We start from the raw sequence: 72,089 nt of genomic DNA on the forward strand, positions 1-72,089 counted from the left end.
CATACGTCTTTTCATTTATTTTTCATAACAACCCTGTAAAGTAGATACCATCATTATCCCTGTTTTATAGACAAGGAATGAAGGCGCTTGTAAATTATGTACACTTAACCCAGGGTCTCATAGCTAACAAGTGGGGGGGGGTCCTCTGAATCTAAGAGTAAATCTCTCTTCGTTCACTGCTGATGAGAATGTACAGTAAAGCAACCAGACTGGAGAACAGGCTGGAAGTTCTTCAAGAAGTTGAAAATCAAGTTGTTATCATATGACACAGCAATTCCACAACTAAGTACGTATGTAAGACAAATGAAGAATGACCAACCACTCAACAACTTGTACATGAATGTTCATAGCCAAATGTCCATCAGCAAAATATGGTATATTCATATGATGGAATTTTGACAAGAAAAAGTAATTAAGTACCAATACATGCTATATACATAGATGGACCTCAAAACTATCATGCCAACTAAAATAAGCCAGACACAAAAGATTACACATTGTATGATTCCATTTATAGGCAACATCCAGAACAGCAAATCTATGAAGACAGAAAGATTGGTAGTTTCTTAGGGCTGGGAAAAGAAGGGCAGTAGCTGGTAATAGATATCGAATTTTTTCCCCCTCAGGGGGAGGTTATGATGAAATGTTCTGAAATTGATTATGGTGATAGTTGTATAACTCTGTGAATATACTATAAAGCAGTAGATTGTACACTTCAGAGTAGGTGGATTATATTGTTTGTGAATTAAGCTGTTATACAAGAAAAAGAGTGAATATCCCTTTACTGCCCTATGTTGCCTAACAAAACTATAGTTTTCCTTGTAGAACTGGCTTTCAAAATCAAACCATGATGATAGCTAGGTGGAATGATATGCTAATGAGATATATTTTATATATGGTATATATGCCTATATATGGTATATCATATATATATAATATATCTCATATATATAATTTAAACTCTTCTCTTCTTTATTGTTGGGGATTGAGGGTACAAGAAACCAGGTTACACTGATTGCATTTGTTAGGTAAAGTCCCTCTTACAATTGTGTCTTGCCCCCAAAAGGTGTGTCACACACTAAGACCCCACCCCCTCCCTCCTTCCCTCTTTCTGTGCTTCCTTCCCCCCACCCCCTCCCTCCAGTTTAAACTCGTCTAAATAAGAAAATTGATTACCTGCTTCTGGCAATAAGGAGCTTTCCCAAAACTGGATTGACAGCAACATAAGAGTAGTAACCCTTTCATTATCAGAGTAATTTTCTTGAATATCCAACTTTTTGAATTGGATAGAGAAGAGCTCAGAAAATATCAGGAACAAAAAAGCATGTGAATAAATGAACATGAAAATTCTCCTTCATATTCCCAGTTGTTAGCTGTCCAAGTTTTTTGGTCCCATCATGTAGAATCTCTTATATGACATCTTTTCTCTGGATCTAGAAGGCAGTACATAATTAACTGGCCATCGGTTATCTGCCGAGTTGCAACAAAAGACTAGTTTTATGTGATTATTAGTAATAGTGGACTCTATAAAGAATTCATGAACTTGTCTTTTAGATGGCCAGTACTGTAACTAATATTTATTCTTCAAACTTTGTGCTGACGTCTTCCTCAATGTTGGATGCATTTAGGAAGGACGGACGATAACCTTTAAAATCCTGAATGGTCTGCCATTCTTCAGTCATAAAGACTCCACTTCTTTCTTTCTAGCACCCTGTGTTAGTTCCTTTTATGACTAAGCCCTGGCATTTGGGCAGTTCCTGAAGTTTGTTCCAGGTACTTTCAGCTCCTGGCGTTTCCTGATTTGGATAGGTTTGAGTGCCTCTAGAAAGTACTTCCTCCAAATGGTGATTGCTCTCTTTTTAGTTGAGAGGCCCTCTCTCCTATACCACTCCTGGTTCTTTTTTTCCTTTGCTTCTTTTTTAGTTTGATTTGCTTACCTGCTTCTGGCAATAGGGAGCTTTCCCAAAACTGGATTGACAGCAACATAAGAGCTGTAACCCTTTCATTACCAGAGTAATTTTCTTTACTTGTTGTTTTGAACTTCAGCATTTATAGGCAGCTGCTGTAAAATTAAAAAGTAAAGAGACATGTGACTTTTTCCTGCTTTTACAAGTCCAGAGTCCTTATAGGGAGGGTTATAGGGCTTTAAAGCCATTTTTTTCCCTTTTAAAAAAGGAGAGAGCTGAGATAGGCCTCACCTCCATTTAAACAAAACACAAATCCAATAACAACACTAAAGTTATATTTTCAAGGTTCTGCAATTTATCCAAGAAAAATAAATAAATCCACTTAGAATTTAGTGTTATATACATTTTGACTTCTTTGTAATCTTTTTTCTGGTCTTACATTTTCTTGACTTAGTAGTAAAGTTATTAAACAGGGAAGGAACCAAGGGATAAGGCCTTGCTATCTTGGTCAGTTTCCTATTCCAGTCATTACTCATGTCTTACTTACCAGGCTATCCCCATATAAAGAGACTCAGAGAACTACTTACCTGGGATGTGATAGGCTTTGATTATTGTAAAGTAGTCTAAGGCACCTGGATGAAAGGTAGTCATAGAGAGTTATGAACAGAATTCCCAGGAAATTTTAAAACTTGATTTCTACTGAGCAACCAAACTCATGGAAGGCATGTTACTCTGAATTTGGTTGACTGATGCCTCTAGGAACTGCATTTTCTAAATGCAGAGCTTGTTTTTTTACAATTTTGGCAAAATACAGAGGTAGTCAGAATTGGGGGTTTGCCATTTCTGGCAAGAAATGTGTGGAGGTCAAGAGATTTGAATTTCCAGGAAGGACCTCCAACACAGATATTGAGATTACAATACATTACAAATTTCTCTTGCACATGCAGAAGTTGAGGTTCCACAATTTCAACTTGACCCAGTATAATTGCAACATCTGTGACGAAGTGCTTATCTTTCATCCACTTTAAACATCAAAGGGCAGAGCAGGTTCTAGCAGAAATTGGCTAAGAACTAACCAAAGAGAACTCAAGGTACAGCACTTTCGGTGGTGGGGACAGATAGAGGTAGGGGTTGTGGAAGGTCCCGGTGAGGCAGAGTTGTGGACAAATGGGGGGAATAAGAAGTCTTGCCAAAGATCAGAAGACTGGCGACATCCTTGATTTGCTCTGTACATACACAACATCTTCAGTCTACATAATTGTGGGGAAGAGTTCCTGCCCTAAAAGGTGTTGACAGTTAAATTAAGGTAGGACTGTGCATCAATCAGTGCTAGAGACTGGACAGAACACCTGGGTTTCCTAGGTGTTAAGGAGAGGAAAGCACACTAATCTGTTTTGAACCTTAGACCAAGCCAAGACAAACACATAATCACCATTTAATTCCATACTGCAGTAAAATTCTTTGAACCAAACTAAGGGGTCGTTATTTTTAAAGATACCCAGTGAACAGTTGCTATTAATTCATTCATCCACTCACTTATTCCACAGAGGTTTTCTGAGTGCTGGGCATTGCTTGAGCCATCACGGATGTGGTCCCTGGTGCCTTGGAGTTGACAGTCTAGTCCAGTCAAAAGTTAAAAAAAAATCTGGCATCACTGCTATTGAGACTGCACCCGGACAAGATCAGCCCTTCACATTCTCCCACGTGGTCCCTGCAGGTGAGTGTGGGTGTGAGCGCGTGCGGCTCGTGGTGTTTGGGGAGTGTGAGAGAGCACGTGTGTCAGAATGGCGCGTGTCACAGTGCGTGTACAGGTGTCGCCGTGGTACGCGTCTCCATAGGCCCAGCCGCCCAACTGTGAGGGCAGGGAGATGCTAGTAGTGCCTCCCGCCCACGTACCGGAGGCGGCGCGGGGACCCCTTCGCTGGTCGGATTGTGAGTGAGCGCGGGCGCGCGCGGGAGGGGGCGGAGGAGGGGCGCGCCGCGCTGGCCGGGCCGCGCGCAGGCGCAGAACGCGGGAGCCGGGCCACGGCCGCCGCAGAGCGCCGGGGGCGGGAGGAGCGAGCGCAGGAGGCCATGGCTGCCGCTGCCGCCGGCTGCTGAGGGGCTCGGCCCGCGAGCGCCTGCTGCCGCGGACGATGGTGACCGCACGGGTCGGGTCGCTGCCGCCGCCGCTGCCGCCGCCTCCGCCTCCCAAGACGAAGCAACCAAGGACCGGCGCAGAAGAGCCGCCGCTGTGAGCCGCGCCGTCCCGGCCCCCGCCGCCGCCGCCCGAAAACGGGAGGGCGGGCGAGAGAGCCGGGGAGTTGCGGAGCCCGCCGACCCGCAGCGCCGCCTCGCAGGGAGGGAGGCCGCAGCCCGAGGTGATCAAGCCGGCCGGCCCGCCCCTTCCCTTCCCTGCGCCTTGGGTCCGCTTCCCACGTCCATCCATCTCTCCCCACGTCCATCCTCCCCTCCCCCATCCGATTGCCAGCTCCTTCCTCTTCTCCCTCTTCTCTTTCCCCCTTCCCCCGCTTCACCTCCCTCTTCTCTCTAGCCTCAGCAAAGTCCACAGTCCCTCTTCACCCGCCGCACTCCTCCCTCCCATCTTCAGCCCCTCCTGCGTTCCTCCGCGCTCGGACCGGTTCCCTCTGACCCGCCCTCGGAGAGGCCCAGTGCAGAGCCCCCTCCTGCAGCTCCGCGGCCCCGGCGGCCTCCCTGCCCTTCCTTCCCTTCCTCTCCAGGGCCTGGAAATATCCCTCACATTCCTAAGATGCTCTTTACTTGGGGTTCTCCCCCTTCGCCTCCGCAGCACCCCATTTCAATTCCTTTTTAAAGACCCAGAGTTGCCCCTTTCCAGCTCCTTTTCTTCAATTTCATTTCCAACTTTGCCTTTTTTTTTTTTTGTCTTTGTCCACTTTGCTTCCAAGCTTCCTTCCCTCTTCCTTTCGCTTTCTTTGGTCTACGCATCCCCAAACACTCATCCTCCCTACTTTCCTGCGGTGTAAGATTGTTTGGGGCTGCGGAAAGGCCTGCCAAGCCATCTTCGAATGGGGACCCATTGCTCTGCTTCTCGTTTGTCAGTTCCTTTTTGCTGTAAGAGGGCTCCTCATCCCTTTTTGTCTCAGTGATTTCCTCTGTCACTTGCCATCCCCTCTGTCCTTCTCCAGTTCTGCTTTCCCCAACCAAGGACCCGAGACCCATGCTCTTCCCTCTGGAATAAGTCCCTTTTCTGTGCGGGGATGCGGAACTTCACCCGCATCATTCTTCTCTAGCTCCTTGGAGCGTGTTGGGGCAGAGGCAGCACCCTTGGCGAGACTGGAAGGGAGCTTCTGGGCCTCTCCTGGCGGAGTTTTTCCTTAACATAATCCCCCTAACCCCGAGGCGGTTGCGGCCGGGTTGCCATTGCTGCTGCGCTGTCTGCTTGCTGCGAGCTGGATTGGGGTTACTATAGTTCAAACGCAAGTGAGATCAGCAGGCATGGTGGGAGGAGGTGCGGGGAGAGAGGAAGGGGCCTGTGCAGTTGAGCAGGCATCAAAGATTAATGGATGGCTTTGCATCGCAGTCTGCAATAAACAGGAAACTAGTCTGAAAGGAAAGGAGAGAACTGTGTGTCTTATTTTTTAAAATACGGAGTGTGCAGTTCTACTGAATCTTGAATCATGCCCAAAGGATGAGCTGTCGGTGCGGCAGTCGTGACCCAGGCTGAGTACCCGATGGCAGAAGTAGCAGTTTTTGTTTCTTCTGTCTCTCTTTAAATCGAAAGAAGGCCCTTATATTCAAAGTGGGCTCCCTATCTTCCCGTTTTAGGAGATGACGGGAAACCACAGAATTGCTAGTAGTTTATGTAGAAATCAGGTACATACAAAGTTAGCTTGCAACGAGTGGGAGTGGGGAGGACCAGCTATATTTAAAACATGTGCCAATGCTTATGTAAGAAGTGCGTTCTCTTTCCTGGTATCTCAGTTCTGGGCTGAGTTTACTTATAATTCTAGGCTCTAGCTTTGCCCTCCTATATTTTCAGGGCTTAACATCTTTGTCAGACCGCAGAAAATGTGTCTTTCTTAAAATCAGTTTTAGTTGATAGTAGAGTTTTTTTTAATGGTTGGGACAAAGAAAGGAGATTAATGATAAATGATAGTGTTTGCTTTTCTTGTGGTGGTGGTGAGGAATGTGTAGAAACCTTAAGTCCTAAAAATTAAGTATTTTACTGAATGTTATTACAACTTAGGTCACCTGTCATTCTTATTTTTGCTTTGCCTTTTTGAAAAAGAGTTTAGGAGATGTGAGTACTGTTTTCCTTTTTTTAATATCACACTTTCCACTTCTATTTCTTTCTTAGTTCTTCCACAGAAACTAGCTGTGACTTTAAAACTTAAACCTTTTTTTATATTGTTCAGGATGATTTGATTTCTTCAAATTCAAACCCAAAATTCTGTGCAGTTTTAAGAAAGTGTAGAACTCGGCCTCCTGTGTTTCCTAAACCACAAATCTGAATGGTAAACTGTACAGCATTATGCTTCTATAACACATGAATGTTTTTGTAGGTACTGATTGTTGCTTCCAAGCCTGGGAAAGTCACTTAATGAAATTGTGGAGGTCTTTCTTTTGGTTAGCATTTTGTTGCAACTTTCTTGTGGTATTGAAAAGAAATGTCCGTTTTTTTTTTTCTTTTAACTGTTTTACTGTATAAAGTATCTTTAAGTTTGAGACACAGTTGACATTACTTTCCCACTTGTTTTCACAGTTCAAGGAGGAAATTTTAAGATATTGCATGGAAGGTGAAACACTACAGGAAGTTTATGTGTTTGGCTTTGGATATGTCAGACCTTTAAATTTTTTTTGTATTCAGCTCTCCTGTTTGTTTTCTAGGATTGTTTGGTATTAGTAGTAGTAGTTTCAGTTTTCTTTTAATTTCAGATATTATAGAGGTGCAAATGTCCTGGTTACTTGGCTTGCTTTTGTACTGCCTGTCTCCCAGAGAGTGTACATTGTACTGGTTAGATATGATTTCATCCATCCTATCCTCCTTTCTCCTATCTGCTTGATTTCCATCGGGTTTTATTTCCCTCTGTGCACATGAGTGATGATAGGATAGTTCCAATTTAATAGTGAACACATGTGGTGTTTGCTTTTCCATTCTTGAGATAACTTCACTTAGGAGAATGTAGTTCCAGTATAATAGCTCATGTGGTGTTTGTTTTTCCATTCTTGGGATACTTCCCTTAGGAGAACGCTCTCTAGGTCTGTCCAAATTGTTGCAAAAGGTATTAGTTCATTGTTTTTATCTGGCTGAGTAATACTCCATGACGTACATACACCACATGTTCTTAATCCACTCATGAATTGATGGGCAGTTGGGTTGTATCCACATCTTTGCAATTGTGAATGTGCTGCAATAAACATGCTAGTGTAAGCATCTTTTTGATAAAATGACTTTTTTCTCTTTAGATAAATATCTAGTAGGAGATTGCTGGATTGAATCGTAGGTCTACTTGTAGCTCTCTGAGGAATTTCCATACTGTTTTCACAGAGATTTAACTAGTTTGCAGTCCTTCCAACATTGTATAAGGGTTCCTTTCTCTCTGCATCCATGCCAACATTCTATTGTTTTGGATTTTTTGATGGAAGCCATTCTCACTGGGGTTAAGTGATATCTCATTGTGGTTTGAATTTGCATTTCCCTGATGTTTAGTAGTGTTGAATGTTTTTCGTGTTTATTGGCCATTAGTCTATTTTCTTTTGAAAAGCTTCTGTTCATATCTTTTGCTCACTTTTTAATGAAGTTGTCTGATATTTTTCTTGCTGATTTGTTTGAGTTCTTTGTAGATTCTGGTTATTACATTTCTTTATCGGATTATAGCATGCTAGTATTTTCTCCCATTCTGTAGGTTGTCTATTTGCTCTCTTGATTGTTTCCTCGTCTGTGAAGAGGCTTTTTATTTTAATTATTTATTTATTTTTTTGAGACAGAGCCTCAAGCTGTCCCCCTGGGTAGAGTGCAGTGGCATCACAGCTCACAGCAACCTCCAACTCCTGTGCTCAAGCAAGTCTCCTGCCTCCACCTCCCAAGTAGCTGGGACCACAGGCACCCGCCACAACGCCTGGCTATTTTTTGGTTGCAGCTGTCATTGTTGTTTGGCGGGCCCAGGATGGATTTGAACCTGCCACCTTAGGTGTATGTGGCTGGCACCTTAGCCACTTGAACCACAGGTGCTGAGCCTTATTTTTTTTCTGAGACAGAGCCTCAAGCTGTTGCCCTGGGTAAAGTGATGTGACATCACAGCTCACAGCAACCTCCAACTCCTGGGCTTAAGCAATTGCCTCAGCCTCCCAAGTAGCTGGGACTACAGGTGCTGGCCACAACGCCTGGCTGTTTTTTGGTTGTAGTTGTCATTGTTGTTTGGCAGGCCCAGGCTGGATTCGAACCTCCCAGCTCTGGTGTATGTGGCTGGCATCTTAACTGCTTGAGCTCCAGGTGTTGAGCCTAAAGAGGCTTTTAAAATGGGGTCTGCTTCATAAATTCTTTGCTTAGGTTGATGCCTACAAGAGTTTTTCCATCATTTTCTTCTTGGCTGTTTTATAGTTTCATGTCTTAGATTTATGTTTGTAATCCATCTTGAATTAATTTTAGTGAGTGTTGAGAGATACGGATCCTGTTTCAGTCTTCTGTATATGGCTATCCAATTTTCCCAGCACCATTTATTGAATAGGGATTCTTTTTCCCAGTGTGTATTGCTGTCTACTTTATATCAGATGGCAATATGTGGACAGTTTTACAAAGGAATTCACTGTTCTGTTTTGGTTTCTATAGCCTTGTGATATAGTTTACATTCTGAGAAAGTGATGCCTCCAGATTTGTTCCTTTTGTTTAAGGTTGCCCACTGTCACCACTTCTGTTCCACATACTGGGGGAAATCCTAGCCAGAGCAGTCATGCAAAAGAAGGAAATTAAGAGTATCCAGATGGAGAAACAGGAGGTCAAACTATCATTCTTGGGTGATGATATGATCTTACATCTAGAAAACCCCAGAGATTCTGCCAGGAAACTTCTGGAATTGAGAAAGATCTCTACAAAGAGAACTACAAATCACTGAGGACGGAAGTTGCAGGGGATGTAAACAAATGAAAAAAACATATATTAATGGATTGGTAGAAATAACATTATTAAAATGCCCATACTAACCAAAGTGATTTACAAATTCAATGCAATCCCCCATCAAAATACCAACATCGTTTTTCTCAGATCTAGAAAAAAATAATGCTATGCTTTGTCTGGAACCAGCAAAGGGCCCAAATAGCCAAAGCAACCTTTTTTTTTTTTTTTTTGGTTTTAAGAGAATTTTGAGCTTCCTCCAACTTTAGAATATGCTTATTAGCCCCATCTGACATAAATCTGGAAAAAGACAAATTAGTTGTGAACCAAACTATTATAGAGGTATTCTCTACTTCAGAAGAGAAGGTTCCATTTCTACTTCATGTTGGTATAATGTAGTGACTTGGCTGGTGTGTGTGAATGATTTCAGGTATCTGCAAACAAGATGAGTATTTGAAAATTCCATTTAGATGTTGGTTTAGTGTGTGGTGTTATAGTGTAGTGTACAGTACTTATTTGTGTTGATGTTGGTTACTACCTATCATGTGTACTCTTATTTTAGAAAGGTTCAAAGTTTAAAAAATTGTTTTTTGCTTTGAGGTATTAAACTTGTTTCCTCCATGCCTTTATACATGGCCAGCTTGCCAGTGACTTGCTAAAATATCACTCACAAACAGAAATAAATGAAATATTTAGTAAGCAATAGATTTATTAATAAATGGGCATATTAATTCTAAGATCCTTTTTAAAAACATTTTGAGTCTTGAGTTAACTATAAAGTGAGAGTTGGAGGATCTCTCTTCTTGGATATTCTTCTGTATTAACAGCTTTAGGTTCCCAAGATTTTCTCTTTATAGAACTAGAAATACTTCCTGTTTACTATTCTTTGTTATATTTGTCAGTTAGAAATAGTGGGTAGAAATTAAGAGGGAACAGCGGGGCTGTTCTGCTAATGGCCTCCTTTTGAGGCAGAGATGATCCTCTCTCTGTAAGGATTAGGGAGGTTTTGTTTCCCCCAGCAGATCTTGATTTATAATGCAGGATTAGTTATTTGTTTGTATTTTTTTCTTTACTCCTTTTAAGAGTTACAGTAAATGGTGAAAATGGGTTTATTTTAAAATAACAAAATATTAAAAACAGATCAAATGAAGTAAAGGTAGTATTACCTTTACTGAGTAAGTAATTGCAAGTATTAACTCAGTCATAGACTCCTTTTGTTAACTTGAAAAAACAGGGACAATGATTTATATTGGATTCTAGAATATGGAAAAACGGTATATAACCTGTCAGTGATACTGTTATCTCAGTATACATGATCATTATCCCATGTGGCTGGTGGTTTGTGAGAAAAATATATTCATATACTTTGTATTAAATTCTCAAAAGGGGGCTCGGCGCCTATAGCTCAACCGGCTAAGGCGCCAGCCACGTACACCTAAGGTGGCGGGTTGGAATCCCCAGCCCGGACCCGCCAAACAACAATGACGGCTGCAACCAAAAAATAGCCGGGCGTTGTGGCAGGCGCCTGTGGTCCCAGCTACTTGGGAGGCGGAGGCAGGAGACTCGCTTGAGCCCAGGAGTTGGAGGTTGCTGTGAGTGTGATGCCATGGCACTCTGCCCAGGGGGACAGCTTGAGGCTCTGTCTCCAAAAAAAAAAAAAAAAAAAAAAAAAATTCTCAAAAGGGCATTGAGTTATCATTTTGACCAGCAGAGTAAGTAGTTATTTTCTATATATTTCTTGAAGTCATCTAGGTAGCTTACACTAATTACACTTTGAATCAATATTTTCTTTTAGACTCTTCCCCCCCCCCGATAAAATAATACATACATACTTTAGAAAACTTGACAAATAGAAAATGATAGAAGAGAATAAAAATTACCCCAGCACCATTGTTGAAAGGATATTACTGTGGAAATTTTGGTGGATTTTTTCCTAGGACTTTTTTGTTTAAATAATAACATGAACTTGGAGAAATTTAGAAGGTACCTGGATGTGTAGTGTTCAATAAATGTTAAAGATTAGAGATTTTATTTTTCAGTGCTTTTTCCCTCTTTAGAATAATAGCTATTTGGTTTTGATTCTCACAATAGTATTTTTTCTTACATAAGAAAATTATTAAAATGGTCTTGTTTATTTAAAATAATCAGAATTAAAGTTCTTACCTATAAAAATGCTAATTTTATATTATTGGTAGGATATAACTATAAGACAACATTTGGGTTATGGGAATGATTGATATATGCTCATTGAAAGCCTTTTATTAATGGTGTATTAAATTGAGCGGCCTTTAACTTTTAACTGTCTGAGCTAGGAAGCTATGTAAATTGGAGGGTAAGTTGGAAACACTGACTAATATTTAGCCATAGCATAGCAGTCTGTCCCTATAATTTTCTTTAGAAACAAATGTTTTCATTTGTCCTGTAAAGTTTGAAATTACTGCCAAAGCTAGAAATGTGTTTAACTTTCTCAGCAAAATTCTTAAAAGGATATTGTTAGAGCCAATAATCCAGGATTATCTTTACTCTTTAAATTGTCCTTTACCCACTTTTGTTTGCACTGTTTTCTTGTAATTCCTTGGGTTAATTTGTAGCTCTGCCATCTGAAATAGTGTTGCCTTCAACTACCCTTTATTTATTTATTTTTTTTGAGACAGAGTCTCACTACATCACCCTCGGTAGAGAGCCGTGGTGTCACAGCTCACAGCAACCTCATACTCTTGGGCTTAAGGGATTCTCTTGCCTCAGCCTCCCCAATAGCTGGCACTATAGGCGCCCGCCACAACGCCTGGCTATTTTTATTTTTTGGTTGTAGGTGTCCTTGTTTGGCAGGCCTGGGCTGTATTTGAACCCACCAGCTCTGGTGTATGTGGCGGACGCCCTAGCAGCTGAGCTACAGTTGCCAAGCCTCAGCTGCCCTTTTAAATAGTAGATTGTCTTGATAACTGCCTTTCATTTCCTTTATTATTTGTTTATTTTTGTTCTCTTTCTACTTAATAGCCATCTATGTAAGCAAAGAGCTGCAGACTCAAGGCCTAACTTCTTCCATGTGCCTGCTTGTCTGTCTGTGCATCAAGGGAAGAATTTGATGAACTTTATTTTCCCACTTTTAAGAAAGATTATGAAGATTTTATTTAGACTAAGTTTAAAAATTCAAGTAAATAATATTGCAATAATTTTTCCCTGTGTATCTACGTCATGAACTCTCTGGATTGTAAATGTAGTAATTCAGTTTTGGTTGTAAGTGAATAAGGAAAAGGATAGACTGTGAGATATTGCAAACTAAATTTGCAGTTGTCAAATTTTTATTGAATTGATTAGGCTTTTCCTTAGAGGAAATATTAAAAATTTGGCCTATTTTTTAAAAGCTACATAAATATCAAGGAATTTTATATGGGTGAATTTTTCAAGTTAATTAGGCAAAAGTTACTATTTTCTTAGTAGGGTATTTTGTTTCTGAGTGCTTAGATTTGGACTTAGTGGCTTTTAAAAAAAACAAGTTTTGAGGCTTGAACATTTAATTAGAATCCTAAGATTGGGCAGAACTGGAAGGGTCGATGTGAAAACACAATATGAAATTTATGTCATAAGTACATAAAAACAATAGATATGGCTAAAGAGTTTTATGTATTCTAACAGTTTTTGTGTAGTATGTGACAATTCATTAGATTAATAAAAGGATATTTAAAAGCTATTTGTGTTGACTTATTTTTATATGTTGTGTCTTCTGAATTTTAGGTATACTTTATAGGGGGAAAAAAAAAAAGCAAAGATGGCTGCAAAGGAGAAACTGGAGGCAATGTTAAATGTGGCCCTGAGGGTGCCAAGCATCATGCTGTTGGATGTCCTGTACAGATGGGATGTCAGCTCTTTTTTCCAGCAGATCCAAAGAAGTAGTCTGAGTAACAACCCTCTTTTTCAGTATAAGTATTTGGCTCTTAATATGCATTATGTAGGTAAGTAAGTCTACATCACATTTTCTAACCTTACAGTGAACATTCTAATTTATGATTTTGTATATTTTTGAATTTGGGTAAAATGAGGTTCATTTGCATTAAGCAACAGTGATATAGTCATTGATAAATGTTTATGAGTCTTGTTTATAATTTTATGTGTGTTACCATTGCACATAAAGTACTAGAGAAAAGCAGGCTGTGTTGGATGGATTTGTTGTATAAAACTGGAAGGCAGAAGAAAACATTTTAGTTTTGTGTTTTTGTTTTTTGTTTTTGAGACAGAGTCTCATTCTTTTGCCTGGCCTAGGGTGCCATGGCCTCTACCTAGTTCACAGCACCTCAAACTCCTGGGATCAAGCAGTCCTCTTGCCTCAACCTCCTGGCTAGCTGAGACTATAGGCACACACCACTACACTAGCTAATTTTTCTATTTTTGCTCAAGTGGTATTGAACTCCTGACCTCCAGGGAGCCTCCTATTATGGAAATAGGTGGTAGGTGCTAGGATTCAGGCATGAGCCACTGCACTGGGCCCATTATAGATTAATATGGTGAAATGTAAATATTGGGAAATACTTTTCCAAACATTGGGCCCCTTCTGATTTGTCCTTACATTGGGGTTTGGTAATATTTTGGAAGTAAGTTTTTTAAAATGCAATACTTGTTCTTTGAGACAAATTAAAACATTAATATTGGTTGAAGATAAACCATTCATTTCCATTAAATAAAATGTGGGAAATGATACTATGTATTTTCTTCATTAAAAGAAATAATCATGCAACTATAATTGATAGGCTTTGGGGTTAGTGATATAATGATGAGAGAGTAGAGAAATTAGTGTCAAGAAATACAGGCATGAAACACAGTTTATGTACAATAAAAGTCATGATCCTTAGTTTTTATTAAATAATTCCTATGTAAGGAGTGTAACTATATTTTTATTACCATTGTTATTGCAGAGCTCCAGATGTAATTTGTTTGTTTGTTTGTTTCCAGTTTTTGGCTGGGCCAGGCTTGCCGCCCTCCAGATGTCATTTAAATGATATAGTGTAGTAATAGCCGATCACAAAGTTTATCTTTTATAAAATCACAAGGAGTTGTCTCATCTCTCTGAGATTTCTTTTTACCTGTAGACCAACTTTCTGGGTTCAAAAACTTAGTCCTGAGAATCTCTTACAATTCTAAGAGAGTACCAAGTAAGCAATTGTGGGAAGAAGTATGGTATAGTAATAGGAAAGATAGCAGCAAGGCATCTGGGTTCAGTAGACTCCACCTTACAGATGGCACACTACCTTGGGAAAGGATATGAACTGAGAAGATTCTTTTATGTTGCAAAACCCTGTAATTCTTAGCCCTTTAATAAAGATGTTGTGTGTTAGCCAGTTTGTGGGAAGTAATTACAGCCAGTTATAAAAGAACAATTGGGTACTTGGCTTAGATTTTTTACCTTAGTCAGCAAAGTAATTGACACTGTGGTTTTAAAAATGTGCTTATCATACATTGTTTCTGAATAGATTGAAATATTTCTTATAAAACAGCTGCCTAATAACCCGAAAGGTTAATTTTAGAAATTGAATGTGTTCTAGCTCAATCAAAGTTCATACTGTCTGGTTTGTAACTTTGGGAACTTCACTGCGCCTTCACTCTTATTAGGTGCCATGGCAGAGTAAGCTCACTGATTGTGTGAACAGATATTTTCACCGGGAAGAGTTTTTTGGTTGGAATAACCTCTGTCAGGATATTACGTAGTATTTATGTAATGCTCCAGTTTATAGAATTTCACCCTTTTAAAAACACATTTTAAAGTTCTTAATTTTTAAGATAGGTAATATATTTATGTTGAAAATTTCAAAAGCATGAAAAAAGTGTATGAGAAGTTTCTTTTCTATGTTCCTCATCCACTAAGTTCTCACTCAGAGCACTAAGTAGCTATTACTGTTTCCTTCTGTGTAATTCTAGAGATTGTTTATATTTTATATTTATATTTATATATTTTCTTATGTAAAATATAAACATGTTCCTCCCCCTTTTTTTTTACAAATGTTAGCATAATATACATGGTTCTGAACCTTGGTTTTTATTTGTTGGTGTATTTGGACCTATAGATATATATGGAAGTTTTTTGTATTCTTTTTTATGTATTTTTTGTTTTTGTATTAATTTTTTATGATGACACTTTTCATTTACCAAATCTTAAGATTCTTATTAAATGTTGAGGCCTTATGCCTCCCTCTTCCCAGTTTTGTTTTATAGTGGCATAATATCCTCATATGGATATGCCATAATTTCTTGAACTAATTACTCTATTGTTAGATATTTTATTTGTTTTTGTTAGTGAATATTGATTTGTCTAAAAAGTAGATATTTTAGATAGCTTCTGTCTTCTGCTGTTTCATACAGTGTTGTGCTAAATAACTTTGAATATCCATAACCTTGGACTAAATTACTAAAAGTAAAGTTTAGTAAAGAGTGGGTAAAGAGTGAATATCCCTTGGTATACGCAGGGATAATTCCAGAACCCCTGCATATACCAAAATCTACATATACTCAAGGCTTAGGTAATGAAAAATGTATAGAAAAAGTCAGCCCTGTATATATGCGTGTTTTGCATCTTGAAAATACTGTATTTTCAATCTGAAAAAATTTTTTTGGTGGGGGGAGAGGAGGACAGAGTCTCACTTTGTTGCCCCCAATAGAGTGCAGTGGCATTATAGCTCACAACAACCTCTACTCTTGGGCTCAAGTGATTCTCTTGCCTCAAGCCTCCCAAGTAGCTGGGACTACAGATGCCCACCACAATGCCCAGCTAGTTTTTTAGAGACGGGGATGTCGCTTTTGCTCAGGCAGGTCTCAAACTCCTGAGCTCAAGTCATCCACCCAGAGTCAATCCACCCTTTTGGCCACCCTCCCAGCCTCCCAGAGTGCTGGGATTACAGGCATGAACCCTCACACCCAGCAGTCTGAATTTGGGGGAAAAAATCTATATATAGGTGGACTGTCATAGTTCAAACTCTTGTTTTAGGGTCCACTTGTATATATTTGTAATATTGTTATTGCTCTCCATAGGTTTTTACCATTTTATACCTCCACAAACAGAGCTTGAAAGTTTCTGTAGTCCTACACCTTTACCAAAACCACCCATTATCAAATTTTTATATTTTGGCTATGCCAGTAGGTGAAAAATTGATTTTTAAAGAATTTAATGTAGTTTTAATTTGCATTTCTGTTATGAATGAGATTAAACTTATTCCCCTATTTAAGAAAAATTTTTATTTTTTCTTCTGAGAGTTGTCAATTCATATCCCCTGCTTGCTTTTTTCTATGGGATTTTTACCCTTTTCTTATCAATTTGTGGGAATTTCTTATGCATTAGGAAAATTAACCTGTGGATCATTTGATAATATTTTTTCTAGTTTCCTATTTTTCTTATGAATTTTTTGTTGTTGTTGGTAGTGTTTTTTTTTTTTAAGTGTGGTTGAATTTATCATTTTTTTCCTTAAGCTTTAGGATTTTGAGTCAATTAGCAAAACTTTCCCTATCTTTTTTTGGTGGTGTGGGGGGGGGGAAGCTTTCCCTCTGTTGCCAGGGCTACAGTGCAGCAGCATCATCATAGCTCACTGAGCTCAAGTAATCCTCCTGAGTGAATAGGACTGCAGATGCATGCCACAGTGCCTGGCTAAGTTTTCTTTTGTTTTTTATAGAGATAGGGGTCTCACTGTTGCCCAGGGTAGTCTTGAACTCCTGGGCTTTAGCTATCCTTCTTCCTTTGCCTCCCAAAGGATTAAAGGTATGAGCCACCATGCCTGGTTCCTATCTTGAGTTGTAAAGAATTCTGTTATGTTTTATTTTAATATTTTTGTGGTTATATTTTTAACAATTAAATATTTGTTGTATTTGAAATTTACCTGCATGACAGGATGTTTTAGGTATAATTTTATTCTGTTTCTAAAATTTATTTTATTTATTTTTAGAGGCAAGGTCTGGTTATATTGCCCAGGCTAAAATGAGGTGATGTGATCCGAGCTCACTGTCACTTTGAACTTTTGGGCTCAAGTGATCCTCCCAGTGTAACCTACTGAATGGCTGAGGCTGTATGGATGCATGACACCAGCCTGCTAATTTTTTAATTTTTTTGTAGAGATAATGTCTCACTTTGTTGCCCAGCTTGATCTTAATTCCTAGCCTCAAGCAGTTCTCCCACCTTAGCCTCCCAAACCACTGGGATTAATTTTATTTTTTCTACATAACTATTCAGTTATGCCTATGTAGTTATGTCTTTACCAGTTTGTTAGTTTACTCTAGCTTTTCTTGTTATTTCTTAATAATGTACTGCATGTAGTTAGGGTGAAGTTATTCTAAATAACTCTCCTCCATGCAAGAACACAGAAAGATTTACTATGTTCGAGATTTCTTTTGAAACCTCCTGGAGTATTTTCAAGTTTTCTTCATATATGTCTTGGACATTTATTAAGTTCACTTCTAGGTATTTTGTCTTTTATTGCTATTGTAAATGCTTTTATTACTCTTTTAATTGTTATTAAGGAGCTTAAAAATTAAAGTAAGGAGTGGTGAAGTTTGTATTTGTGGAATGTAATTATACCTTCAACCTTGGAAGCTTTTCATTGTGGATTCCATTGAGAGCAGGAAAGGGAAGTGACTATCCAAATATAATTGGTGGGATGTTAATTGTAGGACAAGGTTGGTCAGAGTGGCTCACATAATATAGCACTTTGTGAGGCCCAGATAAAAGGATTGTTTGAGGCAGAAGTTTGAGATCAGCCTGAGCAATATAAGCAAGATCCATATTACTATTAAAAGTAGAAAAAATTGGCCAAGCACAGTGGCATGTGCCTGTAATCCCAGCTACTTGGGAGGCTTTGGGAGGATTAGATTGCTTAAACTCAGAAGTTTGAGAGGCTACAGTGAGCTATGGTCATCCTACTGCACTGCAGCTTGAGTGAGAGAGTAAGAACTTATCTCAAAAAAGAAAGAAAATTATAGAACTGTTTTGTATGAAAAGGAGAATAGAAATAACCTCGGAAAGATAGAATGGGGCCTTTTGTAAAGAGCCCTGAATACGTGTGGTAGGTATTGTGCTAAGTTTGATAGGTAGTGGTGGGTCAGTGAAGGTTTTAGAGTAGGTGAGCTACATTTTAGGATTGATTAGGCAGTGTTGTATAGGACGATGGATGGTTATGAGAGAAATTAGAGGTAAGAAGAACAGTTTGGATTTTAGGCAAGAGTGAATGATAGCCATAACTAGTATGTAAAGTTGGAAAGGAAGAGATGGATATGAGACTTTTATTGAAACTACCATCACTAAAAGCATTAGTGACCTAACACATAAAATTCAAGCTTCATTTATGTCTTCCTTTTATAGACTTTAACATGTTTATGAAGCTATTGACTACTTCTTTCCTGAAAGTGTTTCTTTCCTGATTCTTCTCCTAACTTTCTGACCATTCCTTCTGATCTTTTGCTTTTACCTTTAGACTTCTTAAGTGTTGATACTGCCCAGAACTTATTTTTAATTTTTATCTTTTGTTTGGGTAATCTCATAAAGTTTTGGCTGCAGATTTTTATCTCCACTTTCCACTGCTTTTTGACTACCTTTGACTGGGGTTTGTGTTCTTCCTCAGTGATCACCTGGTGATCACCTTCACATCTCTGCCATAGCAATTACTACACTGCATTCCAAGTGTCCTCAACGAAATTGTGAGCTCCTTTAAAGTTGCAAGGAGATTGTCTTTTATTTTTCCTACCACCTGGCTAATGTTGGACACTGAATAAATAAATTTGTAACTATTGATTAGACATTTCCACCTAAATAGTCTATGGACACTTCAGATCAATCACTGAACTCATCACTTTGACCTCACTTTAGATTCCTCTCCTGTTTTCTATTTTAATACCAAAGCTATTTTCTCAGTTACCCAAGCTAGAAACATCAGATCTTCACTTCCTTTTTCTCACACTCACCTATAGATCATCACTGAGACCTATTTAAATATGTATCTCATAGCTGACTCTGACAACTCCACAACCAAAGCTACTTTTTTAATCTAGGCTTCCATTTTACTTCCAGTACTACCATAATCTTTAAGTAGCAGAAATTATTAGATTCGTCACTCTTGTTTTAAGCAGGTCATCATTTTTAAATGCTGCTGGTGTTGCTTTTTAATTATACATTACTGTGGAGTTAGTTTCATCATTATCAACTCTGTTTGTTTTGTTATGGTTGTTTGGTTAATCCTGTATAGTGAATAGTTATGTATACTTGCATCAACAGTATTTTTGGTCTAGCCAGAGCAATCAGGCAGGAGAAAGAAATAAAAGATATCCAAATTGGAAAAGAGGAAGTCAAATAATCCCTGTCCACTAATAATATGATCTTCTGTCTAGAAAAACCTAGATTCTACCAAAACCTCTTAGATTTGTTAAATGAATTCAGTAAACTTTCATAATACAAAATCAGTGTACAAAAACCAATAGCATTTACACCAATAACAATATAGCTCAGAACCAAATTAAGAAAGCAATTCATTTATTTTAGCTACAAAAATCTTACAAACTACCTAGGAATATATTTAACCAAGGAGATGAAAGATCTCTACAAGGAAAACTACAAAACACTGAAGAAAGAAATTATAGATGACACATACAAATGGAAAAACAGCCTATGCTCATGGATCAGAAGAATTAATATTACTAAAATGACTGCCCAAAGTAATCTACAGATTTAGTGCAATCCATCTCAAAATATCAACATTATTTTTCACAGAATTAAAAAAAAAAAAGTTCTAAAAATCACATGGAACTAAAGAAGAGCCTGAATTGCCAAGGTAATCCTAAACAAAAGAAAACAAAGTTAAGGCATCATGTTACCTGGTTTCAAATTATATTACAAGGCTATAGTAACCAAACCAGTATGGTACTGGTATAAAAAAGACACATAGAGCAATAGAACAGAATAGAGAACTCAGAAATAAAGCCACATTATCTGTAGCCAACCAATCTTTGCCAAAATCTATAAGAATATACACTGGGGGAAGGACACCTTTTTCAGTAAATGGTGTTGGGAAAGTTGGAGTGTCATATCAGAAGAATGAATTGGACTGTCTGTCACCACATACAAAATCAACTCAAGTTGGATTAAAGACTGAAATTTAAGACCTGAAACTATAAAAATACTAGAAGAAAACCTAGAGAAAACTTCTAGATGTCGATCTAGGCAAAGAATTCATAACTAAGACCTCAGAAGGACAAAAATAGACAAATGGGAATTAAACTAAAAGCTTCTGATGGCAAAAGAAATAATCAACAAAGTAAGCAACTTGTGCAGAAAGGGAGAAAATATTTGAAGCTATGCATCTGACAGGGAATTAATATCCATTTAACAAGACATTAAAATAATTAAAACCCCCTAATTAATCCCATTAAAAAATGAGCAACAGAAATAAGTAGATATTTTTCAAAAGAAGAAATAATAGGTATATAAAAAAATGCTCAGCATCACTAATTGTTAGAGAAATACAAGTTAAAACCACAATAAGATATTGTTACATTTGCTTGAGTTCATGAATTCGAGACCAGCCTGAGCAAAAAGCGAGACCCCGTCTCTACTTAAAAAGAGAAAAACTGAGGCAAGAGGATTGCTTGAATCCTGAGAGTTGAAGCTTGCTGTGAGCTATGGCACTACGGCACTCTAGCCAGGGCAATAGCTTAAAAAGATACTGTCATGTATCAGTCAGAACGACTGTTATTAAAAAGACAACAAACAACAGCTGTTGGTGAGGGTGCAAAGAAAAAGGAATGCAACATTTTGATTTTACAGTGAGTGTAAAGTTACAACAGCCTCTATGGAAAATGGTGTGGAAATTTCTCAAAGAACTAAAAATAAAACTACCATTCAGTCCAGCAATTACATTACTAGGTGTCTCCCTAAAAGTAAACCATTACGTCAAAAAGATAACCTGCACTTGTATGTTTATTGTAGCACTATTCATAATACCAAAGACATGAAGTCAGCCTATTATCCATCAATGGATGATTAGATAAAGAAAATATGGTATAGATACAAAATGATACTTTTCAGCCATAAAAAAAGAAATCCTGTCATTTGCAGCAACATGGATGGAACTGAAGGCCATTATCTTAAGAGAGAAAAGTGAAACGCAGACAAATACTGCGTGTTCTGCTTCCAAGTGGAAGCTAAATAATGTGTACACATGGACGTAGAGTTGGGAATGATAAAAATTAGAGTGTTGGAAAGGTGAAGGGGGGGAAGGAAATGGAGGAAGAGAATTTCTTTTTTTTTTTTTGAGACAGAGCCTCAAGCTTTCCCCCTGGGTAGAGTGCTGTGGCATCATAGCTCACAGCAACCTCCAACTCCTGGGCTCAAGCGAGTCTCCTGCCTCTGCCTCCCAAATAGCTGGGACCACAGGCACCATCCACAATGCCTGGCTATTTTTTTTTTTGGTTGCAACCATCATTGCTGGATTCGAACCCACCACCTTAGGTGTATGTGGCTGGCGCCTTAGCCACTTGAGCCACAGGCGCTGAGCTGGAAGAGAATTTCTTAAGGGTTCGATGTACGTTATTTGGGTGATGGATACTCTAAAAGCCTTGACTTCACTACTACACAATCTATGCTTATCAAAATTCACTTATAAGCCATAAATTTACAAAAATAAAAATACTTCAGTTTTTTTAGCTTATATTTTTCAAATAATTAGGTTATTTTATACATTATGGTTTAGATGGTTCATTCATACTGTTCTTGTTTTAGGGTTTGTATTTATAATCTCTCAAAATTTTCTTGTTTGATATATTTTATTGTTATTACAGTTATTTTTCCACAAGAAAATGGTATAGATGAGCCATGGGGGTTTTGTTGTTTTTGTTTTCTTACCTCACATAAGTGTGTTTCTAAAGAGTTTGAGAACTGCTAGTCCAGTTTAAAACTTTATTATTATTTAAAACCTTTATATTAAGATTTTAGCTGCTAGTTCTATCAGCTGCATCTCCCAGGACCCTTTCTGTCAGCACCAAATTCAGTCTAACCTGCAGAATTCACTGTCCCCTGAAAACGTCCTTTTGTAACCATTCTTCCATTTTTCTAAACTATTTCCACTTCCTCGTTAGCCTGGTTAAGAGCCATTCACCCAGATTCAGGTCAAACTTAATCACTCGATCAACTATACTTTTAATATTCATTTATTATAGCAACAATATCATAATTACTTTTGTTCATGTTTATCTTTTCACTGAACTGTAATTACAGGTAATATAGGTTGAATGACTGGACAATTAAAGGAATATATAATGAATATATTCTATCCAGAGGATGTGACAGCTGATTTTACATGAGTTAGGCAGCAGAAGGGAAAGACGAGAATATTCTGGGAAGGAAAATGATATTTCCATTAAAAGGGAATTTAAGAAGTTTCTTGCAATAGACTGATTAGAAAATCCTTCAGCTCCAAGCACTGAAAATGCTTACTATCTATAATAAATGTTCCTTTAAATACCTCTAAAGTCATTTGAGATAAGGCTTAATAAAACTGGAAAAGTTATTTTAAGAAATTAAGAGCAAATAAGAATTTTTATCTCTGGTTTCTGCTGGATTGTCTTTGAAGTTATGATGTGTAGGAAATCCCACATTCTCTCTCTTTAGTCCTAGGCATAACACCCATACTTGCATAGCTTAAAAGTAATTGATTCAACATGATAGGGACATTAAGAACTAAGAAGGGGCTATCTGTGACTTAGTAAAGACTCACTAATTAAGTGGAATTTGATTACAAGATAGACTGGATTCAGATTGACCAAGAATATCAGATGCTTAGGAGTTCAGAACTTTTAAAAACTTTTATAGCAGGAGAATTGTCAAGATAAAAGTGATGGTGTTGGGATATTGCCCCAGTAATGAAGTATGGGGTGTATAAGAATGAAAGGGACTCAAAGAAGGATAGCAGTTAGTATCCTGTTACACTCTGGAGTAGATTAAGATGGGATATGAGGACTGCAAAGGAAGAGTAACATGTGAGAGACACTTACTGAGGAAGGCTTGTAGGAATTGGTGATAAGAGAGGGAAGGTGACTCAGGTTTGGGGTGAGAGTGCCTGGGATTTAGGGGAGTAAAAGAGGTTGCACTACCTTGTTGAGGGAGGATGCGGGGAGCTTAGTTTGTATTTGTTGAATATGAGAATGTTCATGTATATGAGAATGAATATATGTCAGGCATCATGTGTAGGGACACCTACTTAGAATAAGAAATGAGGATGTATTTTTGCACAGGTAGTAGGTTCTCAGTAACTTTTTTTTTTTTTTGGAGATAGTGTTTCACTTTCACTTTGTCACCCTCGGTAGAGTGTAGTGGCATCACAGCTCATAGCAACCTCCAGCTCTTGGGCTTAGGCGATTCTCTTGCCTCAGCCTCCTAAGTAGCTGGGCCTACAGGTGCCCACCACAACGCCTGGCTATTTTTGGTACAGTTTGGCTGGGGCCGGGTTCAAACCTGCCACCCTCCGGATATCGGGCTGGCACCCTACTCACTGAACCACAGGCGCCGCCCTCAGTAACTGTTTCTTAATAACATATCTGGAAGGGATGTTAATATTTGAGCTAACAATATATTTTCTTTGTGTCACATATTATAGAGAGAGAAAAGCACTAGGGACAAATTTCCAATATTCATTGGAGTAGGTGAAAAGAAATGGAGAGGAGAAGTTCTAAGAAAATCCGTGTAACAGAGCCAAAGAACAATAGCATTCTGAGGGTAGTTGCTTTGATGCTGGCACCAATAATAAGTAGCATGTTAGATTTGACAAATAGGCAGTTGTTCCAGATTTCTTTAGAGTAGAAGGATAAAGGGGGTTTGTAGATTATAGAGGGGATAGGGAATGATGGTTAGAAGATAGAGGCATTGAGTACAGACATTGTGAAATATTTGTCAGTGGAATGAGATAAATAGGTACTAGGAAAAGGAGAAATCCCTATGAGAAGTTCTTTTGTTTAAAAAAAGGGGAAGAGCCCTGTGCATTCTTTGAAACAAAGATGAGAACTAATGTCAGGGGGACGACTGAAGATATGGGAAATAAGATGGTCTTCAGGAGGTGGAGAAAAAAGATCTTGAATCACATGGAAGGGGCAGCCTTAGAGAGAGACATTGAGACCCCCAGTTCTTCCTCTAGGGCTAGAAAAGATGAGAGAATTCATATGAAACAAGTAGTCAGTAAGGAAAGGTAGATGGTGGAAGAAGTCATTATTGCAACTTTGTGTGATATATTTCCTTATAAGGTAGAAAAATCTACAAAAGAAGTGAAAAATGGCAATGTATTTTCAACAGAAAAGTCCTTAGTAGTGTTACTGTGCTAAATGTACTGTGGTAATATAACCCAAACCCACAGAAGTTGTTAAAAGCTAATTAGAAAATTTATTTCAAGCTCTTTTTATTAGTATAATTAATTGAGAGACTAAATTTGTGTCATATTTATCTCTCTCTCTTAATTTCTGCTACAGGTTATATCTTAAGTGTTGTGCTACTTACTTTGCCCAGGCAGCATCTGGTTCAGCTTTATCTGTATTTTTTGACTGCCCTGCTCCTCTATGCTGGACATCAAATTTCCAGGTAAGAATGTGACTCCAGTTTTGAAATGTGTAAGTGACTTAATGTTTTCCTTGGCCAATAAAATACTTTTCATAAACACTATGTAAAAGCTAAGGGTTTGGTAGATATCCAAGACAGATTTTTTTGATGTTTATTTTCTAAATAAATAGCATCATAAGGACTAATAGCTGGATTTACGATCAGATTTTATTTGTTTTGTGAAAGAAACTTAGTATGAAATAGGCCTTAACTTTATATTTACAAACAGCTTTTCTATATTACCTGAGAAAACAATTTTTGAAGACAAGCTATGAGAGCATTTTAACAATTACGGACTTCAGTATACTTTCATCATTTCAGAAATTCACCTTCTGGTGTACAAGAATTAGCATAAGATGCAACCATGTAGAATGGCTAATTGATATAAATTATTTGGTGAGGTAAATTGTATTGCTCAGAACTTCTCTTTAACAGTATTGTCTGCTAAACTAAATTTTAAGACTCTGGTCTGCCAATGAATATGAGCTTCCTACTTTGGAACAGAATGTTAAAATACAGGTGAACCAAAAGTAACACCATACATGTGATGGGGCAAAATAAATTCTGGAGGTTTTTTTTTTTTCTTGGGAACTTTTAATTTTATAATTCTTCTTTGAAAGGTATTTACTATAGTAAAATATACTCATAGTTCTAAGAGGAATGGCATTTACTTTGTGTAAAGAACAAGCCATAATCAGAGGCTAGAAACTTAATCTTAGAAATAACATTTTTACATTACTGGAAATAGATCATTGAGTTTTAGAAACCTTTGACTTTTTTTCTGATTATAAAATTATAATGCTAACTCTAAACGATTTTTGGAAAGTACTGAAAATTTAAATTTAGTAACAATCTGAAATTATGCTAACAAGAAATAGACTCGTTTACGTTCTGGAATTTTCTGCCCTTTTTTATATCTTCTATTTCTTACCACTTCAGTGGATATGAAAGAATGAGAATAAGTATAATAACTAGTCACTGGTTTTTTGCTCCTCTTGTTGAAGCAGGGCCATCATTCTTAATATTTTGTCTAACTATTTCTGAAAGTCCCCAGGGTGTTTGTCAGAAACTAATTCTTACATTTGCTCCTCTATTTCTACTTGGTTGATTTTTCTCTACTCAAAATGGTCCTGGAGGGTATTTATTTATTTATTTAGATGTCTTCCTCTTTAATTTTGTCTCTGTCCTTGCCTGAGGTATGTCTTCTGATGTAAAAGTATAAAATTTGGAAAATCTGCCAGAGCAGTGCTGCATTTCTTATAATCCTCACAATATTCAAATCAAGCTGTGTTCCACTCAGAAGTGGAGATTTTGACATTCCTCATTTTGTGTCACACAAATATGTCCTTGTGTCTTAAGACTCCTTTAGGGAAATAACCTAAGCCATTTCTTAAGTGTCTCTCTACAGAGAGCTGAAATAGGAGTTCAAGGGCAAATACTGACACAGGATGATATCCTTCTTATCTAGTATCACCAACCCTAAACTTATACAGTCTCTTCCTGTGACCTTACCCAGATACCTCTAAATCTCAGTTTAGGCTCAGGTGGAGACACTTCCCCATCTTTCTTTCTTTATTTTCTTGCAGTTTTGGCCAGTCCCGGGCCTGAACCCACCACCCCCACTATATGGGGCTTGTGTCCCACTCCTTGGGCCACAGGCACTGCCCATTTCCCTGTCTTTCTTCACTCACCTTAAATGAAATCATATCTGAGATTATGATGCAATACTTAGGGTATGGGTTCTGGAGTCACTCTCCCATGGGGTAAATGAGTACTGGGTGCCTGGCCACTTAGGAGCCACTCATCTATTTCTTTTTTTTTTTTTTTTTTTTTTTGAGACAGAGCCTCAAGCTTTCCCCCTGGGTAGAGTGCCATGGCATTACAGCTCACAGCAACCTCCAACTCCTGGGCTCAAGCGAGTCTCTTGCCTCCGCCTCCCAAGTAGCTGGGACCACAGGCGCCCGCCACAATGCCTGGCTATTTTTTGGTTGCAGCCATCATTGTTGTTTGGCGGGTCCGGGCTGGGGATTCGAACCTGCCACCTTAGGTGTACGTGGCTGGCGCCTTAGCCGGTTGAGCTATAGGCGCCGAGCCTATAGTATTTTTTTAAAAATAACAGCTTTATTAAGATATTCACACACCAGTTTAAAGTATACAGCTTAGCAGTTTGTAGTGTGTTCACAAAATTGTGCAAACTGTCACCACAATTGATTTTAGAAGATTTTTATACCCCCAAAGAAACTTGATACCTGTTCGTAGTCACTCCCACTTCCCAACACTCTTCAGCCACACTCCCACCACCCCCACCCAGCCCTGCGCAACTGTCAGTCTGTTTTCTGTCTCTGTTCTGGGTATTTCATATGTACTGAATTTTATTTAGCATATTTTCAAGGTTCTTCCAAGTTGTATATATCTGCACTTTATTCCTTTTTCTCTTCAAATCATGTTACAGTGTATAGATTTGCCACATTTTGTTTATACAGCTATTTATCCATTGACAGATGTTTGGATTGTTTCTACTTTTGGCTATTATGAATAATGTTATGACCATTCATGTACACATGTATAGGGTTTTTTGTGAGTATGGGTTTTTATTTTTCTTTGGAAAATACCTTGGAGTAGAATTGCTAGGTATGGTCTCTGTATTAACCTCTTATGAAACTGCCAGACTGGTTTTTAAAGTAGCTACACTGTTTTACATTTCTGCCAGCTGCGAATGGGGGTTCTAATTTCTCCACATCCTTGCCAACACTAATTGATACCTGTCTTTTTTAGTAGAGCCATCATAGTGAGTGTGAGGGGCTTTTTCAATGTGCTTTGGCTATGCATTTCCCTGACAACTAATGCTGTTGAAACATCTTTTTATTTGTTCATTGACCATTTGTGAATCATCTCGGGAAAAATGTTTATTCAGGTCCTTTACCCATTATTTAATTGTGCTATATGTCTTTTTTTATTGAGTTGTAGGAGTTTTTTTTTTTTTTTAAGAGACAAAGTCTCACTTTGTCACCCTTACTAGAGTGCTGTGACGTCACAGCACACAGCAACTTTTAGCTTTTGGGTTTAGGTGATTCTCTTGCCTTAGCCTCCCCAGTAGCTGGGACTACAGGCGCCTGCCACAGTGCTCAGCTATCTTTTTGTTGCAGTTTGGCCAGGGCTGGGTTTGAACCCACCAACCTCTGTATATGGGGCCGGTGCCTTACTCACTGAGCCACAGGTGCTGCCCGAGTTATAAGAGTTTCATACATATATTCTGTTCCCTTATTAGATAGATGATTTGCAAGTATTTTCTCCCACTGCTATCTAGTTATATCAAAGAATAGTGTGGTGTCTCCTAAGAAAAAGAGTCAACATGTGGATAATCTTAATGATTAATTTGGTACTTCAGAAACTGGTTATAGAAAAAGACATCTGCATACACTTAATTTTCTAAGTTGAAAAAAAGTTTGTGAAATAATTGCATTGATAGTTACCTATGGTAATCACCTATTTATGTGTCATTTGTGTGCCTTTCCACATTCAAATTGTACTCAACCACTGCACAATTCACAGGTTGTGTACTGGATCATTTCTTTTTCTGGGTGCTGTTCTGTGCATTTTGAAATGTTTAGTAGAATCCTTGACCTTTACCCACTAGGTACCAGCATCACCTTCTCTTCCCCAGTTGTGACAACTAAAAATAGTTTCAGACTAAAATGTCCCTTCAGGGGCAAAATTGCCCTTGGTTGACAACCACTGAATTAAAATTATTCTTCTTGAGAATCTGGCTTTGAAAATCTCTTTCAGTAGAAAGAATCTATTAATACATTCTGTGTTAGAAATATTGATACTCACCATAGGTAGTGATAAAGGAGAAGTGTTGGATCACCCATGGGGCTTAGTTAAGTGTCACTAATTTTTATATCATCCCCAACTGTTCTAATTTAAAAAAAAAATTATTTTCGTTTCAAATTTTGATTTTTTTTTTTTTTTTGTAGTACTGTTTTGGATGATTATGTAAGGGTCATTCCTTATTTGGCTATGCTGTGCTAAAGGGATTCAACTTAATTGCCTAAATGGGAAGTACTTTCATGGAAAAAGTGAATACAGCCATATGAGTTTGTCTGGAAATTCTTAAAATTTTCAAACTGTTTTAAAATACAATGAACAAAGCATTCAATAGTTGTAGAAAAGAGGAAGGAATTTTTTTACACAAATGTCCCTTTTTTGATGCTAAAAGAACTTATCCTGCGATGCTGACACTTACTAATAAATAAATTAAATGCTCCCCTTTTGTGCTTCCCACCTATGTTTTCTCAGAGTACAGAGGTTCTTTAATTAATACTTAAAGCTTACTATTTCTCAGTAATCAGATTAAATCAAATTTAAAAAGGAATATTTTATTCCATCTAAAATTTGTTTCAGAATATATATGTAAACTACTTAAATATTAAAGTTCTTATCATAGAGATACCCTGTAGAGTTGAAAATGACATTTTTTAGGGATTATCCTTCTGTGACCCAGTTTTATAAACAGTTTGTAGTTTTACCTGTGACTACTAAAATATCGTTGGAGATAAAACATTGGGGGAAATAAAGTGGAGTAGAGTGGTGATGGTGGAAGAGAGCCAAAAGGGGGCTTATTTCGTGTAATGTCAATAGACATCATTTAAGTAGGAGGACTGAGACATGGCGTCTTAACTGGCTTTTTTACTGGGCATAAAATACTCAGTAAGGCTATGGGAAGAAAGAAAATCCTATAAATTAGAACTTTGGCAGCCTTCTCTGCATAGTAAAATTTAGTTTTAATTGTGTCTGTTTCTTGTTCATGGCAGACAGAGACAAAGGCCATCTCTTTATAACTTTTTATATTTAAATTTTTTCTTGGACATCAAAAGGGTTATTATAGTATGCTTTTAGAAGAATACTATGATTTAGCAATTTTTCTCCCCATTTCTGCTTGAAACGTATCTAATACATTCTTATTTTTTTATGTAGGGACTATGTTAGGAGTGAACTGGAGTTCGCCTATGAAGGACCAATGTATTTAGAACCTCTCTCCATGAATCGGTTTACCACAGCCTTAATAGGTAAGTATTATAAAAGAATTAAAAGTGTAGGTAGGAGGCTGGACGTGGTGGCTTATGCTTAAAATCCTAGCATTCCAAGAGGCCGAGGCAAGAGGATTGCTTGAGGTCAGGAGTTTAGATCAGCCTGAGCAAAGGCAGGATCCCATCTCTACTAAAAGTAGAAAAAATTATCTGGGCATGGTGGCAGGCCCCTGTGGTCCCATCTACTCTGGAGACTAAAGCAGGAGGATCACTTAGGCTCACTAGTTTGAGATTACTTATAGTGAGCTATGGTGATGCCACCACACTCTAGTTTGGGCAACAGAGTGAGACTATCTGGGGGGGAAAAAAGTGTGTAGGTAAGGAACTAACCAGTCTTGCTATTTTGTACAATTGGTGCATACTCACTTTTTTAAAAAAGTAAAAAAATTGGGAAACTCAAGTGATTTATGATGATTTTTCCTATATGGCTGTTGTTTAATATTACATTTTCTTAATCTTTTTTCACACATGTAGATGTTTATTGTATGTATTTGTAATCATATTGTGCACAGCCTTTAATTGCTTGTGTTTTTTAAGAGTATTTTAAGTATTTGGGAAGATTAAGTTTTAAATAGCAAATTATTACTTTGAAAGATTAAAATGAACTATATAGTATCTTAAATTTACTTTTGTTGTTGAATTTTGTCTCCCTATTGCTAAAAATAAATTTCCAGAAACATCAAGAACATGAGCTATGATTGAAATATTCAGGTAGCAGAATGTTAAAAATAGAGGCATGCTGAGTTAAAAATGATATAGATACAGTACAGAGTGAGGTAGACCCTATCATGCCAAAATTGCAAAAAAGGAAGTAAGAGAAAACCAGCTTTGTGACTCATAAACTCACTTACGTAGGAGGTATTAAAAGGTTGAACTCTGGAGATTGAAGTAGGATTTCCTCAGAGCTTTTTTTTCTGAAATACCTCCTCAGCCTATCTAAAGCAGCGATCCCCAAACTTTTGGCACCAGGGACTGGTTTCATGGAAGATAATTGTTTTATGGTTGGGGGAGGGAGGGAGAGGGAACAGGAAACAGAGCTTAGGTAGTGATGCAGAGATGGGAGGGGCTGTAGATACAGATGTGCTTTGTTTGCTTGAATGCTGCTCACCTCTTGCTGTGCAGCTCACTTCCTAATGGGCCTCTGATGTTACTGGTCTTTGTGGCCTGGGGGTTGAGAATCATAGGTGGTAGCTCACCCTGTAATCCCATCACTTGGGAGGCTGAGGTGGTGGACTGCCTGAGCTCACAGAGTTCCAGACCAGCCTGAGAAAGAGCAAGACCCCTGTCTCTAAAAATAGCTGGGCTTTGTGGCAGGTGCCTGTAGTTCCAGCTACTTGGGAGGCTGAGGCAAGAGAATCACTTGAGCCCAAGAGTCTGAGGTTGCTGTGAGTTGTGACACCATGGCACTCTACCAAGGGTGACTAGTGAGACTCTGTCTCAAAAAAAAAAAAAAAAAAAAGGATTCAGTGGTAGACAGAGTTATAAATCTTCTATAGTATTGGTGGGGACCATGAACTGGCATCTGATTCAGGCGTGCAAAATCTAAAGTTGTACTGTCTAAAACTAGCCATATGTAGCTACTGAGCACTTGGAATGTGGCTGGTCCAAATTATAGTATGCAATAGAGGTAAAGCGTATTTTCAATTTCTAGGACAAAAAAAAGTCCTATTAACTTTTAATATATATTGAATGTCCACTCTGTATGATAATATTTGGGATCTATTAGGATATATAAAATACATTGTTAATTAATGTCACCTGTTTGTTTTTTACTTTTTTAAGTGAGGCTGCTAGAAAATTTAAAATTACATATGTGTTTCCTTCCCTCCTTCTCCTGCCTTTCTACCTGCTCCAATCCTGGGTAAGTCAGGGAGAGCAGAAGACAGGTCAAAAAAGATCAACCCTCTTCCAATTGCAAATTTTCTGTCTTTAGTTCCATAGCATAGAGAGCTTGAGCTAGAGTCAGGGAGAAGTCCCAACTTTAAATCAATTTCAAAGTTTTGGTTATTATTAGATTGAGATTATAAACTGTGCTAGGCTAAGAAAAGTTATGGACTTGCCATAGATTTCATCTATGGACAGGAAAACAGTCTCCACAGAGTAGATTTTAAAAGGTAGCAAGAGACAAAAATAATGTTGATTTATGACTCTATCCTATGAACATTCAATCCTGAAAATATTTGCTAAGTTAGAAAGCTTGTGAAATTTTACTTTGTGATGGTTGTATTCAGTATAAATATGAAATATACTTCCCTAAACTTTTCTTACGAGTGGATATGGTCCTTTGTTTTCTCAACTAAGATCCAATTAATTGGTAATAAAACAAAATCCATATACTATTAAGTAGTGTGTTTTTTCCCAACTTTGATTTAAAGTATTAACTTCCTACTCTTTTCTTCATTTCAGTAATAACCTTCTTATGAAAAACTAAGTAATTTAAATGTGCCATGATTTCTTGGAGATGATTTGGAGATAGAAATCCTTCTTAGGATTGCACACTTCTTGGAGATATTTCTAATAGTAGAATCCTGAAATCCAAAGAGTACATTGTGATTTCAATTTCTTCAGAATTAAAAGTTGAAATAGGCCTATTAAAAAACAAAAAACATATTCTTCTGGAGCTTCAGGGGAGATTCCACTAACAACATGACTCCTTCCTGCTTCCACCTAAGCAGAATGAATTAAAGTGAATATGTCAGATGAGTCATATTCTTGTAGGAAAGAGAATAAATGGAGCCTATAACAGCTTAGAGGAAGTTTGCAAGGTGTACCAGAATTCAGTACTCCTGATCTTTCCTAGTATTAAAGCATTTTAACTTTCTTTCAGAGAAATACTTCTTTTTAATATTTAATTTTTCTATTAAAAAATACACTTTTTTTTTTTTTTTTGCAGTTTTTGGCTGGGGCCACCTCTGGTATAAGGGGCCGGCGCCCTATTCCTTTGAGCCATAGGTACTGCCCCAGAAATACACTAATTTTTAAAAGTCAAGAAATATCATAATTTTATAATGAAAATCTCTCCCCATACCACCCCTTCCCACTGTCAGGTATCATTCCTCAGTTGTCTCTTCTTTCAACTCATGATCATTTTTCCCTGATGTGTTCTCTTTTGTCCCTTTCTGGAAATCTAGTTAATAGGATATGGATCTCCTACACTGAGCCCCTAAACTTCTTACTGTATTTTCCTTCCATTTTGTGCTCCCCCCCTTTTTTTTTCAGTCTTTTTGTTTTCCTTTCTGAGATTTCCCAACTTTATCTTTAAGCCCTGTGGTTGCATTTTAATTTTTGTTATGTTTTTCTCGAATCCAAGACCATAGTTGTTTTCACTGTGTGCGGTTTTTATAATATATGACAGTCTATTTTATTTCTTAGGTATATCGTTTTTTTAAAGCTATTTTAACTTTTGGAAGCTTTTTTTTTTCTTTTTGCATTCTTTCCATTTCTCTTGAGATATTTTTTTCTCCTTGTTTATTTGTGAGAGAGTAGTGTTTTTCAAGTCTCGAAATCACCTAGATATATTAAAGGAAAGAATTGTAAATATCAATGCATAGGTTCCATCTGAGATGATTTTTTTGTTTTTTTTTTTGGAGACAGAGTCTCACTATGTTGCCCTGGGTAAAGTGCCATGGCTTCACAGCTCACAGCAATCTCAAACTCTTGAACTTAAAGCTATTCTCTTGCTTCAGCCTCCCAAGTAGTTGGGACTACAGGTGCCTGCCACAATGCCTGGCTGTTCTTTTGTTGCAGTTGTCTTTGTTGTTTAGCTGGCCCAGGCTGGGTTGTAACCCGCCAGCCTGGGTGTATGTGGCCAGCACCCTACCCACTGAGCTACAGGGTGCTCCCCCCATCTGTGATGATTAAACCATAAATTTTACTCAAATTATCTGGGGGAAATCCTGGACTGATCATTTACATTAAAGGGGGTTATTCATTTGTTGACTGGAATCTCTTTAGGCCTTACTTACCAACTGGTGTGAGTGAGCAAGTGGCACTGGCTGTTTGCAGGAGGGATCCCAAAGTGTCAGTTATTGTAGGTCTTTTTACTTACACTGGTCAGTTTCCCCGGAGCAGTCTTTCTATCACCTGGAGGAGGAGGGTGAAGACAGTGGCTAGAACTAAGTGATAATAAACATAGCAACACAGTTTGTAAGTCTGTAGAGATCTCATCTTTTGTAGTACAGTCTTACTTCAATCCCCTCTTTTCATTTGGTCACCTCACCTCTGCTGTGGGCTACATATAATGTCCAGCTGCCTCAGTTTCATCATCTTCAGAGTATAAACTTCAGTTTTCCTGCCAGGATGGGGGAGAGAGTAGTGGCCTAGCTAAACCTCGTATCTGTGTTTCCTGTCTTCTAAAATGTTGATGTATCTCATTTGGTGGTCTGTTTTCTTTTCTTTATTATCATTAGTTTTTTCTCTTTTTTTGTGCCTTTATGTAAATATTCTTTTTTTTTTTTTTGGCCGGGACTCTGGGTTTGAACCCGCCTCTGGCATGGGGCTGGCACCCTACTCCAAAGGCACCGCCTAAGAAAATATTCTTCATGTTATTTGAATATTATTTCTCTAAAGGCTAAAATTAAAATACTTTACTAATAGATTGTTATAAATGTTTAGCCTTATGTGAATATGGTTACAGTTTTTATATTCTTCTAATAATTACAGATTGAGTATCCCTTATCTGAAAATATAGTTGGAACCAGAAATGTTTTGGATTTCAGATTTTTTGGAATGTGGGAATATTTGCATTATGTTACTGATAGAGCATCCTTAATCTGAAAATTAAAATCCAAAATGCTCCAGTGAACATTTCCTTTGAGTATCATGTCAAAATTTGGAACATTTTGAATTTTAGATTTTCAGATCAGGAATATTCAACCTGTATATGAAATCCCAAAGTTTTATTTTGATTTTCATTAACAAGAAGGAAGAAAATTTGACTAAATTCTTAAATTAATCTGGATGATAACATGCTTAAGAATCTCTAAGAAATTCTGAAATGAGAAGAGACTTGTCCAGTGAAATGGAAGAAGAGATCACTGGGGGGAAAAAAAACACAAAAAACCAACTTCTTATACAGAGCAAGATTTTGGATTTAGCATAGTAGCTTACACCTGTAATCCTGGTCCTTTGGGAGACGGAGGTAGGAGGATTGCTTGAGGCCAGGAGTTCCAGGAGAGAGTAAGACCCTGTCTCTATAAAATACTAGAAAAATCAGCTGGGCACAGTGGCATGCTCCTATAGTCCCAGCTACTCAGGCGGCTGAGGCAGGCAGATCACTGGAGCCCAGAAGTTTTAAGATTTCATTGAGCTATGATGATACCACTACATTCTACCCTTTCTACCCTTTCTCAAAAATGAAAAAAAAAAAAAAAGATTTTGGACTGTATTACAGTGGCATTTTAAAGTAATGAGAAAAAAATAGATGATTCTGATGGGTAGTTTTGTGACAATTGACTAAACATATAGAAAAAAAAACTTAGATCTTTATTTTCTGGCTTCCAAATGTATTAGTTTTAAAATTAAAAATTTATAAAAGAAAATATGGTGAAAATAATCTTAAAGGTGAACCATGCAGTTAACCATGGCACCATGATTGGAAATAAAGTAAATGTTATTAAAGAAAAGTGTTATTGGTTTGACTATTTTCAATAAAACTTCTATAAAAGAATGAGTTATTAAAAATATTATGATTATGATAAATGACATCGGAAAAATAATCATATGACAGGATTAATATGTTGATCAAAGAATAGAATGCATATTCCAATAGAAAAATGGGTAAAAAATTTGGACCAACATTTCACAAATAATTACAGTGTTTTTATATACTTATTGGTAATATTCAATCTTATCACCAACAAAATACAAGATTTAAACACTTAGAAAATATTTTTTTCTTCAGTTATCTGAATTATAGTTGCTGTTATCAAGTCGATAGGAAAATGGGCACCCTATACACTAGGTAAATTGTTTCTCGAGAACAATCTGACAGTGTATGTTAAAGCCTTAAAAAATATTTCTTTTGATTCATTAATTCCACTTTTAGGAATTTAGCCTAAGAAAATATTAGGAAATGTGTCTCAAGTAGTTTACATACTGCTATTATACATGTACAGTCTTACTCAGACAAAACATTTTATGATCATGAAATACTAGGAAAAGGCCAAATGCTAATAGTACATCACTTACATTCAGTATAAATAACATACAACTGTTAGAAATAACCATATATGTATTAGTGGGGAAGATATGTGCAATATATTAAATGAAAAAGCCAGTTATAAAACATGTACACTATGATCATGTACACTATGATCTTTATGTAAAACATTTACATATAGTTATATGCATTGAGTAAATCTGGAAAGGTACCAATATGAATAGTAGACTTTCATTGAATATTTACTTGGTTTTGGATATAGTGCTAAAGCTTTATTTGCAAAATACATCATCTCCTGGGCACCGAGTGTTCAGAGTGCTGCCCTTGGGTGGGAGGATTGTAAGAGACTGAGGGTTTCTTCCCCTTTTTCTTTTTATTATCTTTATTATTTTTATTCTTTAATTTCTTTTTTATGAACTTAACATTTCCCTTTTTGTTTCTCTGTAGTCCTAACTTTTCTGTAATGATCTTATATGAACCTCTATGAAAATAATTTGCTTAAACATTTCAGTTTTAACTTTCATGATTGAGCTATTTAGAATTATGTGATCTTCTAAACAGAAGATCAAAAAATTTCAGACCAAATCTTACTATAGTATAATCTTGGATTTATGTAAAATCTTGTATCACTTGGATTTTATGCCTTCACCTATAGACTAAAACTGTTAAATTTTGAGTACCTATAGAAAAGAAACTATATGTAAACAGTAGCAACTGAATTATATTGTATATAAATGCTTTCAGGAGGTGGTAATAGATAAATCTATCAGTGGAGATTTAATGCTGCTTTTTTCAGATCAGCTCTAGGGAATTAGTATTCAAAATTCATAGAACATGTGGATGTGTAATTATAGTTAGATGAAGTTAAAGTTTGATTTTAAATTATTATCTAAAAGATCTTCCAGCTCCTTGAAAGTCTGCCTTTAAAGCTGTGTTATCCTTATCAACCATGTATTTTGTTCTTGTTTTGTGGATACCTGATACTCAAAATTAAATGCATCCTATTCCCCATTTTAGGTCAGTTGGTGGTGTGTACTTTATGCTCCTGTGTCATGAAAACGAAGCAGATTTGGCTCTTTTCAGCCCACATGCTTCCTCTGCTAGCACGACTCTGCCTTGTTCCTCTGGAGACTATTGTTATCATCAACAAATTTGCTATGATTTTTACTGGATTGGAAGTTCTTTATTTTCTTGGGTCTAATCTATTAGTACCATATAACCTTGCTAAGTCTGCATACAGAGAATTGGTTCAGGTAAGACTAACCACCACACACAAGTAGATAAAATGTACATAAATACCAGGTACATTAAAGATCTGGCATATTTTTATTTCACAGTTACAGTTATGATAATATTCTTTTTTATAGTTACAAAACAGCAAATATTTTCAACCCACCATCTGGGATTCTTTATTAGGAAGTTCTATCGAGAAAATACTAAAGTGAAGTGATTTTTCTGGAAGCAGACTATCTGGGTTCATACCTTGATGCTGCTTTTTAGTAGCTGTGTAACCTTGGGATAATTACTTCACTTTCTATAAAACAGAGCTAATAATAACAGATGTACTCTTTCTTCATAGGATTGCTGTGAGGTTTAAATCAATTCGCGCTAGGCAGATGATGTTCAGTATGTGTTAGCTATTGTAATGAAGACAAAGATAGCAATGAATTGGATACCTAGAATTCAAATCCTGTGTTTTTCTCCTGATTATAATGCCACTGTCAGAACAGTTTCTTCTCTTTGTTTACCACCTAATTTATTTCATACAAAAAGTTGAATAGTTCCGGGTTATGATATGATGGATTTTGTTTGGACACAGTACTAGAACTGACTTTGCCAATACAGCATGCTTTTTGGAATAGTCAGACTCGTATTTTCTTTAGCTCTACAGTTACTCCCAGACACAAACAATAGACATTTAGGATATAATTGTTTCTATTTGGTTTACTTGGTAAGTTGTAGTGTATAAAATGGATCTTAAACCATTTATAAATTAGTATAAAAAGAGAGTGTTAAAATGATCATTTTCTTCTACCTCATAACTGTGTGTATGACCATAAGGTACAGGAAGTTCTCAGATTGACCAAACTGATAATACCAACTGAGGTGTTCTCTTGTAGCCCCAGAGGCAGATCTTCGAGAATAATCTTCCTAAATTCTTGGCTTTAGCCTGATTCTACCTTCTTTCTTTATCTCACACAATGATTAACTTGGGCAGATTACCGAGAAGTAGATTTTCCCCAGAAAAGGAGGTTATTTTCACACTCCAGGTGGAGAGCTGCTTCATGGGGGAGGGTTGTAGTTGTATTCAGGGTAAGAATGACAAATTTAATAAACACATTTTTCCTTTGAATTTAGTCATGTGACAGTATCCTACTTTGTAATAAACAGTTTATTTTCAGTAAGTACTTACTGAAGATTAAATATTTAGTAATGATGAAAGCAAAGCCTCCATTTTTCACTGTCATATTATTATCTCTTGGTTGCCATTCATATATCACTAGGTGTAGTTGTTGAAAATAAAGGATAGGTTATGGCAGCGGTCCTCAAACTTTTTAAACAGGGGGCCACTTCACTGTCCCTTAGACTGTTGGGGGGCCCGGACTATGGGCCCCGGGACAAGTCGGCTGCTAAGCAGGACAGGCAACAGCGCCAAAAACACCAGGCCGGCCGGATAAATGTCCTCGGTGGGCTGAGGCCCGCCAGCCATAATTTGAGGACGCCTGGGTTATGGAATTTGTGACTTGGAAATAGTTGGATCAGCAAGATAAGGAAGCCATCAGGTTTTTCAGTGGTTCTATTCCTTGAATGGAAAGGAGGAAAAGTACTGTCTTCCTAAATGATCATTTTGCCTCTAATAATAATTTGCAGCTAGTTGTGCAATTTTCTTTTTCTTTTAATATTTTCTGACTTGGAAAAATAGAAGTTAATAGACTAGGTTGTAGAAAAATCATTTGTTTTCCCAATGAAAAAGTTTTAAATTTAAAGATGTTTATAGCTAATTGAAACATTTTGGTATCACACTGAGAGATTCCAGCAAGACCAGTTAGCTGCTAGGTTAGGATTTTGTAGGTGGCCTGGCAGAACTCTGCTGCGTTACCATGGTCTCGTCCCTGGCTTAGCAACTCTAGAAACTTGGATACATCTGTGGTCTCAGATTGAATCAGATTCCAGGAATTGATTTTTGCTAAACAGATTCATAAGAGATTGTTTCATAAACTGGGAGACTAATGTATTGAGTTATATATTGGTAAGCTTTTTGTTTAAGGTATAACTTTTTTATGGTATTAATGTACTTGGCAAACCAAATGAATTGAGAAATGTTACTTTATAAATACACATTAGGAACAAGGGGAATTGATTTGTATAGGGTAAAAGACTTGCTAAGTAAGTATCTTTGCTCTGCAATAGAGGAAACTTCTCTAGTGATTAAATACTCTCCCATTGAACTGTTTCTCATCTATGACATTCCTGAAGAAACTGTGAAAATTATTTTATATTTCTCTTTTTCCTTAGTCCCTCAAGCATATTGTATCATCGTGCTGATCCTGATTATTTTGATTAGATATAAGTTTCCAATCTTGTCTCCTTAAACTACCTTTGAGATTGTTTTGTTGCAAATATCTTTTTTTGGCCTTGGACCGTTAGGACAATTTACTCTTCCATCAGAGGCATGTGTGTTGAGTGTTAATAATAGTGCAGAATCAGTTAATTTTAAAAAGCAGGCTATTAACTAACTGTAGAGCTAACTTTAAAGGAATCTTCAGATTAAACTCTTAAATGTTTAAATGTGTTTATTTATGGTAATGCAAGATATTTTCCTATTTTATTTTCTTATACAGGTAGTGGAGGTATATGGCCTTCTAGCCCTGGGAATGTCTCTGTGGAATCAACTGGTAGTCCCTGTGCTTTTCATGGTTTTCTGGCTTGTCTTATTTGCTCTTCAGATTTACTCCTATTTCAGTACTCGAGATCAGCCTGCGTCACGGGAAAGGCTTCTTTTCCTTTTTCTGACAAGGTAATTAATTAATAAGAGCCTGTGATACTATATTAAACCTTAGTGAGAGAAAACATTGATCTAAGAATAGTAAGTTTTGCAGATTACTTTTATGTGTATCCATTACATTACACAACTTGGTGTTTAATTCATACAGGATTTTCATTCAGTGAAATAAATGAAATGATACCTAGGTCTGGTAATGCAGAAGGTGCTAATGTAATAATCATGGTGGTATATTTGGCTGCATATGGACCAAAGTGCAGCAAATGATTCGTGTAAACGTTCATAGCAAATTGTTAAAGTATATTTTCAGTGTCAAGTTAAATTATTAGGTCAGTAAGAGAAAAATATGTCATAAAAATAACATTTATTGAGTATTCATTATGTGCTATACTACCAAAACTCTTTTCCCTCACATTTAATCTTTTGCAGCAATCCTAAGAGATAATTATTACCTTTTTAATAGCTGAGGAAACTGACCCAAGACTAACTTGCCTCAGTGAAACTGCTAAAAGAAGCAAAGCCAGCACTCAGACCCCATCTGAGTTAAAAATCTGTGACTTACCTGTACACTTTCATTATGTCCTTTTATTCTTTTTTTTTTTTTTTTTTTCCCCGTTTTGGCCAAGGCAAGGCTCGAACCCACCACCCCCAGTACATGGGGCCAGCGCCCTACCCCTTAAGCCACAGGCACTGCCCCATGTCCTTTTATTCTTAATATTTTGCTTTGGAATTGAGATGGGGTCAAATAATTAGTGAAATGACAAATCATAGTATAGGGTGTCCCAAATTTTAATTTAATGTAAAGTTTTATAATGAATATTTTATAAATAAAAGTGCATTTAGCTATAATTTCCCAGTTTCTCTGTGTATGGTGACTTTTGGGATATACTGTACTTTTTACCCCCCCCCCAAATTTTAAGACATGGTTTTTAATACTTAGGGTTTTTTCTTTTATAAGTCTTATGTTCCTTGAGTCCTTTCCCCACTTGAGTGTCTTTGTGAGCTAGTGCTTAGTCCATGTTTGTCATTTTTTTCACCCTTAAACTTAAATCTCACTCTCAGAATTAAGCACATTGTATACGTTTTGGTTCCCTGATTCATTGTCACTTTAAAAGGCAAGAACAAAAGTATGGCCTCCTGAAAAGTAAATACAGACAGGTACAGTTTTGAGTTCCAGTTAATGGAGCCATTGTTTCTCAGCCATCAGTATGATGGAAGACTTAGGGAATGAGAAACTTAAGACAAATTATCTGCCCTTAACAAGTGTGCTATTAAGATTGAAAACTTTACCCCAAACCTAAATTTCAATAAAACTGTAGCAGGGTAACACCTTTTCTGACAACTAAGTAGGATAAACCCCCTGGTACTGAGTCAGATGTTGGACTATCTGAAAATGAGTAACAATTATAAATAGTTTCTATAAGCGGGTAGGAAGTTGGTATCAAAGTCAAATACATGTAATGATCAATTTAATATTAGTTTGCTATTTGTTTTTATGTAAGTATTATGGAGGCTTTATGCATTATTTTTATTTTATTTTATTTTTTTATGCATTATTTTTAAATAATCCAAGAAAGTAGCTGAATTTAAAGAGAAAAAGGTACAATTCTATGGTTAGGATAGTAACGTCAGTGTGAGACTGAAATTGGTTGTGCTTTAAACCAGTTTATTATCCATTGCAAAACACAATCAAATTAGGTATAATAGGCTTAACAAGTCACAAAGCCATGGATGAATTTGGACTTAATTACAAAGTAAGAAAATAATACTGAGATTTTTGATGAAGCTTAGGTATCTTGCCAAAGTTAGTATTTCTCCCTGTTCTTTTTCTATATGTAGCCAAAATTGCCCTTTCTCAAGATAGGAATGTTTTTGTTTTTTCAGTTGAGTTCTCATATTGGTTCTTTTGTTCGTTTATATCTCTGTGAGAGTTGTTCTGTCCTTCTTGTTACTATTGTTTTGTGTCCTCTTACTGCTTTTGTGTGCCAGGTTATATGTATGTGTTTCCTTGCCAAAAAGCAACTTACTTATAAAAAGAAGATTAGAAGTTTACCAGAATATTCTGACTAAACAAAGTACAGGAAAACAAACCGAAAAACAGGGGTTTTTGCAGCCAGAAAATAGAAGCTAAAATCAATAAAAACATCTCTTATTGAAGAGAGAAGGGGAAAAAGTTTTATAAATTTCCCAAATTAGGGCAGCGCCTGTGGAGTGGGGCGCTGGCCCCATATACCGGAGGTGGCGGGTTCAAACCCGGCCCCATCCAAAAACTGCAAAGAAAAAAAAATTTATCAAACTTTAACTTCCCCAGAGCTGGATTGAAAACTCTTGTATTCTTCAATATTTTTTCTTTTGAAATATGGTACCATACTCTTTTCTAAAATAAGAGAATGTGTAATTAAATCATATTTGGGGTGTAAAAAGTTTCTCTAAATAAGGAGATAAAAATAGAAAAATACTAGAACTTTGGCTATATTTTTGGCCTTTTTCAGTGAGAATAAAATAAAATTTTAGTATAATTTTCAGCTATGATTCTCATATTTTAAAATTATAGACAATTTGTTAAAACATTGTATTATGATTTCTGTGGGAAAAATGTCAAACATTTCAGAAATTACATGTATAGCGATGTCATAAAATTCTTTATTGTTTTAGTTATGATTGGCAGATATTTTGACTCCTAACAGAAAAGTAGACTTTTTTTGTCATTATAATGTATGTTGTTGGCCCATGTAAAGTTAGATGTTTTCATATAAAAACCATCTTACAATCATTTATGTAGGAAAGATAACTATATAGACAAGTAGAGCTGCATAGTAAGGGACAAGCATTGATTTGCTTGAATGAATTCCTCATTTATACAAATGAAATTCTCTGTAATTCTAAAACTTAATTGATAACTGTGTAAATGCTAAATCCAATGCATTAGTACATAATAGGACATACATATTTATAAAATACACATAAGTTAATAGCAAATATGTTCACTGAAAGTATTTCCAAGCTGTAGAGTCCAGTGTATTTTTTTCCAGTTTTCCTTATGAGTGGTATCATAGCACTTTTATGCTAAAAATTGATAATTAAAATTATTTTTAAATGGGGCTGGGCCGAATTCTTGGACATGTCTTTAAAGTAAGTTCCTAAGAAATGCATTTATCTAAACCTAACCTAAATTTTAAAATACCAATAGTATGCATTGTAGTGGGAAGAGTGTGTGTGGGGTTGGATGTTGGTAAGTTAAGAAATACCCTGCTTCTTTGGTCAAACAAAAAGTTGCTATAAGTTACTTTTTTAGCAGTATGGCCTAAATGAGTTGATTAACCAGAATTCTGTGGAAGGAACAATGGGTGACTTCTTTTGCATACTTATCAACATACTAATTGTATTTCTTATTGGTTAAATAAGACTTAAGCCCTTTGATTTTTATTGCATTTGAAGGGGATAATAAATGATTAACAACAGTAAAGACTTTGTTTCTGATACGGTGCTATTTACTGGACATTAGCCCAAGAAAGAGTAAAGATAGGCTTGAGTAATAAGATGACTTAAATTATTAATGGAGAACTGGGGTGATTTCACCTCAAATTTTGGGTTAGAGCAGCCGTTCTCCACCTGTGGGTCGTGACCCACAGGAAGTGTATTAAAGGGACGCAGCATTAGGAAGGTTGAGAACCACTGGCATAGAGGTTTTAATTAATGAGGATCAAATCAAATTTGGTGCTTACTTTAAGCAGGCGTCCTCAAACTACGGCCCACAGGCCACATGCGGTCCACCGAGGACATTTATCCGGTCTGCCGGCTGTTTTTGCCGCCTCTGCCTGTCCTGCTTAGCAGCTGTCTTGTCCCGGGGCCCGCAGTCCGGCCCTCCAGCAGTCTGAGGGACAGTGCACTGGCCCCCTTATTTAAAAAGTTTGAGGACCCCTGCTTTAAAGCCTTAAAATATTTTTATTCCAAATGGAAAGTTAATGTCTACTAATTCCCCCCCTCCTCCTTTTTTTCCAGTATTGCTGAATGCTGTAGCACTCCTTATTCTCTTTTGGGTTTGGTCTTCACGGTTTCTTTTGTTGCTTTGGGTGTTTTGACACTCTGCAAGTTTTACTTGCAGGGTTATCGAGCTTTCATGAATGATCCTGCCATGAATCGGTAAGTTCTTTCCTTGAATGTATCAGAAATTTAAAACTACAGATAACTTAAAGAAGTAACAATGAGTTTCTTTGGTTGATGAATTTTAGAGGAAATGGAGATTTTGAGGTTTTTTTTTTTTTTAATGGTTGCATAGACCAAAGTACTACGAAAAATTTAAACATGTCAAAAAAGATGTATTTTTATTGTATGTATATTGTGCTAAGTGTTGGGCACTCTCCTTTCCCAGATTTCTTTAAGAGATTTTCAGAAGCTTGCTTTTTCCCATTTGAAGTTTTAAAGCGTATTCCAGTTAAATCTGATTTCTATACAGTATTTGATACTTTTTAAAAGATTTTTTAGGGGCAGCGCTTGTAGCTTGAAGGAATAAGGCGCCGGCTCCATATGCCGGAGGTGGAAGGTTCAAATCCAGCCCCATCCCACCCCCCAAAAAAGTTTTTTTTTAATATTTTTGAACATACTTTGAATATTTATTGAAGGTTCAAATGATGAATTAATGAGAATGTAGAATGGCTAACTTACTTAATCACTATGATAACATATTAGGAAATCTATTCCTAGAACTTCTCCCAGTTTGTTATCTTAAATAGGAGTTTAATGGTTTCACTTATATAAATTTATATAACCTCTTCTTAAAATCCATCATTTATATTACGCCTTCTTAAAGTCCTAAAATCTTTATGGTCCATAACATTACTGCTTGTCCCAAGGTAAGACTTTTAAAATGGGAGGGGATAAAGGTGAAGAGGGATCAAAAGAGAAAAATACTTCATGTGTAAGTTTACAAAATTCATACCATTCAAAAGTATAAAAACGACAAGTTATAGCTCCGTTTTCCTCCTTCCCAGTTCCTCTCTCCAAAGGTAAAAAGCAGCTGTAGGTGGTTATTAATTGACATAAAATAATTTTACCCATAAACATTTCAGTCTTTAAAGGTTTTGGAAAAATATAACTGCAATGGAATGATTCTTTCTAATAAAAGAATTCCCTTGTATCACATATCCACTTGGTGTTCAAATTTCCCCAATTATCAAAAAATTTTTGACATTTTGTTTGCTCAAGCAAGATTCCAATAAGGCCCATACTGCAATAGATTGATGGGTTTCTTCAGTGTTTTTTAACATTTTGGTCCCTGCTGTATCTGTATTTTTCTCTGTGTTTTATGTGTTGAAGATACCAGGCTGTTTATGCTACAGAGTTTTTCAGAGTTTGGATTTTGCTTATTGCATCCCCATAGTATCAAATAACTTATTCCATTATTCACCATATTTTCTTTTATGCAAATATCTTAATATTTATAATATATCCATAGAATAAAGTGTTACCAGCAGGATTATTGAGTTGAAGGGTATGTACATTTTAAATTTATTAGCAAATTATTCTCCAGAAAGGTTTGCTCTGTATACATCTCAACGTGAGTGTGTGCTCATATTACCATTTTGTGGTGTCATCAAACTCTGAGATATTTGCTAATATGTAGTTTAAAAACTGTGCCTATCCTTAGCTCTTCTCTTATTTAAGAGAGAGTTCTTTGCAAATCAAGCTAATAGGATAAAAGGTCTTTTGACTTTGTTAATAGTGTATTTTCCATATGAAAATTAAATTTCAATTAACATTTGTATTTGTATTTTTCTTCCTTTGTCTTCTGGTTTTTATCATCTATTTAAAGAGACTGTTCCCTCTCCAAGATTATGAAGACATTTACCTATTATTGTGTCTTTGGAATAAGGTTATAGCACATGATGTTAATAGTTACAATTTAGAGGATATCTAAGAATGGCTTTGCCTTGTTATTAAAAAAGTCTGGTTAGAAAGCTTTTATTTGTTTTAGAAATTACTACTTTTTTCCTCATTGTATGCTTAATAGCTGTTATACTTTAGCATGTGTAGTGATATTTTAACTTTATTATTATATTAATGTTATATAACATGAAGTTAATATACTGATCAGGGTTTTAATCTGAATTAAGTCAGAATAGATTCAAAGATCAGTAACAGCAGTCTAAGCCTTTGGATTATTTTTTCTGAAAATTACTGCTTTGTTTTAGGGGCATGACAGAAGGAGTAACGCTGTTAATCCTGGCAGTGCAGACCGGGCTGATAGAACTGCAGGTTGTGCACCGGGCTTTCCTGCTCAGTATTATCCTTTTCATTGTCGTGGCTTCTATCCTGCAGTCTATGCTGGAGATTGCAGATCCTATTGTTTTGGCGCTGGGAGCATCTAGAGATAAGTAAGAAACTTCTTGATAATGCTTTAATTCATGTAATAGTCTTTACATGAATTTGTCGTATAAAGATTCAGGGAATGTTTATAGACAGAAAATGGATAGATAATTGTATTAGCTTAGGTCAGTTCAATAAGTTTACATTTTTATTTTTCTATATGAGATATTTGACTTGTTTGACTTTTCTCGTGTTTTTTTCTTTCAAGATTACTATGGTTAAAAGTCATATCAAAGGCCATGTAATTATAAATCAACTTTTTCTTCTGCAGATAAATTTAATAGTTGTCCAGTTTTAAAATTAAAAATAGCATATATAAGCAATAAGAGAATACTATCAACAGTTACATGCCAGGACTTTTTTAAATGAATGAAATGGGGCTCACACCTGTAATTCAGTAAACATAACAAATAATGTGTTGTTTTAACCTGTGTGATGCTGAAGGAGGGAAAGCACTAACTGAAATGCAAATGAACATGAGAAGAAGAAAGGCTGTCAGAGAATCGTAAAGAATGATATTTATGGAGTAACAGCCACATTTGATAGTGTTTCAGACAATTGCAATTTAGTGAGGTTATAATGGAAATTCTTGACACCTTCTGGGACCAAGTGAAATTAATAGTGGATTTGTATCCAACAATATTTTTAATCATATATAGAAAATTTGGAAAAGAGAAAGAAAAATATATAATTTCCTTACTATAAGAACCAGTAGATCCAGTGTGGTCCCTCCCAGTATGCTGAACTTGCCTCACTTTTGGCTTCCCCCAAAATGAGATGCAGAGGAAGTTTAGAGGGAAAGGAACACTCTGAGACACTTGGTGCAGCTGGGTGTCTGTGTTGTTACTTGTGGCTTCAGGGGCATTAGCCTAAGACAGAGAGGCTGCCCTCTGGGTTTTGAGAGGAAAAATAGGAATGAATTGCTAGGTTCTGTTCTTCTTTTCCACCATTGCCTGTGGCAATAAGAGAATACTATCAACAGTTACATGCCAGGACTTTTTTAAATGAATGAAATGGGGCTCACACCTGTAATTCTAACACTCTGGAAGGCCGAAGTGGGTGGATTGCATGAGCTCAGGAGTTTGAGACCATCTGGCATTGTGGTGGGTACCTGTAGTCCCAGCTACTTGAGAGGCTGAGGCAAGAGGATTGCTTGAGCCCAAGAGTTTGAGGTTGCTGAGCTATGATGTGATGGCATTCTCCTGTGGGTGACAAAGTGAGAGTCTGTCTCAAAAAAGTAGATAAATAAAACAAATGAAATGGAAAAATTATGAGAAAATACAGCTGACTCAAGAATAACTAAAAAGTTTGGGTAGTTCTATAATTGTTAAAGAAGTTTAAGCAGTTAGTAAACTTCTTGACCCCAGTGGCATTACAAGCAAGTTCTACCAAATTTTTAAGGAACAGATTATCTCTATTTTAAACAAAATAACTTTCAGATAGTAGAAAGAATACTGCCATCTCATTCTGTGAGGTCAGCATAATCCTAATATTAAAATAAATCAAGCAATTTTAGAAAGGTAAAATATTTTACTCATAGCAGGAGATGTTATATAGCATTTGCAATGCTGGCTCAAGGACAGATGTGACCAGAGGAAGAGAGAGCCCCTGAACAGACTCATATATGTTTGGAACTTTGGTCATATGACAGAAGTGGATATCATATAGTAGGGATAGGTAATACTAGCCTGTGAAGGAGCTAGAAAAAAAACGATTTTCTGTCTTATACTATAAACAAAACAATTCCATAATGTTAATGACTTAGATGTTAAAAAGAAAAAGTTAAAAACCCCACATAGATTAGGATTTTGGACCTCCAAATAGAAGATTTCTTACACTGACAGAACTGACTGTGAAAGACTGAGAGTGATATGACTATCAAACACAAGATTTAATACATTTGACTATTAAATTTTTTTTTTTTTGAGCCGAGGTCTGACTTGGTCACCCAGGCTGGAGTACAGTGATACAAGCTCACTATAGTCTCAAACTTTGTGCTCAAGCGATCTCCCACCTCAGTCTCCTGAGTAGCTGGCATGTGCCACTTAGCTAATTTTAAAAAGAAAATTTTTTAAAGATGGGGTTTCACTATGTTGTCCAGGCTGGTCTCAAACTTCTGGGCTCACACAATTCCTCTGCCTCAGCCTCCCAGGTGGGTGGCACTATGGTGCATACCACCACACCCAACTTAACTATTAAGAATAATAGCAGTGTTTAAACCTAAAGATAAGTTAGAAATGATCTTTGCAAATGGGGAAAATGTATTTGTAGTATGCTTTCTTGATAAAGAATAAATAAATCGTATGGATCAGTGAGAGAAGTAGACAAAAATAAAATGAGGCATTTAGTAAAAGACAAAGCACTTGTGCATATGAACAGAATTTCAGTATCTTTTGTGATCAGGAAAATGTAAATAAAGACCACGGTAAGATGCTATTTTATACCTATCAGATTGGCAATGAACAAGTAAATCAAAAGGAAAGAAGAGAAAGAGGAAAGGAAGTTTCCTGTTACTAAGTGTGGGAGAAAATGTAGAGCTGTGTTACTGATAAGAGTGTAAAGTGATACAGTCACTTCTGGAAAAGTTTGGTATTATCTCCTCCGGGGTATATATTCAAGAGATTCTGCTCCTGCACATGTACAGTAGGAGACAAGTAGAACAATGTTCATGGCACGATTTATAATAGCAAAGCCTAGGAACAACCCAGGTGCTCATCAAACCAGAGAATGGATAATAATATGGGATAATCTTATGTTAAAAATAGTGACATAGGAGACAGTATGAGTGATTCATAACAATGTAAAGTAAGAAAAATCCAAAAAGATGATAATCTAGGATATTATTGTTAAGTTAAAAACAATTTTAAAATATACTCTTTAGGAATACACATAGATAAAGCCAAAATGCAAAAAAGGAAAGCAAGTCAAGAGAATGAAACACATAGGATTCAAGCTAGTGGTACGGGGCAGGGGTGGAGACATGGTATAGGCAAGCCTCCCATATATTTAGACGTGGGTCATTGTCACTCTGGGCCCTCACCTGTATGTGGGGACAGTCCTTACCTGGACATTACTTGTTCATAAATGCTTGTTGCATTATTTAAAATAGCTAATTAGATTACTGACTAAATAAAAAGAGGGCACACATGTCTCACATACAGACCAGTGATGATACATTGTGGACCAAGGATTATGATTAATTTGAATGCACTAGTGATTAAAAAAGGAAAGGTAGCCAGGCGTTGTGGCGGGCACCTGTAGTCCCAGCTACTCAAGAGGCTGAGGCAAGAGAATCACCTAAGCCCAAGAGCTGGAGGTTGCTGTGAGCTATGATGCCATGGCACTCTTTTGAGGGTGACAAAGTGAGACTCTGTCTGTAAAAGAAAAAAGGAAAGGAAAGGAAAGGTATCTTAAAATCAAATCAGAACAACAATTAAGAAATGATATTGACAGTTGATAATAAAATGCTTTTCTTTTTTATTAAGGAAATAATTGTTAAGGGAAAAAAATTTTTTTTCTTTTTTTTGGGGTGGGGGCCAGAGTCTCATTATATCGTCCTCAGTAGAGTGCTGTGGCATCATAGCTCACAACAACCTCAAACTCTTGGGCTTAAATGATTCTCTTACCTCAGCCTCCCAAGTAGCTGCTAGGACTACAGGCGTCTGTCACAATGCCTGGCTATTTTTGTTGTTGTTGTTGTAGTTGTCATTGTTGTTTAGCAGGTCCAGGCTGGGTTCAAACCCACCAGCCCCGGTGCAAGTGGCCGGCACCCTAACCACTGAGCTATGGGCATGAGCCAGAAAAGGTCTTTATAAATGTGTCTCTGAATGTGCTTAGGCTATAGTTAATGTCCAGTGTTTAACTTAAAGAGGATGTCTGAAATAGTTTTAGCCACAGAGATAATTGCTAATTTCATCTATAAATTTTAGTACAGTTTTTAACAAGGAGTGTTAGGCCAATAGTCTACTTACTCAAATTTTTAAATTTTATTTTTTTCTTTATTTTATAAGGAGATGGGGTCTCTACAGTTCCTCTGCCTCAGCCTCCCAAAGTAGCTAGGACTACATGTGTACACCACTGTCCAGCTAACTTAAACTTTTGTATAGAGTTCTCACTATGTTGCCCAGGCTGGTCTTGAACTCCTGGTCTTAGGCAGTCTGTCTCTAGCAAAGTGCTAGGATTACAGCTGTGAGCCTCCTCACCTAGCCCTACTTATTCAAATTATATAGCAGTTCCAAAAGGCATAATTCTTAGAAATCGGTTGACATAAATGTGAAAAAACGTTTTTTCTTTTTATAGTGTTTAACCTATTAATGGAAAAATGTTTCTAAGTAATTTTCCCCTGTTCTTTTTTTACATTTTATTTAAAATTTGATTTTAGGCTGGGCAAGGTGTCTTAGGCCTGTAATCTTGGCATAGGAGTTAGGGCAGGTTATTAAAATACTAGATAGACTTATCTCTGTCTCTGTAGCTTTTATGGAGGTAATTAAGCCTTTCAGTTTCCCTTTTCCAGAGTATTACAATATAGACCTGTCATATACATTCGTAAGTTACTATAAATATTAAAAGATTTTAGACCTTGCTGTAGAGCTTGTTTGGGATACATTTTTAAAGTTAAACATTGTTCTCACAGATTCTGCGGCTACAAAAAGAAAGATAAAAATAAAAGCCTAGTGTGGTGGTATACACTTGTAGTCCCAGCTGTTTGGTAGGCTGATGCAAGAGGATCAGTTGAGCGCAGGAGTTTGAGGTTACTATGAGCTATTATACCTTGGTACTCTACCCAGGGCATCAGAGTGAGACTCTGCCTCAAAAATAAATAAAATTAGATAATTAGATTTTATTTGATTTTAACTTAGGTAAGGATATATGTAAGCATATGTTTATATAATACACGTACATATCAAAAATGTAGAAATAAATTTAAAACTCTTGACAACATTTTTGTACATTAAAATGTGTATATAAGTACGTTTGTGTATGTAGATATATGTGTATTTTATATGAATGGATCATAGCTGGCTTGATTTTGAAAAATATATTGGGTGGCTCCTGTGGCTCAAAGGAGTAGGGCACCAGCCCCATATGCCAGAGGTGGTGGGTTCAAACCCAGCCCTGGCCAAAAACTGCAAAAAAAAAAAAGAAAGAAAAAAAAAAGTAGAAAAATATATTTAAGATTTTAAGGCAAATTGCCATATTAAAATGATTTATAATTTGACATCTAACAGTACAGTTGCGTTATAGTAATTCCTTCATGTTTGCCTTTAAAAAATTAAAATTGTTTGTGTTTAATTTCAGAGCAGACCTAAGGACAGGTTTACATATTTCCCTTAACTTCTGCTAATAGTTGTTTTGGCAAGAAAAGATATAAAACACTTTGCAAAGTATATAGCTTTAATTTAATTTTCCAAAATACCTAGTTAACATACTTTCTTCTCTGAATTACTGATTATCATAGGACCACACAGTGTAGCATTTGATTTTGTGTATGGTATTTTTACTTCCCACCTATATTATAATTAAAAGTAGGAAGGATAATTTATGTTACTTATATCTCTCTGGGACACTTTGCCTAGATTTGAGAATTTACCACAAATACTGATATTTAATTAAAAGCAGATTAATTTATTGTAGTCATGAGCTTTAAAGTTATTTTGACTGAAATCCAAATATATTTGTTTAACTTGAATGTAGCCTAAAGGGTTTAGAGAAATAGTGACAGAGGCATTTCTAGTGGGATGTTGAGTATTTGTGTTTTGTTGGGTCAGCTAATTAACCAGTTTGACTTATAATGAGGAACACATGTTGATGAGCTTGTACTGAAAAGTTGGGAGAAGACCTCAAATGCCAGAAGGTGTTAAAAAATATTAGGATAGTAGCAGCGGTTCTCAACCTGTGTGTAGGGACACATTTGTAACAATGAAAATATATCCTGCACATCAGATATTTACGATTCGTAATAGTAGCAAAATTAGAATTATGAAGTAGCAATGAAAATAATTTTGTGGTTGGGGGTCACCACAACATGAGGAACTGTATTAAAGGGTCGCAGCATTAGGAAGGTTGAAAACCACTGTTAGAACTTTAGGAAGTTTAATCTGGTGGCTGGTGGTGTCCAGGATAGATCAGAGATTGGAGGAGGGTGGACGTCCAGCCAGTAGAAGGTCTTAAAAGGCAGTGGTTCTTAGTCACATCCCACTCTTCCTCCAAATGCCTCAGATATGAAGATTAGTACATGAGAGCTATTTCTTTTACTGACACTGCACTCGTTGCAGCTGAGATTTTCATAACAGAGTGGAGTAGGTGAGGAGAGGATGTCATAAGATTTTTTTTTAAAGACCACACGTTAATTCTGATGCTCCCTCCCTTTCCTAACAGGGAAAATTACTATTGAAACTGTTAAACTTTAATAGTACAAAAGCTTGAAATAATTTGAACTGACAAGGAAGGGAAATGAAATCGAAAGCAAACCATTGTCAAATAAAAAAAATTGATGGTACCTAGCGATTGACTGTGGTGGCTTTGAAATGCTAAGCATGTGTGACTAGCTTAGCAAGCTAACTAGAAGGGTAGTGTGGTGCCACTGGGCACAGCAAGGGGAGGGGACGCTCAGTCAGGTATTAATATTTGGGAAATGTACTCATGGCTCCACACTTTAATTGCTGATGTAATTGGTTGTGTTCCTAGGTGGCAAGCTCTTTGAAAGAATAATTTTATCTTTTTGCAGGAGTTTATGGAAGCATTTCCGTGCTGTGAGCCTTTGTTTATTTTTACTGGTATTTCCTGCTTATATGGCTTATATGATTTGCCAGTTTTTTCACATGGATTTTTGGCTTCTTATCATTATTTCCAGCAGCATTCTTACCTCTCTTCAGGTAAGCCTGGGATTAGATTGAATTAACTTCGTATAATAACTGATTTTCTTATTTTCCCTCTAGGAAAAGAATTAAACTTTTTTTAAGATTAATGATTGTAAGTGGTCTCTTACATGATTACTTTCTACCCTCTTTACAAGAACATAAATATACTTTTAGCATAGGAGTTAGGGCAGATTATTAAAATACTAGACAGGACTTAATCTCTGTATCTTTTACCAAGGTAATGGAGTCTTTCAGTTTCTCTTTAAAATTAAATATCCTCACAGATTCTGTGGCTATAAAAAGAAAAGTAAAAAAACTAAACACTCAAAAATATCCAGTTTCATGATGTATATAAATTTATGTGATGCATGTGTATATTATACACACATACACCATATATACTTAAAAACACGTACATGTACACAAAGCATTGCCCTAGAATGGTCAGCTTATTATAACTTAAAGACAAATCTTTGCTGCCTGATTAGTAAGAAGTAAAAGAAATATAGCACTGACAATGAAGATTTATTTATTGTTCTTTGTAGAAGTAAAAGTTCTTCGCTGACGATGAAGATTTATTTGTTGTTCTTTGTAGAGTAAAAGTTGTTTGGCTCGGCACCCGTAGCACAGTGGTTAAGGTGCCAGCCACATACACCGAGAGTGGTGGGTTCGAACCTAGCCCAGGCCAGCTAAACAACAATGATAACTGCAACAAAAAGTAGCCAGGTGTTGTGGTGGGTGCCTGTAGTCCCAGCTACTTGGGAGGCTGAGGCAATAGAATCACTTAATCCCAAGAGTTTGAGGTTGCTCTGAGCTGTGACGCCACGCCACTCTACCAAGGGCAACATAGTGAGATTCTGTCTCAAAAAAAAAAAAAAAGTAAAAGTTCTTGGAGAGTTTTATAATAGGAATCACTATAGAAGGAGGGAAATTAAGATAGAATTGACAGGATTTGGTGACCTGGGGAATAAAGGAAAGGGAAGATTGTCAGAGAAAACTGATGACTCATCAGTATTGTTTTTGGAAAGTTGTCTAAAGGTGTGGCTTTTGGGGGTCTAATACCTGGGTGACTAAGATCACCTACATTTTTAATTGTACCAGGTGTGTCTTCTTTTTAGACTTCATGTCTTTTTCAATTTATTAAAAACATTTTTCTTGAGTATTCCTATTTATTAGATTTTAAGCTCTCCTAAAAGTAGCAAGAGCACGTTATTGTTTAAAACCTATTAAAAAATAGTTCCTTAGTGATCATTTTCTCTTTTAATATACATACTTTCTTTTCAGGTTCTAGGAACACTTTTTATTTATGTCTTATTTATGGTTGAGGAATTCAGAAAAGAGCCAGTAGAAAACATGGATGATGTCATCTACTATGTGAACGGCACTTACCGCCTGCTGGAGTTTCTTGTGGCCCTCTGCGTGGTGGCCTATGGTGTCTCAGAGACTATCTTTGGAGAGTGGACAGTGATGGGCTCAATGATTATCTTCATCCATTCCTACTATAATGTGTGGCTTCGGGCCCAGCTGGGGTGGAAGAGCTTTCTTCTCCGCAGGGATGCTGTGAATAAGATTAAATCATTACCTGTTGCCACTAAAGAGCAGCTTGAGAAACACAATGACATTTGTGCCATCTGTTATCAGGTAACTCAGTAAGAATCCATTTGGGTGGGTCAGACAGCATATCCCTTGGGACTGTAAACATCATTAACCAAATTCAATTTAAATTTCTAGGAAGAAAAAACATGGGCCTCAAGATTATTAAAGACCTGATAAAATATTTCCATTTTATTCTTAAGTTAAGTTTTTAATTTAGTCCCTAAAGTTCTAATTTATTGTTATTTCCAACATTATCGCTCACTCATAAATAAAAGAAAAACAGGTTGGGTGTATTTTACATTAACTCCTAAATAGACACACATACTATTCAAATATACTATCAATTAGGAGTCAGCAACTCCTGAGAAGCGGTGTGCCAAGATTCTGACTCTTTTCCTTCTAGTATTCCCAGAGTGGGGAAGAAATGTTCACGTACTTAATCTAGGTGGAGAGAGCACGTGCTCACCCTTGGGTTGCTGAATATCTGAGAGGGAGGCTGGCATTTTTGTGTGTAGGGTGGCTATGGTAGAGGCTAGCAATTGGTGTGCCGCTGAAGTTTGCCTGTCTGCAGTCTATGGTACATGCACCACGAAGAGCCTGATGGCTGCTTTCTATTCCAAATTAAAGAATATTTTAATCGCCTTGGAAATAAAACAGAAAGGCTTAAGGTTTAATCATTAGTCACCTGTGCAAGAGGGTAACTGAGTAGCAGCTTTTCCTCTTACACTGCTGGAAATGTGACAGACACTAGGACAGCCGCGGAAACTATGTTGCATTTAAAGTCACTCGTAAATTTAAGAGGATAGTTTGGTGGAATAAACCTATAGATAGTGATATACAGGGAATGTTCTTTCTTTAGGGCTGCTTTTATAGATTAGGTGGGATGTTTATATAGTTGTATATGTTTAAAAAACTATCTAGAACAGTATTTTTCTAATAGTAGAATGCAACTACCAAGTTTTTTATTGTGATCAGAGCATACTTTTGGATACTAGTACAACGACGTCTCCCATTTGTTTTTGCATTTGAGGCAACTGAGAGTAATGTAGATCCTTCCCCCACTTCCAAGTGAGTCATTCTGTTAGCTCTGTTTATTATCAAAGTGAACTCTGCTCTTTTGTGCTGGGTTTCCTCATTGTTACTCAGAACAAAGCACATCAGCTTCAACAGCTGATGTCTAATATTCCATCTCTGGGATTCGAGAGACCTCTTTTTGTATTTGCTGTTGTCACATCACTTTTTTGAGCGGCTACAACTACCTGCTGATATCACAGGATATGATATCAGAAAATGAGAGCAAACTGCTTAGATTCCCAGCTGGCTGCTTTTCCTTGGATGGCTTTCTGCTTAAAAGTTGATGCCCAGGTGTTATCCGTTCTTGGCAAGGAATTTCTGGGATACTCACACCTCCTTGTTTTGAGACTTTAACAGAATTAATGATTGATTCACCACATGTATATCTTTACAACCTTAACTTCCTGTTCTCCCGCTTCCTTCTTCAAATATCTTAACGTAAGGAAGATTAATGCAAAGTATATCACTCTTATTTCAATGTGAGTGTATAAAAGTCACATGAGTAGCTATCGTAAGTATAGATTTATGAATTTCCATCTCCAGATAGCTCAGTTCAGTAGGTCTGGGGTGTCCCAGGAATATGCATAAAAAGTATTCTGGTGCAAGTTGAGAAACACTGGCTTACAGACATAACATCTTAAAAACTGAGTGTGCATTGGCCCTAATGAGATTGCCACTTCCAGTAACCTGGTGTTATATATGACTGATTTATCATGGCTAATTTCATCATGGAGTAATCTGTTTAGCTGTGTTGAAGCCTAAGTATGTAAAAAGTCCTGTCTTTATCGGATCTTCTGAGGTTCTAATTATACCCATGTCATACCAGAGGAGACCCAGTAATCATACTGCTACATTTGTATAACCATTGCATTTCATACTAAGGCAAAACACAGTTAAGACAGTAGTTTCTTTCTCCTTTTCAGTTTTTAACTTCTTTTTTAAAAAAATTACTGAGCCTGTGCTTCTTGTGTTATTTGGATAAAGGGGTCTCTAATGGCAGTAGTGTTATTACTCAAACATAAAGTAAGTTTTATTCTAAGATCTGTGTTAGACATTATCTACTGTGGGAAAGAAATGTTTGAACCAGAACTTTTCGGGGTAGTACTAAAGATTTTAGATAGCAGACGTTTATGAGATGTCTTTCCTTTTCCTCTTTTAGGACATGAAATCTGCTGTGATCACACCTTGCAGTCATTTCTTCCATGCAGGCTGTCTAAAGAAATGGCTGTATGTCCAGGAGACCTGCCCTCTGTGCCACTGCCACCTCAAAAACTCCTCCCAGCTTCCAGGATTTGGAACTGAGCCAGTTCCACAGCCTCATGCTGGAGCTGAGCAAAATGTCATGCTTCAGGAAGGTACTGAACCCCCAGGCCAAGAGCATCCTCCAGGAACCAGGATACAGGAAGGTTCTAGGGACAATAATGAGCACATTGCCAGAAGACCAGATAGCCAGGAAGGGGCCTGTGACCCCAGAGATTATCCTCACAGTGCAAAAGAGGAAGCATGTCCTGTTGAGTCAGCGTAAAAGAAAAGAAGCAGGCAAGTTGCTTCAGTACTCTGGAAGAGAAGCTCAGATGGAATTCATGCTCCGATTTCAGGAATGAATGTATGAGATGATCAGGCAGCAAACTGACATTCCAAGGATCTAATCCAGGAAGTACTCTCAGTGGATATCACCTGCTTTCGACCCCTAACATTGTGGGAGAAATTTTGCAATGTATGCTAATCAAAATGTGTTTATATATTCTATGCTGATGTTTTGTAGAGGTTTGCCAAGAAAATTCAACCTCAGCAACTCCAGAAACTGCCCCTGATGTGTAAGGGATAAATAAAATCAGATTTGAGTGTTGAAAGAGGCTAAGGAAGACCATGAGGACAGCATGGGAAGAAGCAGGCGAAAGTAGAACTGACCTTTCACTTTCCATGGGACACACCATTCTCGTCATCATAAGTATGAGTAGTAACCAGCCCTTTTCTCCACCCCCTTATCCCTTAATTAATTGGAACTCAGGCAGGTGATTATTAAGTCTTGCACAGCATGGAAATGAAATCAAAGATGTAGAAGCATTGATTGTACTCAAAGATTGAAGCACGCTCATACTTTGTATGTGCTTTAGGGAAGGGGGGGTGGGCACTTAGGCCTTGAGGGTGCATTCATGTAATCTGAGACTCTCGAACTTTATGACAGAGTCTTCAATATTTTGATGTATATGAAACTTTTGTTAATATGTTGTATACTTCGTTGGCTGTGTGAAGTAAACTAAAACTCTAATGAACACTTTGGAGTCCACTTTAGTGAAGGAGACCAAAGTGGGAAGGGCTTTAGGGCACTGATAGAGGCCCTGGGTGTACTTTTCAATCCTGTGTAATGTTTAATTCTTGCAACTGGATTAAAACAGTGTTAAATTCTGGCATTATTTGCACTTTGGGAATGAGTACATAACTGTATGATCACATTCTGCAAATGCCACTTTTAAAGCTGTTAATAGACTTTGCACCTTTTCTTTGACAAGGATGTGTCATATTTAAATTTTTACATTCATCATGGCTACAGGTAGAACCAGGGAGGGGGGAATGTAATTTTTTATGGGATTTTTGATATGAAAAGAAACTAGTCATTTATTTATACAATAGGCTTGGCTCAAAAAGTGTTTTTCCTAATGTGGGATGTGACTTTATTTTATTTTTAGTAGTAAATTTGGATGTAGACTGACAGACATAGCTGAATGTCTTAATAAATTTAAATTTGAAGATACCTATGTTTTGTACCTGTGGTTTATTATCCTTGTAAAGTGTTTTGTTGAAATTCGGTTAGGAGGTTCTGTTTTTATCTGGCTGGACTTAGGTTGATCCCCGTCAAAATGCACTGCAGATGGCAAAACTCTTTGAAAAAGACAGTTCTTTGAAATTTTCTGCACCAGTGGTAGCAAACCTAGCTCTGCATCAGAAACATCTGGTGAGCGTTTTTAAAAAAAATACACACTATTGGCTCAGCGCCTGTGGCTCAAGTGGCTAAGGCGCCAGCCACGTACACCTAAGGTGGCAGGTTCGAATCCAGCCCCGCCCACCAAACAACCATGATGGCTGCAACCAAAAAATAGCCGGGTGTTGTAGCAGGTGCCTGTGGTCTGAGCTACTTGGGAGGCTGAGGCAGAAGACTCGTTTGAACCCAGGAGCTGGAGGTTGCTGTGAGCCATGATGCCACGGCACTCTCCCCAGGGGAACAGTTTGAGGCTGTCTCTCAAAAAAAAAAAAAAATACATATTATTGAACGTCACTTTAGACCTACTGAATCAACCTTTGGGGTACCTGAGAACTTGCGCTTCAAAACTTTCCAGGTGATTCTGTCCAGTTGACCTGGCACCAGCAATTTTTTTCTTTTGTTTTTTTTTGTTTTTTGCACTTTTTGGCCAGGGCTGGGTTTGAACCCACCACCTCCAGCATATGCGGCCAGTGCCCTACTCCTCTGAGCCAAAGGTGCCATCTGACCAGCAGTTTTATTATATGTAGAGAGGGAAAGTGTCTAGACCTGAATTCATTTCTCTCCAGGTGTACCTACCTAGGTGTTTCTCACAGTCTCCTTGGTGAGCTACATTAGGCAGAAAACAATGCAGATGGCGCCCCCTCGTGGTAACAAGGACTACCAAAGACCTGGCAGCAATAAACATTTTGGTTGCTCAATTTGTAGGAATAAAATTGCAGATAGAGCTGTAATCATTTATGGCATGTTGAACCTTGATCATCCTTTAGCACCAAGTACCTGGTTGAGATCTTATTTGGTCTTCTCACCAAAATGCTCTCCAATATAGTTTTTTTTTTTTTTTGAGACAGAGCCTCTAGCTGTCCCCTTGGGTAGAGTACTGTCGCATCACAGCTCACAGCAACCTCCAACTCCTGGGCTCAAGCGAGTCTCCTGCCCCAGCCTCCCAAGTAGTGGGGACCACTGGCTCTCCAATATAGTTTTAAGGAAAAGTACTCAGATACTTTGATAAAAGTAGAACTCTTTGGTCTCAATTTCACACTATAATATACTTTTAGCCTCCTAACTGCAAGTAGAGTCTAGCTCTCCAGCAGCCTGTTGGAGAGATACCACTGCGACCATATATATCTATTTGCTTCAGTTAGGAAAGCTATATTATAGTTGTAGTTAACAAAAATCCTCAAAATAAAGATATAAATCTCATGTGTGCATACTACAGATACACCCATTTGCCAATTGGCAGAGGTGCCCTATTTGGTTTAGACGGTCAGGGATGCAGGCTATTGGAACAGCCTCTATCGTGAACTTTCTGGATGGTCATCTACATGGAAGACTGTGAGTGGCTGTATACCAACAATTATGTGCTTTTTCCAGGCATGGACACATGCGATTTTCCTGTCCTTTCTTGACCAGAACTATTGTTATGACCCTACCAGTCACAACAAGACAGTTGTCTTTCGTGGCCTGGAAAGAAAGAACATCAGTGACTGGCATTCTGGTGGGGCCACACTTATTTTACACATTGTTCAAACTTTGAGGGTACATCTGTGAATAGTTTAAGATAATACCATTGAGAAGCTCTGGCTTAATTTGTTCCTTATACAGGGACAGTGGCATAGTATAGTGCCTTCCGTATTCGGAATTAACCATTCCCCCATCATTTTGTAATAGCGTCCAACTCACTACAGATTTTTTGACCTAGGAAAAAGACAGAGTTTAACCACTTACTTTGTCCTCCTAGAGAGAAAATAAAAGAATTAGATTTAATCTTCCTTCTACTATCTTTGACTTTATGAAGTCAGAAAATAAATCCCTCATGGACCCTTTCAGACCACTTTTCCTGTCCACTGAATGTTTTCCACTGTTTTCAGATAGGGCATACTTATTTTCACTCATGATTAATATTTTTTTAAATTTTTATTTGAGATAGGGTCTGGCTGTGTTGCCCAGGCTAGAGTGCGGTCACACAATCACAGCTCATTGCCACCTCCAACTCTTGGGCTTAAGTGATCCTTCTGGCTCAGCCTCCCCAGTAGGTAGGACTAGAGGTATGCACCACCTCTTTTTTAAATTGTTCATAGAGGCAGGGTCTTGCTACGTTTCCCAGCCTGATCTTGAATTCCTGGCCTCAAAGGATCTTCCTGCCTTGGCCTCCCAAAGTGCGGGGATTACAGGTGTGAGCCCAGCCCAATTTATACCATCGTGTGAAAGATTGAAAAGAAAAAAAAGCTGGCTGCATAGTTGACTCATTCCTGCTTGGCAACAGTTGGCATAAGCCAAAGTGGGCTGAGTTTCTAATTCACTGTGGTTCTCCCTATCACAACCTGCTATAGAAAATGAGATCGTTGTTATCAAACTCTTCTTTTTGCCTAGAATATGCTTTAACTGAACACTGGACAAGTTTGGCATCTCATTTAATCACGGTCATATTTTATATGAATATGTATAGGGTAGATAGTCTGTACTAAAGAAAGTGAAAAATACAAGATTTTAAAACCAGAAGCTATATGAATAAATTTGATTTTCATTTATGAAAGTAGAATCTGATTATTTTCATTTTTCTGTAATTACAGTAGTAAAAAACATCTGTGGTCAAGTATCTCATTTGAATATTTTAAATTTGGATCTGCACTTGAAATTTGTACTGATGTGGTATCATACACCAGGTTGTTCTGTGACCCTGACCAGTGATTTTCGATCTTGGATGGATGTTGGCAGCAGGTTGGAAAGCTTGTGAAAAGTACAGATGCCTGGGCTCTGCCCCATAGATTCTGACTGGGAAGGCTTGGGATGGAGTCTGAGTATCTGTTATCTTTTTTCAAATTTTTCAGATGATTCTTATCATGGAAATGCAAATAGATTTAATCTAGAGCAAATATTCCTGCTATTTCCCTGAGTTTAAGATAGTGAAAGGTTTTATTTTTTTTTCTTTCAGCCAAACACACTCTTTTCTGAAAAAGATAAAAGCATGCATATTGATGGCATTCTTAAGGGTTGTTTGTTCTTAAAACCACCATTTTTATGGAAGAAGACTCTTAAGAAGTACATGAGAACGTTTGCCTCTGAGAGACATTTGTGGTTAAGGATTTCAGTAACTTTCACAGCTTACAGAGTTTCTGCAATGAAGCAGCAAGGCCATAGTGCAGGTGCACGTGTGAGAACTGGCCTTGTCTACCAACCACCAAACCAGCCTGAAATGTCTCAAGCTATTTATATTTGAAAGTAAAACACTGTTAACCTCTCCCACCCCCACCCCCACCCCTTGACCAAGCATGTGGACTTAACCACAGAATTTTGCAAGTAAACCAGCCTTCAGAGATCTAGATTAGTAGTTCTATTTTATGAGAGCCAATTATCAACTTGCCAAAGGCCACAACAGTTGATGGCGAAGCCAGGAAGAGTGTTCAGATCTGAATTCCAGCCGAAAGCTCTTTCCATCTACCATGTCTCCTCAAAAAAGGTCCAAATACCCATGTGTATTATGTGTTATTCAAGGAAACTTTTATTAAATTTATTTATGTGAGCTTTGGTGAAAAGATGAAACCGTGAGAATTTCTGGGATATCTTAATATTTTAAATTATTTGTTTGAGATCAGACTTTTGGCAAATTATGTAAAAAAGGAAAACAAAACAAAATTTGTGGGTAGGATAAATCTTCCTGTAACACAAACCACAACCCATCAAGATATGGCAGTTCGGAAGCTGTTGGCCAGAAAATATCTCTGTACCATTTAATATAAAAATGCTTTCTGTAGGCTGGGCGTGGCGGCTCAGGCCTATAATCCTAGCACTCTGGGAGGCCAAGGCGGGTAGATTGCTTGAGCTCACGAGTTCAAGACCAGCCTGAGCAAAAGTGAGACCCCCCCATCTCTACTGAAAAATGGAGAAACTGAGGCAAACGGATCACTTGAGCCTGAGTTGGAGGATGCTATGAACTGTGATGCCATAGCACTCTACCCAGGCTGACAGCTTGAGACTCAGTGCTTTCTGCATAGGAGAGCTGCAAAACTGTGCAGACCTTTTAACTTTTAATCACGCTGTTTGCAGGAACAGACAGGAAGTGTTTGAAACTGAGAAGTCAAGTCTTGGTTCAGAGAATTTTAAAATATAAAGCTGCTTCCTTCCCAAGATAAGTATTAAACCATTCGAAGAGGCACACATGAGGGAGAGATAGACATAAACATCATAAATCCCATTTTCTCTCCAGTTGCCTAATAAATCTTTTCCTAAGCCACTAGCTACCCTTTCTAAAATTACCCTGAAGCTCCTCCCCTTCCCCGAAAGAAAATGAAGCCCAGGTGAAATTGTAAGGGGGCCATTTATGTTTGTTTTTGTTCTTGTGAGCTATGTGGTGCAGTTGGAGCAGAAGTGAACTTGCGAGATGGGAGTAAGTTCTGTGTCTTGGTGCTGGTGCTGGTGCTGGGGGGTGGGGGTGGGGAATTGATAACTAAAAGGAAATATGTTGACAAGGGAAGGAAGCCAGTTAGCTAAGCTAATTTGTATCATAACATTTCAAACTTTCAAACTGTATTTTACAGCCTGCTTCCAGGCCATTGCCATTTATCTTAAGTTTTTATAGTTTCTTCCACATTTAAGAAGAAAATAAGACCAGACCGGGGCTCCTCATGCGTGTAATCCTAGTACTCTGGGAGGCCAAGGCGGGTGGATTGCTTAAGCTCAGGAGTTCAAGCCTGAACAAGATCGAGACCCCCATCTCTACTAAAAATAGCAAAACTAGCTGGGTATTGTGGCCTGGGAGGCTGAGGAAAGAGGATCTCTTGAGCCCAAGAGTTTGAGGTTGCTATGAGCTATGATGATGCCCCGGCACGCTACCCATGGTGACGGAGTAAGATTCTGTCTCAAAAAAAAAGCAAATAATAGAGATGATGCCCAAGAAATGCATCTGCTGCTACCAAAGTGCATTTGATATGCTGGGAAGAAAGAAAAGGCAACTTTTATATAAAAAAAAAAGGGACAGAAAACAATATTAACTACTTAGAGACAGAACTTGGATATTTCCAATGTAATACAGCATAGACACATACTTCTTAAGCCATAAATGACAATGAACGTTTTGCTTGGCCAAATGGGCGTGCATATACAGATTTCGCTCTACTTTGAAGAGAGGGTGATGGAATCCAGAAGTCAAGTGCAGTGTGCTACATTCAGACGCATATGGAAGCACAGTTGGTAATGCAGCTTTACAGGACACAAGACTTCAAGGGTCCTCCGCCAGCCGCCCCCCAGCATGCGGATGAGGGCGTCAGTGTGTGCCTAGTCATTCTCACTGAAGCACCCGATCCTGGTAGTGACTGCTACCATCTATTGAAAGAGCTAAATAGAGCCTGACAGCTAGAGACCTGTCCCCTCCACCTCTCCGTAGGACTTGACCTCCATGCCTTAGTAATACTTCACCCAAGTCCACTGAGCTAATGGTCCACGTCTTCTAAACATCTGACTCTAAAGGAAACACCACAACCTTTTTCTTTTTTACTGTATTGTTCGTTTTATTTATTTGTTTTTTTTAGCTTTACTGAGGTATAATTGGTGAATAGAAATTGTGTCTATTTAAGGTATAGGTAGGAGATACTTTTATATACATATGCATTGTGCAATGATTCCTACAATCAAGTTAATTTATTTATCCATCACTTCACAAGGTTATTTTTCTTTGTGCGTGTGGTGAGAACGCTTAAGGTCAACTCCTAACAAATATCCATTATACAGTGCAATATTATTAACCTGTCGTCACCACGCTGTGTCCTGGGCCTCTGGAACTTACTTATCTCCTAACTGAAAGTCTGACCAACTTTCTCCCTTTCCCCGCAGATTCTGACTCCTTCTCCTCTGTTTCTATGAGTTCAACTTTCTTAGAGAAATAGGTAAGACTTACCCCATTTAGCATACAGTCCCTCAGCGTCATCCATGTTTGTAAATAGCAGGATTTTGTTATTTTCTTTATTAATTTGACAGACACTTAGGTTGTTATCATATCTTGGCTATTGTGAGTAATGCCGCAATGACTATGGAAGTCCAGATACCTGATTACATTTCCTTTGGATATATACATATCCAGAAATGAGATTGCTAGATCACATGGTATTGCCTGTTGTTAATTTTCTGAGGAACCTCCATACTGTTTTTCACGTGGCTGTGCAATTTACACACCCACCAATGGTGCACAGCACTTTTCTTTTCTCCACGTTTTGACCAACCCTTGTTATTTTCCTTTGTTTCAGATAGGGTCTCACTCTATTGTCCAGGCTGGCCTCAAATTCTTGGGCTCCAGTAATCTTTCCATCTCAGCCTCCTGATTAGTTGTGGTCACCAGCATGAGCCGCCATACTGTGGCCCTTGATATCTTTTGACTTTTTTTTATATAATAGTCATTCTATCCGGTGAGAGCTATCTCATGGTGGTTTTGCTTTGCCTTTCTCTGATAATTAGTGAACCATATCCGTTCTATGGATATTCTCCAGGAAGACAAAAGTCACACTTACTTTGCCGCCTGCTAATCCCTTAATACATAATAATTCATTTATTCCCTACAAGCTATTGAGGGGGGAATTAGCATTCTCTTTTATCTAGGAGAGACAAACTGAGGCAGAGAATGACTTGCCCAAAGTCCAGAGTCAAAAGTACCTGGAGTCTGGCTTCAGAGGCCCCTTACCCATTACATAATAGTGCCTATTCACAGACACATATTTTTCATAATTTTTCAATTTTATACTTAAAAAGTGGTGGTGGTGCTAAGGAAGATGTCTTAGGAACTACTTCCCAGTTGCTTTTATAAGCCGGATACTTCACAGGTGTCTTTTCTTTAGTAGCCACCACAAGATGACTACTCTGTTAAACCCCACTCCTGTTCTCGACATGGACACCTGGTAAGTACCACGTCTGCTCTGTGTAAAGTGTTACAGAACCACAACTCCCACCAGTGTCCTGCCTCCCCTTCCACCCTTTCCTATGCCTCCAAGGCATCTAACCAGCATGTATTTGTAAGTAACCACTAGGCACTAGGCCCCAGGCACAGGCTAACAGCCAAACTCACCCCTGCCTGCACAGAGCTCTCACATTGCAGGCAGAACACTCACAGTTAAATGATAACAGAATGTGATGAGTTCCTTGATGAGAAGCCAAACTTCTCTACTTAACCATAGCTTTTTGTGAAGGCCACTGTTCTTACCTCTAAAATAACTATGGAGGCTCAGCGCCCATAGCACTGTGGTTACGGCGCCAGCCACATACACCAAAGGTGGCGGGTTCGAACCTGAACCAGGCCAGCTAAAACAACAATGACAACAACAACGACAAAAAAACTAGCTGGGCACTTGTAGTCCCAGCTACTTGGGAGGCTGAAGCAAGAGAATTGCTTAAGCCCAAGAATTGGAGGTTGCTGTGAGCTGTGACAGCACAGCACTCTACCAAGGGTGACATAGTGAGACTCTGTCTCAAATAAATAAATAAAAATAGAAAAACTGTGGAGCTTATTGCCCTCAGATTCATTTCCACCAGATGTGGGAAAACCTATAAATCTTTACACCTGAGTATACCTGCCTTGCCTTCTATGGAGGCTTTGACAACCCCCATCGCATCCCCAAAGAACAGCTTTATTAATGCTCTGATAAAAGGTTCAGCTCATAGAGAGTGTCCCTTACTGTAGTGGTTCTCAAACTTCCCTGCACCCTGGAATCACCTGGCGTCCTGCTGCTGGGAATTCTGATTCTCTCCGGCTGGGCTGACACTGAGATTTTGAAAAGCTCCCTAAGTCTTTCCAATGTGTTTCAAAGCCTGGGAACCACAACATCCAAGAGCTCGGCACCCTCTGCTGTTCTGTTGCCTGTGGCACCACTCACACACAGTAGGGTTTCTGGCCTGCAGACGATCTCCCCACACCGGATCTTAGTATTCTCAACACTGGGTCTTCCGAGGCAGCATCAGGCAAGCAGATTGATTATCATGTCGCTGCTCAGCTTCAGGCTCAGGTGTGCACACTGGGACCCGTGAGCCAAATCTGACTGGCAAATTTGTTTTGTTTTGCTTGGAGAGGGTCTCTAAGAAATTTAAACTGACATTTGAAAATGGGGAGGTTTCACAAATTAAGCTTGTTGGTTTGTTGGGTTCAATGTCACTACCCGACCTGAAGAGTCAGTCCTTTGCACCTGATCACAGTCAGGCTGTGAACTTTCATAAAAAGATGTGTGTCTTTGAGAAATTTTTCAGACAGCTGGGGAATTTAAGCTAGCAATTTATAATAGAGTTCTTTGACTAGCAAGATAATTTCCTAATGAAAAGAGTAGGGTTTGGGGGTGGCGCCTCTGGCTCAAAGGAATAGGGCGCCGGCCCCATATACCGGAGGTGGTGGGTTCAAACCCAGCCCTGGCCAAAAACTGCAGGAAAAAAAAAGGAGTAGGGTTTTATCTCAGATGTGTGCAGCAGTGGGAAGAAACCTAACAGCTGAGCCTTTGAAATTCTCTGGCCTCGAGGCGCAAGTCTACTTGCTCATTTTGCTAACTTTTATTTTGAATTTTAAACTTACAAAAAAATTGCTAGAACTGCTATGTACCCTTCACCCAGATTCACCAGTTGTTAGCATTTTGTCACATTTGCCTATTATTCTCTCTTCAACACATATGCGAATAATTTTTTTATTATTGTTGTTGGGGATTCATTGAGGGTACAAGAAACTGGGTCACACTGATTATATGCAAATATTTTTGAACCCCTTGGGAGAAAACTGCAGACAGAATGTCCCTTTACCCCTAAATATTTCAGTGTGTATTTCCTAAGATAAGGACATTTTCTTACATAACCACAGTAAAATAATCAACACAGAAACATGTTAACACTGACACAGTAGTTTTTTTTGATCCATAGTATCTAACTCACAGTATTATTCCATATTCACCCCAATAATGTCCTATATTTAGGGACATTATTGTTTAGGGACTCACTTTGTACCTGAGACTCCTGACAGAATCTAATTTAGGATTATGCATTACATTAAGTTACCATATCTCTTTGGTCTCCTTAACAATGCCTATGCTTTTTTGACTTTCATGATATTCATATTTTCAAAAAGAAACAATAATAGCATAGATTTAGAAATAATCTATAACCTATGCATGAATACATAATCTATAATGTATCTAATATGTTATATGTAATCAATACATAAATAGACTCATGAATTCTTGTGTAATAGACTCCTGAATTCTATATACATAGATTATAGATTATGTAAGAATTCATGAGTCTCTACTAATAAATAAATACAAACATAAATAAATAAGCAATTATGGAAAGCCCTTTATTAAGTAAATGCTAAATAATAAAAATATAGAAAGGAATAATAGAGTTGGAAATTGACATTTTGTAACCATTATAGTAAAAATTGACTTAGGCAAGAATTATCCATGGATACTAATAGTAGCAGATAACAATTTAGAACAGAAAAAGATATTTATGGGCTCAGCGCCTGTAGCTCAAGAGGCCAGGGCACCAGCCACATACAGCAGAGCTGGTGGGTTCGTATCCAGCCCAGCTTGCCAAACAATGACAACTACAACCAAAGCATAGCCAGGGATTGTGGCAGGCACCTGTAAGTCCCAGCTACTTGGGAGGCTGAGGCAAGAGAATCGCTTAAGCCCAGGAATTGGAGTTGCTATGAGCTGTGACGCCATGGCACTCTACCCAGGGCAATAGCTTTAGGGTCTGTCTCCAAAAAAAGATATTTATGACTTCAAAATATTGTTTCTCAATTCATTTATTATTTAGAAAGTTTTATCTCCTATAAAGAAATAAACCTGGTGGATACCACCATAACCAGGTGACAAAAGTTAATATTACTGGTGATGGGACAGATCTTCTTCATGTGCCTTTTGATACAATGAACTAAGGAAGACATCACTTCACCTATGTGGTATTCCTGTTTTTTTTAAAAAAAAAAGGTAATTGAAGGAAACAGACAAACCCAAACTGAGGGATATTCTACAAAATACTGTGTCCTTTGCAATTAATTACAGGCCTGCTTAAATCAAGGATTGCATCAAAAGTTGCATTATCAAAACTTACCACTAGATGTCGCTGTGGTATTGCCACTTGTGCAAGTTTTATCTGTCTTAGTAGGGAATATAAATTCCTTTGTGGCCTGCTTTCTTTCTTTGGCTTGTTTTAGAATGAGCGCATTTAGCCATTTCCAACATATATAGCCTTTGTGACGCCTGCAAGTTAAATAATTGTAAAAGCAACAGAGAAGGAGGCAGCGGCTTCAAGTTTGTCTCTGCGGGTGAAAGCTGTGGGACCCAAGTGTTTGTTTCTAGGCCTTGGTTTCCTCCCGAATAAAATGAAGGGATTTAGATGGTTGGCTCTAGTCTCTTCTAGCTCTGAAAGTATGACTTTAAACTGATATTTTCTTAACTTAAATTATTTCAGTGGCCCTTACAAGATTTTTGTCCAACCCTATTGGATCCACTACTGTTTTTTCCCCCCAGTATTCTTATTTACATGATGTTTGCTTGTAAGTTGACTCAGCTTTTAAAAAGTGAATAAAGACAAGAATGTATAGGCCCATCACAAGTAGAAACCAATTCACTTGTTATAAATAAAGGTAACCATGAAAATAAATATAATAAAAACAATATAATGTAATTATGTAAGGTTCAAGCTAGATGGGTTTGTTTCCAAAGGCTCAGAGGCTGTGGCCTACTTAAGGGAGGTTTGGAAGAGAAGAGGAACACAGCCCTGAGACAATCCCTTCCATGTAAGCAAAAGAACTGAGACTGAACAGACCTTTTTCCCTGTGCAATCCACACAAACGACCATGATACTTCCTATACCGTCTGGAATCAGTACAGTGCCTTTATCAGCTGTTCCAAATTATATGATTCTTTCCCCTTCCCTTCCCTTTTCGTTTTCTTCCCTTCCTTCTTCCTTCTTTCCTTCCTTTCTTCTTCTTCTTTTTTTTTTTTTAATAAAACCTCTTGATTCTTCAATAGTTCTAGTAGACCAGAAAGGGTATAGTTAGAAGCCATATATTCTTAATTGTTTTCTTCAGTCTATATTTAAGTTTTTATTTTATTTTGCTATCCACTTCAATTTTGTATCGGTTTGACTTCCCTTTAAGGTTTATTTAAATTTGCCTTTATAGTCAGTCTTCTTCCATTTAAAACGCTCCCTTTTTCACAGAGGAGATGACATATACCCCTCTGCTGTCAATGTCGAAGCAATTATGTGCCACCAAATGGCTTGTGATTTGGCGTCTCCTCCTGATCAAGGCTGATGATAGATAGACTGTGGCAGAGGTCAGGAATTCTGCTCAGTACAACCTGAGGGGATTCTTCAAATTGCTTGAGCTTTATCCAAATCCCCCAGGACACAATCAGAAAACTAGTCTCCTTTAATTTTGGTGCAGAGCTTTTTTCTTCATTCTTCACAGAGATTCAGAGTGAAGATGCGTAAGGCCGAGGCACCTAATTGCACTCTTTACTCCCTAACATCAGTTTAGCCCTTTCCTGCTTTGTATAATCTGTTATAATTACTAATTTGCTGGCCGCAATTAGCATAGGGCGTTTTATCGGAGCAGAAACAATTTCTTAGCTGCCCAATGTTACTAAATAATTTAAAAAGGGGAAGACAACGAATTTCCATCAAATGTGCTTTGTTTTCTTAATGCCCGTGTTGCCATTAAGGAAAACCATTATAAGGTAAAGAAATCAGGAAATTCATAAAGATCAATACACCAATTATTTCCCACATTATAAAAGTTATTTTTTCCCCCATAATTTTCTTTTCTTGGCGAGGTAGCTTTAATTTACCATTAGGAGGGCTAATGCTGAGAGGTCAATTTCACTGTTGAACAAAACAAAATGCTTTCCTTCTAGCGTGAAACACTGCTCCCCTCTGCAGAAAGCAGACCAGAGAGATTACTTTTCAGAAAAAAAATTTCATTAAAAAGGTTAATTATGAATCAATGGAAATTTTTTTTCTATCCCCAATCCCACAGACCTACATTATACCCCTCTTCCACCACTCTTGCCCCAAATCAGAAAAAGAACCTATGGATTGTTTTTGGTTTTATTTTTGTTTTTTCTTTCTAGTTTTCATCACTATAACTATCCTGAAGTGCAAACCAGGCCAAGCAGACATTATAAGATTTCATGAGCTACTCTAAACATACCGGTGAGAATCCAAAATGAAGCATGATTATTTTCTGGTGAGAGACTTACTTGAAATTTTCTAAAGAATTCAGGTTTCCTCTAACCCCATTTGTTCCTGATGCTGCCCGGTGTTTATGAGTTCATGGTCTTCTTCATGTTACAGATTCTGGGGCTCCTCCCTGCAACACCCACTCTATTGTTTTATTATGTGTTGACATCAGTGCTACGGATGACGGTGTTCTGGCATAGTCTCCTTTCAAGTCTTCCTGAATATCTCTAGTAAGTGCACTTGGGGCCTGTTTCTGAAACTATATCCCCAGGGTTGCAAATTATACTTTATTCCATTGTTCTCAAGTGTCTAGAGCCAGCATGTCTGTTTCAGATACTGAGCCAAGTATTGTCTCTCCAGCACATCTATACGTATTGATTCCTATGAGAGGGGCCTAATTATATTTGTGCTTATCTTAGTACCACAGCATTGAAAGAGGCTTTAAAAATTCCCTCATATCATCTACTGTCCCATCAGCTTTCTGTGGTTCAAGTGACAGAGACACACCAACTCTGGGCAAATTAAACAAAAATGGGTATTTAAGTTACTGGAAGTGCAGCTTCTGCAGTAAAAAGAGAGCAGCAGGAGACCTAGGCTTGTGGTGCTCAGGAAGGAGCAAGTAGATCTGGGGACCTAGGTGCCAGGTGCTGGTTGGTAATGTGACCCAGCGGTGACTCTGTGGGAGTATTTGAGGATACTTGAGAGAGCTTTAAACTCCTCTGTCTCATCCCAATTTTTTTGTGTGAGAAGTTAAGATTTTTTACCCTTAATGGAAAATGCTATGTAATAGTAGTTTAAAGTGGTCCCCCCAAATCCTACCCTCAAACAGCCTGCCACCCCCGTCTCTTCCACCTGGAAATAATAAGGCTGCTTCCAAAGCATACTAGGGGGAATCAACTGTACAATTGTCTCCCCAGCCCTACCCTGGTACCCTTGTAGAGAAGAGGGTCTTGGGAGAGAGAGTCCATTTGGCCGACCTTGGGTTATGATGTGACTACTCTTTGGACAGAATTGTTCTTTAAGTCAAAGCTGCCACATTAGGGGAGAGGTAATTATTCCCACAAGGACAATTGAGGGCTGGTCCCTAAGGAAAGAGGAGTAGCAAAAACAAACAAACAACCCCTCCCCCCCAAACCGTGTGTTGACTAACCTTTCAGTGGAAGGAGCCTTGCT

At 37.6% G+C, this 72,089-nt stretch overlaps 1 protein-coding gene across 2 annotated transcripts; it reads left to right on the forward strand.

The window, feature by feature from the left end:
- The first annotated feature begins 3,967 nt into the window (after window positions 1-3,967).
- RNF145 (ring finger protein 145) lies at window positions 3,968-58,484 on the forward strand. Of its 2 annotated transcripts, XM_003781994.3 has the most exons (12): window positions 5,658-5,752; window positions 5,934-5,940; window positions 12,728-12,932; window positions 24,454-24,562; window positions 29,558-29,649; window positions 36,848-37,083; window positions 39,673-39,848; window positions 43,836-43,976; window positions 46,025-46,207; window positions 52,927-53,074; window positions 54,344-54,700; window positions 56,889-58,484. In XM_003781994.3, exons 1-12 carry the CDS (start codon window positions 5,697-5,699, stop codon window positions 57,252-57,254), a joined length of 2,076 nt encoding a protein of 691 aa, XP_003782042.1. In that variant the 5' UTR covers window positions 5,658-5,696; the 3' UTR covers window positions 57,255-58,484. The 2 variants fall into 2 exon arrangements, with proteins under 2 accessions (XP_023371114.1, XP_003782042.1); XM_023515346.1 differs by lacking the exons at window positions 5,658-5,752; window positions 5,934-5,940 and adding an exon at window positions 3,968-4,267 and having other exon boundaries at window positions 12,715-12,932.
- The last annotated feature ends 13,605 nt before the right edge of the window (window positions 58,485-72,089 follow it).

This window comes from Otolemur garnettii, unplaced genomic scaffold (genome assembly GCF_000181295.1).
Source record: "Otolemur garnettii isolate 467f Iridium unplaced genomic scaffold, OtoGar3 scaffold00003, whole genome shotgun sequence".
NCBI classification, from domain to species: Eukaryota; Metazoa; Chordata; class Mammalia; order Primates; family Galagidae; genus Otolemur; species Otolemur garnettii.

Bases quoted from the DNA above. Each gene is read 5' to 3' on its own strand.
- RNF145 (XM_003781994.3), top strand. From the start codon at position 5,697: ATGACGGGAAACCACAGAATTGCTAGTAGTTTATGTAGAAATCAGGTA. The intron at 29,650-36,847 runs GTAAGTATTATA...TCCCCATTTTAG, and splicing joins GTTTACCACAGCCTTAATAG to GTCAGTTGGTGGTGTGTACT. The intron at 43,977-46,024 runs GTAAGTTCTTTC...GCTTTGTTTTAG, and splicing joins AATGATCCTGCCATGAATCG to GGGCATGACAGAAGGAGTAA.